At 44.5% G+C, this 72,089-nt stretch overlaps 1 long non-coding RNA gene across 1 annotated transcript; it reads right to left on the reverse strand.

Moving 5' to 3' along the window:
* Positions 1-4,462: 4,462 nt before the first annotated feature.
* On the reverse strand, positions 4,463-37,100 carry LOC138528772 (uncharacterized). Its single transcript, XR_011284239.1, has 3 exons — positions 37,038-37,100; positions 22,569-22,869; positions 4,463-5,018 (listed from the first exon to the last, which is right to left on the reverse strand). It is a non-coding gene; the product is annotated as an uncharacterized lncRNA (long non-coding RNA).
* Positions 37,101-72,089: the final 34,989 nt, after the last annotated feature.

The raw sequence follows: 72,089 nt of genomic DNA on the forward strand, positions 1-72,089 counted from the left end.
AACAAGTATGTGGTCAACTACGGATCGACCCATGCTTGACTACAGTAAGTGATTTCAACGTGCAGTTAAAAACACTACTGGTGACAAAGGATTGATAACAAAATATGCTAAATCTCTCTACTATAAGATATAGTGCTTACTATCTGCCACACATACCAAGACCGCACGAAAAGCCCTCTTTCATAGAATTGTATCCAAGTCGGTATATAATTAAAGACTACATGGGACTCTAATTTAATATAGCTGAGATTATAACATCACATGGATCTAGGATGAATTTAAGTAGAGATACTAGGTACTATAGGATTTGTGGCAAAAGTTCTATCAAAACACCTACACATCTTTTCACACAGTTTGAGACACCCATAAGCATTTGATATATACACCTACTGACATTTGGCATTCAGGAGTCATCAAGATGGGTGGTGAAACAATGTGGGTTTTTTTCATGATAGATGATGATAATTCTTTGTCAAATCATCTAATTAGATACTGGATAGATATCAAAGACATATTAATGAATCTTTTTTATTAATTCATCTTGAACGTTTAAGTTGATCATGCATTTGCTGTCATAGAATGATGTACATGCGCTGCACTTTGATATAGATTTGTATTTCTATTTTGATGCATTTTTTAGCTCTTACACAATTAAGTCTACAATTATGACTATAATATATATTTTAAATAATAGTGAATCACAAAATGTCACTGTATACACCATTTAAATGTGTTCTTAGGGAGAAGTCTCTATGTAAGCACAGTCAAGCACTAATTAGGAATTATGCAGCACACTTTCTTAGGCATAGTTAAATGTGCAGCAGTGTGTAAGACAATTATTGGTTTTATGCTATGGATATGGTGTGAACAGCGTGAAGCACAGCACATGACAGTAAACTTCCACATGCACCTCTCTCCATGAAAAGACTGTAGTATACATATTGATGTTGTTAAATTATTTTCAATATGGTGTGCCCTGACGTGACCACCTGGTTGTGAATCACAACAGGGCACTATGAAAAAGGAATGTAACATGGTATTTAAGGGTGCATCTTGTCAGGTCTGTACTTTTTAAGGACACTGGTCACACTTACACTACTATTTTAATATCAGTTATAGTAAGTTAACATTTATTTATTTCATTTATTTTCTTTTGAGTTCAATCTGCATTTCTGAGGGCTGAGCTTTAATGTAGTAACTTAGAAAAAAAGCTTTGAAAGCCATCATGGTGGGAGTAAAGCTGAGGCATTGTTAAGGAGAATTCTCAGAAATGTGCTAATTCCTCTCTACCCCCGAGACCCCCAGCCCTTTTGCTGGAGTGTAGGACTTTAATTTTTAACCTGGAGAGAGTGAGACCTTTTTCCCACTCACTCTTGTATTTTTCTGTAATTTAAACTCCGTTTTTTTTTTTGGTTATGGAGTCTGACAAACTCCATAGGCATTATCTTTTTACATTGTGGCATATAGCTTCTTCAGTGCAGTGCCACAGGGAAGTCTTTCAGATTTCCCAAAGGTTTAAATACCTTCTCTTGGATAAACTACTGTTTCCAAGCGCAGTGAAGTGAAATGGACTTTTCTTACATTTGTAACTTTCTAGGCCCAGTGACACTATCTTACAATAGGGTGCTGTAGGGGTTGATTAGTATCTCCTTTGTCTAGTTTCTCATGTAACATTTTTATGTTACCCTTTCTACAATTAAAGGCCGGTGGCAGTGGTTTACTTTTAACTACCAATGGGAGTTTTTACCGCGGGCTGCGTTCGCAGCTGCAGTAAGGCAGCCATGGGTGCCCATTTTGTCAAAATGGCTACAGTCTTCTTTTTTTGCAATTTCTTGTTGGAAAGGTCCTTCTTGAGATTTACTCTGCGCATCATACCAGGTTTGGTCCCTTTGTTCGTTGTGTCTTTGGCGGGATTCACGAGTGAAGCCCATCTCTGGTTCCAGTATGTCTGGCAGGGGCAGAAAGTGAGGGAGGTGCCCGAAACTCCCTGTGCTTAATCCCCTTGGTTACAGGAATCCATCAAAAGGTGAATGGCTGGCTGTCTGTCCATCAAGGACAGCCACCCTGCTGTGTGATTGACAGCTAGGCTGGAATGAATGGGAGAAACCTGCATAAAAGGCGAGGCTTTTTGGCTTGGAAGGCAAAGTCAACCACTGGATGAAGGAATCTGAAGAAGAACTTGGAAGAGACGCCTGCTGCAACTCCTGGACCATTGTTTTGCCCGGTGAAGCCCTGCTGCTGTGCTGAAGCTCCATATTCGCCTCGACTAGAGGAGCGCTGCAAGGATGACTTCTCCCCTTGAGTTGGTGGGAACCAATCAACACCAAAATTAATTTGTTTGGACATCCTCTCGAAGCTGGCTGTACTTCAACTGCTGCTGCTTTTGGAAGTGAAGTGTCAGGGAGAGGAACACCAAATCGAGCAGATCACTTTTAAGTCAGACCCAAGCGCTAGGAACATCCTCCGGACTTCCCTGATGAACGACTGGCCAAGCCTGAGCCACCTCAACAGAGTGCTGGACCGCAGAAGCAAGGAAAGTCTGAAGTGGTATCTGAGAACCGCAGTGTTGCTATTTGCTGTCATACGCGAGGAGCTGAAATGCCAAAGTGCCACTGAATTGAAGTTTGCCTTTTGCTGTCGCCAACCGTCCCGTTATGTTATGTTGCAGGAGTCCCCAGATGTCATCCTTAATGTCCCCACGAATGAGGCCCTGGAACAAAAGAATCTGCAGAGCCAAACAGGAACAGAAGCCAGCCGGAACCATTTCTTCTAACCAAAGGTACTGTACAGTCTAAGAGAACGCACCTCTTGTCTTGTAGCCTTACTTGTTCCCAGTTGAGACTTGTCTTGGTTGCTTTTGCAGAGTTGCTTGCATCTTCTTTAACTCAAAATACTCCCAGCTTGTGGCCGTACTTGATTCTACTAACATTGTGCAAGACTTTTACTTACCTGCAAGAAGTTCTTCAGCTCACCTAGACTTTTGCCCAATTGACATTGGCTGGCCTGGCTCCCCGAATGATTCTTCTCTTCTCTGATTGTGTGTTTTACATTCCTTCCAGGGTTTAACTTGCTTTGCATTGGGGGGCGGGGTGGGGTTCAAAAGTACCTACCTGCTTCAGAATATTTGTGTGATCTCTCGTCTTATTCTAAAACATATTTTCTTTGACACCAACTTCAGTATTGCTCTAAATGTACCAGTGATATATCAATATCCCCAGTGTCCTAACTATATAAGTCACCTGAGGCTGTAGGAAGTGTGTGTGTCATCCCAAATGGGTACTTGCTGATTTAGCAAAACTAAGAGTGTGTATTTAGAAGTGTATTACTATTATATTGCCCCTTCTGAAGAAGGCTTATTCAAACTGACCTATTAAATTAATTAATAATTGTTTTATCAAGAATCATTGAGTTTAAGTGTTTTTTAGATACTTGTCACTGTGAAACTGTGTTTAACTCCCCTACTGCTCACATTGACCCCTCTTGAGATAAGTCTGACTGCTCAGCCACACTACCACCACGTGTAGTACAGACTTATACCAAAGGTTGGGTTCCTATTGCCAGGAGGTCAGGGTTGTTGTAGTGCACCCAAAGGGTACTGCATACAGTCTTTGCCTAACAGGTGTGATTGTTGGATTTGATCAGCAGGTGGAAAGGCAGACATTCTAAACTGCCTGTCATCATCCACGTCCTCAAGGAAGGTACTGCTTGCTTTTTCTCCCACCTTTGAGGCCTAATTTCTGGAGTTTCAGGCGATCCAGGAAGAGAGGAGTGAAGCAGAGAGCTGAAGTCAGCGTGGGACACTGTCTGCATAGTTTAAAGACAGTTAAATTCAGCATATTTTGCTCAACAAGAATTTAGTGGACTTCCAATAGGAAAAGACTTTGTTTGTAATACATAGTTGTTTTGGAGTGTTATTTACTTTACATAGAGAATAAGAATGTCTTTTGGGAGACACGCACACCGGAGGGAAACTGACAGAGTCTAGCTGTTTATTAATGCTTATGCAGGAATGTGCCTTTTTATATTGCAGCACAAAAGTGGAACTTCATAAGGCCTACCAGCGACAGGTTCTGCACTTCCTTCTTGTATAGTTATATGTTGAAAAGTGTTTATTTAGGTAAAGAAAGCAAGCAGCTGCCCAATACCGCGGCAACGAGTTTCGTTTAATATGCGTAACCGCGGGACTGCGCAGAAGCAGGAGATCCCAGCTTCCAACTCAGCGCAGCGTTCCACATGTTAGAGAATAGCGTCTGACAGCGGACATTATGCAGGCGCGCATGCACGAAGGGAATTCACTCGGAAGGGAGTGATCACGCATCTGCAAAGCGAATTCAATGGAAAGAGAGTGATCCCCATTTTTTAAGGATTTAGCAAGTTATTGTCACTGCCACATAATGCGTTTTTTTCATCAAATAACGAAGTTCATTCAACAAACACTTGTTCTCCAGAGGATAGACATTTATTGTGGAAACCAAGAATACGAGTTAAAGTGAACTACTGGAGTTCTGAATGCAATATACAAAATAGGAAAGTTCTTAGCAACTTAGGCAATAGTTAGGGATTAACTCAGCTGAGGAATTAAATAAGTAATTAGCCTATAGGGTTAGAAATCTTCTCGACTCAAGTCTGGAACACATAGTTAAACTCTGATCAGAAATTAGTTTAAGAAATTTATCCCACAGAATGCCGAACACAATTTATTCTAAAGGGAAATTCCTTCGAGATATTAGAAGAGGAATACAGGTAAAACTCATAAGGTTTATATGTTTGGGATTGGTGGGGAATCAATTCGAAAATTACAAATAAACAGTAGCCTTGTTTTTTCTCGCCTATGCAGATTGTCAGGAGTCCAGAAGACTGAGATTGTCATTTGTTTTTTTGATCCACTTCCTTCATCCCTCAGGTGTGTTTAGTGATCCGCTGTAATTCATTATGGAGTCGTTTGCCAAACGCTTGGGTGGGTCTGTGGGGTTCAGCAGCTCCCGTGGATCATTTTAAAATGCAGGACCCGGCTACATCTATGTGAACAAGACAAAGTGCAATTTTCAAGTAGAACATTAAAAGGCGGATGGTTAGGGGTAGCTGGATACGAACATCATACAGCACAATATAGATGTATACACTTTCAAACAGTACCTAGCTACTGAAGCACAGAATTCAAAATGAAATAGTTACATTCACTATCTTAATGATGCCTAGATTGCATGCACATGAGCGACACTGCATATTACAATGAAATTAACTTTCATGGGGTACGCAGAGGTCATACACAATTTGTTGAACAATATAGACATAACGCAAAACACTTTCTTAGTGGTACGTAGATGGAGATAATAATAATGGAATGCAATATAGAACAGGTGCAATGGGATTTTGTTGGGGTACCTAGATGGGAGGCAACACAACAGAGCATAAACAACTGTGCTACTATAGCATTGCCTCCATTGTTTTGATACTCTCAGACATCACCAAACAATTTGAGAGCCTTATCTTGATTCCACTCTACAAACAAAACCAATCAATAATAATAATAACAATCTTACTGTTTCATATGAAGTTTCCTGCTAATCTTGATTGTAGTATATGACCTTACAGGGGTAACATGTTTTCTAACAACATTGCACTTTACTTGATTTCTGCATAATTAGCATAAGCAAACTATAAACATGTTTGAAGACAAACAAGGCCATAATGTATTAAAAGGTCACATACTAAAGAATATTGTACAGCAACATAATTGTTGTCATCTCTAACCTATAGATGATAGGAGAACGTGTTCTGTAAATATATAACACCGTTTGATGCCTGCCCGGATGTTCTGGTAGTTAAAGAAAATAGCTCTTCCTGTAGTTAAATAGCCAGTGGATCTACTGTAAGACCGTGAATCACCACGTCCATACGAACGCGTATTAAAAGCACCGAGAATCTATAAAACGAACTCACAGTTTTGTGTTCTTTCGATATTACAGTTTGGCGTGGACATTCTTAATTTGTTAAACTGAGACACATACTCATGCATCTAAGATGAATGGTACGTGTGGCATGCCCGTTTACAATCCTTTGTGCATAACAGTATTATTTTAAGTGTACCAAGTTAAATGTGTTCATTTGAACTAAAATATATTCACAGCAATGTCATTCGAGGGCAAATGCTGCACTCAGAAATGAAGGCAGCCATGATCAGACGTGGAAGATAATATAACTGTTTAAATGCCCAGACAGTTCACCCTGTATTCGGTTTGTAGCACTTGAGAAGTACAGTGGTGTTTCCAGGAACCAATCTGTACATTCAATGTTGTGTATTGCAGAGGGGAACTGTCCTTCTTGAATGACGCATGTTAAGCGAAATGGATGCATTTACTGCCTGTGGGCAGATGTCCTGCCTGCGTCGCGGATTCCCTCGCGAATTGTGGTCATCACGGTTCGAGCAATACAAAGAAACTAAACTAAAAAGAACAAACCTGGCGACACGAGAGGGGTAATCTCTCTACATGTGGCACGCCAGCATACAAATTAGTTTCAATATATTTGACAGCCATGTCTCAAATGACCTCATAGGCAAAAACGTATCCATGCTTATATTCCTTGAACTTCTGCAATGTTTGCTATTCATTGAGGAAAAAAAACACATTTCAAATGTTAAATGCAAGGGTAAAAAAGACATTAAAGACTCTCATCCACACACTTGATCTTAAAGTGGATCATTTTTCTGTTGCTTATTCTTTTGTCTTTAAAATAAAAATTAAAAATTCACATAAGGCAGTAACATTAGCATACCTCGTTGAAGATAAACATAAGCAAAGGGCTACCTTGTAAATAAAGGTATTATACTTCCTTCCATACAGAGAGATTATTGACGTTTACCATGTCTGGTCCGAAAAGAAGACCAGGTGCCTGATTCACAGAGTGTTTTCCACATTGATTGTGCCATTACACAAGTTCACTGTACCCTGAAATATCGCCCTTTCAATTAAATATATTGAGAGCATTTATTGTAAAATGTTCCTCCTTCCTGGGTGGGCATTACACTTTCATAACCATAATATTATTGTCTTGGCTATCATTCCAACTCGAAATATGCAGGTTTTGTGTGGGTTGTGAAGTCATCCAACATCGTGTTGTTATGTCATCACCTGAAATTGTTGTCTTCAACTCAAATTCCAAATCCGCATTACAGTACCTCTCTTCAACACGTCTGAATCTTACTGCACTCCCTCAACATATGCTAGATGTTCCCACACCTTGATCACAGCATCAGCATGAACCAGGTTCTTTCAAGCCTTTTTGAAAAAATTCTTGCAGGTGTTTAATAAAGTCTGTTCAAGATCTTACTTTTACAAGCCCTGATGCCCCAATGCAAGAACAACCAATTGTCATTATGTAACCTCCACTCCATGTATCAGGCTTGTACTGGCTACGGGGGTGAGAGGGTGGGGGACGTCACCACTATGCCTTGTGTGATTATAGCCATGACCAGAGAGAAAATAGGCTTTACAGATGTTCAGCATTGGGACCACAAACTGCAATAGCCAGAATGCCTGGTGAGACTTCAACATGCCTGGAATCCTATTTAAAGTACCCCTCCACCATGTGCTTGGTGTTTGGTAAATGAAGATTGATATAGGACCGGGGTAAGGCTAAACCACTGCACATGTTATTGCAACATTCTTGGTTCGAATCTCCACACATGGGGCGCTTTACAATCATAGGTGGACAGAACACAGTGAATGAAGCAGAGAATCACAGAGTGGGGAGCTAACAGGGGAGAGGGAGGGTGGACCATTTGGGAGGAAGAGATCTATAAGCAACAAGGGGAGGAAACAGTGGGGATCAGACCGCCCAGTCTCAGGTAGAGTGAGGAGTTGTGAGTGGGGGGACGTAAGGGTTATGGAGGACCCATTCCTTGAAGAGGAGGGTCTTGAGCTCCTTTCTGAACTGTAAAAGTGAGGGTTTGAGTCAGATGTTAACAGGCAGATGGTCCAAAAGTCCTGGGCTATAGAGAGGCATGTTTATTTGCGTTTTCCCCTTCAGGACTGCACACAGCCTTGCAGATGACGCAGCAGAAATCTTAGAGGCATCTGATGTTATTTTAACACTTGCGGTATGTTTCTACATTTTCATGTCTACAGCCTAGAATGCTAATTGATTCAATATCCAAATAAGAATAAAAGGCATTGTCACTTTCTGTGAACATACATCCGATCAATCAGTTGTTGTCCCAAAGCACTAAGGTTTATTTTCATTCGATTCGCTGTAGATAGTATTCTTGAATGATAATTTCAGTGCATGCGCCTTATTTTCACGAGTAAGCAGCCGCATTGAATAGCTCACCCTGTTCCACTGTGTTTTTTATTTTGTGCGCTATTGAATTTCTTCACATCCATGCTCATTGATTTAGAATTTGTAGAATTTGTAGAACACAATATTTCCCGAAGGGCATCTTGGCGCTACGGACAGCACTGGGAGGCATTAACCAACAGACAAGGGATCAAAACAAGTGGGTTTTCAAGGCTCTCCTATAGAGGGATGGTCCTCAATAACACAAAGAAAGGAATTATTGGTGGAGATTGGCAAGTTACAGATCAGTTGGCCCCGAGTATATACATGAGCTTTCAATAAAACAGCACACACTTCCATTTGTTTAGTAACATGAAATTACACCTGTGGAATCCTCAGGTTATTAGGCAAAGTAAAGATACAAACACTTCATACTTTTTTAGAATTCATGTGCACTTTTTGCACACAAGTCTCGACGGGGCAGTCTGCCCTACCTCCTTTCAGCTGCCACTGTAGAGATAAAAGGTACATGGGTAACATGGAGCCTAACATGGCTTCCCTCAGTCATGAGCATAGTTAGCAGGAGGCCGGCCTAACATGACTTCCCTCAGTCATGGGCATAGTCTCTCTGTACTGAAGATTTGTGCGTGTGATGTGGATGGCTCTCTTAGCCAACCCCAATTCACAAGAGCTGTAGAGGTTTTCCTTGGCTTGTGACGCTTTTATATTACAAGTTAGGGACAAATGGTAGCCTGGAATTCTAAAACGTATGTACTCCTAAGGCATAGTAAAAGCAAACTCCCTCTATCCTATGTCTCACTATGATTGGGGTGAGCCACCCTCAGCCCGTGCAAACACAGGGATATGAAAAGGGGAAGCAAATCACCATCTACTGCACAACTACCCTTGGCAATGGCTGCATATAACATCATTGGCTCATCACCAAAGCTGTAAGTCAGAGATCATGGTTAAATATATTTTATTGTTAATGTGTTACAGTCAATTATTAAACTTTTCACATATTGCAAAGAAAGTAAATTCACAATACATAATTACAAATCAACAAAGAATCACAAATCAACAAACCAATTATTAAAATTAAACCCTATAAAACAAACAAAAAGTCACCACTTCCCACCAGACCTCAGGGATGGTCATTACACAGGCAAAGTTCCTTTAATGTTTTTTATGAGTTCAGTTGTCAGAAATGTTTCATTCACTGTGGACACTTGATACCAAAAATCCATAGTCTGTAACCATCTTTGATTACTTACAAACCTGGCAAACGACCGCACAGCCAGTTGTCTTGTCCCATGACACTTGGTCAGAATGTGAAACAGGGACTGACGTGTCTCAAGTTTACATTATGAGCATGCAGCATTACATGATCTATCTCTCAACCTGCTTGACACTATTTCCCGAGTTGGCTGCAGATTTAAACAGAATCTTAACATGACATCTCAGACCCTGCCATCCAGAACTATGCTCGAATATCTGGTTAAGACCCCCATTGGATTGTCTACAAGGACAGGGTCCCATGGAGCGTCAGCAGTTGCATTGCATTAATTGTTCTGATTCAGTCTTGCTCATATAGAGCTGTATTTACTCTGGTCAGATTCAGAACTAAATCCTCTACTGATCTTGAAATATTTAGCAGAATAGCATTTACACTTCTAGTCAAATCTTTCATGAGAACATTCAACTGCTATAGTTCTTCCTGATGTATATCTACTAACAGTGATTTCTCTATTGGCAGTTTAATAAGTCTGTACAAATGCAGAAGCCTCCCCTCCATAACAGCCAGCAGAGACAACAGTCCCAGCTCATTCCTGAACAAGAGATGCAATGTCAGAGACCAGGAGTCTTGATCTGCCTTTACAATAGAATTTATGAGCCCATTTAGGCCTGCCGCTCTCGAGCCGGAAGATTTTACAATTACAATTCTCACCACCTCAAGTGATACACACTCAGATCAGGAGACATCTTGGTTTCTATGTCTCAGGATGATTCACCAAACAGGGATTCAAAATGGGTATTCCATAAATCTTCTGACACACAATTTACCTGGAAGGTAGTCTGTAGAGTCTTACTCCATTCACTAAGGCCCAGTAATTTGGTGTGTTCTTAGTTATGAGGGATTCTATGAACTTCCACTGGCATTGGAATTTTAGATATAGATTGGCCCTCTTCCAATTACAATATTCTGTGATGAGAACTTTCTTTTCCTTTTAGAAATGTGCCCATTTCACTGTTTTCTATTTTAAAAACTTTTAGTCTTTTCCTTAATTCTCCTTTCTTAATACAGACAGTTTGGTCAAACTGATATTTATGCTTGGCACTGTTCTGGTCCCTCCCATTTGTGGTCTATCTAACTCCCAGAGAAAATGTCTGAATCTATCTGGCTGGCAAGCTGCTCTTAGTTGCTTTGCTGATTTGGCAATTAACACGTTTTACAGATTTGTATTCAACCCGTGCCCATTTCGAGGGAATTTTAATAGTCGATTTCCACCTTTGTTCACCTCAAGATCTGTTTTCCCCTTATGTCATCATAACCACCCTCCTCCATTCTAAGAATCATCATATCATGATTGATTCTCTGGGTGGGTCTTATTCACAGAGCAGCTGTCAAATAGTTCTCTGGACAGGTTTATGTAGTCAATGACTGATCTAGCCTGATTTCCATCCAATGTATAGGCCGGGGACAAGTCCCCTATCAAGTTTCAGTTACAAACCATACGGTCCCATCTTTCAAATAACGTTTGCCATTTCTTGCCTCTTTCTTCGACCATGCCAAGCTCGTTCACTCGCTGACTGGAGTTAAGGCAGCATGAATTAAGAACTCCCGCTGTTAGGATACTCGTTCCATCTCCCAAACCCACAAAATTTGACTGGATTTCTGAAATTATTTCCAGGAACTCGTTCAACATGGAACAGGCAGGGTTATAGTAAAGATTAAGCACTACCATAGATCGTTTACAATGCCTGAGATTGTGCTCTAGTCTTGTACCCAGGATTCCATGGTAATAATGTACTATTTTGACCACTTTTGTTATATTTGAATTCCGAGAAGCAGTAATTAATCTGCCTGAGGGGTGACCACCATGTGTCCTTGTTGCAAGTTGGCTCATTATGGTAAAGCCATCAAGCCTACATTCTGCAAGCAGCCATGTTTCTTGCAACAGAACTAAGTCAAAAGAGTCAAACATATCCTTTACACTCTGATCCATGAAACTTGTATAGCCCCTGTTAGGTGTATAAACCCACGTTGAAGTAATTATGCTGCAACATTTGGTGCTGTGGGCTAGAAAATCCAAGCTGGCCGAAAAGCCCACATTTGCGCCAGAATCCAGGAAAACCGTGCAGTTTCTGCGCACACCAAAATGGTTGCCTGACCCGCCACCCACCAGTGCGAGCGTGATGGGCCAGAAGCGCCATGAGCGAAATCAGTGGCAAGGAATATGGTGCTGTTCAAAATCTGTTTTAATTAAATGTCAGAAATTATTAAAACCATGAGCACGAAACCACCAAACAAAGAATCCAACTTCTGGTTGGGTGTTCTACATTACTCTACTGCAGAATCTCCATTAATACAATGTTAGCAAGGATTATATGCTATCAAGTAAAATCCCCTTTTTGAAATGTATTAATTCAAAACAGCTCACAAAAATGGGTGCAGTACCGGTGTTTGACACTGACCGGCACTAGCGATCTAAACTCTGACAGGAGACCTGCATTTCAGGAGCTGAAAAGGAACCTAAGCCAGCTGGAACTTCAAAGCCTTGCTGGTTAATGAGAATTCTTAACACCTTCTGTTTCCGGGCCCTATACTAGAAGGCAGTCTGATTTAATTAAAAGTTCAAGAGGCCTCTGTCCATGGGAAACATTCACACCTGCCCTTACCAGCAACAGCACAGGAGATCACATGGTCGTGTTAACCAGATGCAGAGTGGCACCCTGGTCTGCTGACCTCAGTCAACACAGTAGACTCTTTCTACTGAATAGGATATGCTGGTTTGAGGTGTAATTGTCCACAGTTGCTCTGGGGGAAGGCAAGACATTTGATCTCCGAGTCAAGCCAAGCTCCTGGCGGCGGACCAGACTCAGATGTGAATTCTCATTGGAGGCAAATGTATGTTTTATTAAATTGCTTATATAATATTGTATTTCCTATACAGAAATGTACAGTTTGGGGATTCTTAATATGAGAAATGTGTTCACAATTTGATATTAAGCTCAACTCTGTGGTATGTTCTGGGGGGTAGTAGCGAAAATAGGGTATTACTCCAAATGTCTGTATGTTAAAAATCTGACACTTCCATCTGATGCCCATATTCCTTGCCCACATTTGTGTAAATTCTGGAAAAGTTTAGAGATTTTGTTCTGGATGAAAGGGGCAGAATTCTGTCAGAAGTGAACACAACATCTTACAAAGACAGGGATCGGATGGTTTGGCGCTACAGAAAATATGTTAACTGGACATATAGTATTAGAAAAATTGTACATAGATAAATATGCATTTAAGTCAAAAATAGATTTGTGTGCAAAGTGACAAGGGGAGTGTTCTTTCTGTATGCCATAAAAATGATGCCTGATGACAACAGGATGACTTACAACTCGGTTCTCCAGTCAGAGGACAGAAAATACTCTAACCTGTCAGAATCCTCGGTGGGTTGGGCATAGAAAGTTAGCCTTCCCAACAATTTTCAAAAGATATAAAAAGAGCCACTGAGACCTATGTGGGGTCTCCTCTTTCCACTTTCTTGCGAAGCACTTTGATGGACGACTTCAAATTCAGGCAATATCCAGAGACCAGAACTTAGAAAACCAGACTCCAGATTCCAGAACTTTGAAGCAGAAGGCCTACTGCAAGCTAAAAGTATTTTCAGCTGGCCTTACAAGTTTGCAAACTGATTTACCCCAGACTTCCAAGGGGCAAGTCAGAATAAAACAGCCGGGCTGTGCTGTTTGATTCTAGCCAAGAACTTTTGCTAGAACCAGAACCAGACCCAGAAAGCAGAGCTGTATCCAGAACCGCAGACCAGACCGCTGTGCAGTGCCAAGAACTTTTGCCAGAACCAGAGATCCAGACCAGCAGAGCAGAGCTGACCCAGATAGCTGTGACTTCAGAACCACCCGCTAGAAGTCCAGTCTAAACCTGTTGACCAGATCTTGACGGCCTATTTCAAATTTATAATGCGAGTATCCAGCCAGAACTGTGCAGAACCAATCTCTTAGTCTAAAATAATCTCATCCCATCTATTTCAACCTATTTAGAACTGCATAGAAATTGTGGGTCCATTCTGTGATTTCAAACCTGTGAAAGTGTCATTTGTCATTTGAATCTACTTATTTCTGAGAATCTACCTCCACTAAATCGTCCGTATCCTTTGAACCGCATGCCCTAGGAGTGGGATTTAACTTTCATTCTAAAGCTAACAATCTAAGCTTTCCAACAAGCCCAAACCCTGTCATAAATAGCTGTCCTTTTGCTTGCAACTGCTGAACCACGTTTTAACCTGATAATCCCTCATGAATCACTGATAGCTACTTAAGATTGGTACAGGTGAACACTATCACCTACCCTGAATCTCCTAGAGGGAATTAAAATCATTTTTAGCATATTGTTCACTTCGTTGCAAATCACATTTAAAAGTATTTCTGCCTGTTTTAAAGCATACTGGTGGCTCTAAGCTTGCTAGGGTGGAACTGGAATTTGTATTGCATTTTGTTTGCATTCCTGAAAACTGTGTGCTCTCTTTTCCATCTCTTTATATTGCATGGGGGGAATGAATTGTCAAAAGAAAAAGTGATCATATTATCTCTTGTTGAAACCATATCAGTTTATTTCTGTGCTGCATTCTTTCCATCATTGCTTTTCCTTGAAACCATAAACTTATTCTCTGCTACCTTATCCTTTCTATACTAACTCCTCACTGATTGAAAAGAGTATGCAATTGTAACATTACCCATTGTTGATCAACATTATATTCATAAGTTTGCTATCAAATATTAATTTATTCATAAAAGTGTGATATATATATTGTTTAATTTTTCAAATAAATCTTTTAATTTGCAAAGCAAACCTACTTCTTGGCTCAGTGAGGTCAGGGGATTCAAAGAGAGGGGCGTTATACAAGGGTTTATCATCCAGATCTATGAAGTTGTCATCAAAATATATAAATAAGGGCTTCCCTTGGGCATCCCAGACTAGGCATTGACTTAGTTGGAGTGCTGAATTGAAGTCACTAACACCCCTCGTATTCCAGCACAGATCATTAAGAGCTCCTTTTACTAAAGTAACATATTATTTTATTCTAATTTCTGAAACACTTGGGTCAGAATCCCCAGCAGAAAAGTCCACACTTTAATTCTACTTTTCCCTACAAACTTGTTTACTGTAATCTGCGACAGCATTATCTCTTGTTCTCGAGTTCTTTTACTCCCTTCAGCCAGACTCTGACACAAGGCTCCAAATAATGTCTGTGTTCTTATCTTTGGTTTATTAGTGGAAATTTGTAACCCTCTTTGCAGGAATGCTCCTCCAGCTGACAGCAAGGCATTCACCCCTAATCGTGATTGGGCACTAATGTCCACTATGTTAGTGATGTTATTGTGTGGAAAGTGAATATAATCTATATCATAAGTAGAAAATAAGTACAGCTCAGGGACTTCCTTGGCAAGCTTCAAAATAGATTGCCTATTTAGGATAACTTGCTCTCCTGCGTCAGGCAAGTGCTCCAGCCACACGTAACGTGAGGGCTCTCAAACAAAGAAGTAAAAAACTTGTCTTTACTGGCTGCCTCTTCTCCAATGTTTGAGTCTTCCATTTCACGTTCAATTGAACTAACCCTTTTAGATTAATTTTAATATGAAGTCCTTGCCTGCTGAACCTTTGTGATTTCTAACGAGCTTGCTTAGACTAATGTCTGCACATCAATGGGTTTAGGACTCTGAGATGTTTGAGTTTCTCTATCTAAACTCCTCTTCAATTTAATTTTCCCCACAAAAATAAATCAGAGCCCAACATTCCATCGGCAAATTAGATCTATTCGTAGGACCACTTTTTACTGGAGCTTGCTTTAATTCCAATTGTCTTGAGTTTACCTGAGTCTGTGCATTAGCACAGACTCTCGTTTTTTGATACCGATGGATATTCTGATCCCTATTGTCAGTAGTTAGATTGCATCCAGTATCTGCTTGAGGGATTAGCATTCCTTCAATCTTGTATAATTGAATTTGCTTGAGAATGCAATCATCTGACCTCCCCTCAGCACAGTTTGTTTCATCACACCTTTCCCTTGATGTACTGTGGTTGTTTCTAACCAGTTTTTGCCATGCTCCATTTAATCCATCACATTTTTCACTTTGTCAGTTCCTCCTTGAGTCTTATGGCCTCAGATATATCCAAGTTTCTCATATATTTTCTTGAGCCGCCAGAGTTCCAGGGGACCACTCCTTTGATGATAATGTTAAAAGGATATTTGTATCGTGCACTAACATTAAAATATATTTTCTTGAGCCCTTGAAATTTCTTCCTGCTTTCTTAGCTTTCCTTTTTTTTTCCTTCTCTTTTTTATTATGATTATTGGCATGTGCCACACCTAGACGTAATCGTGAACATTAGCCGGAGTCACATCTAGACGTAATCATGAACATTAGCCAGCGTAGCAACTAGATGGGATCGTGAAGGTCAGCATCTGCCACACTTAGATAGAATTGTGATTATTAGCATGTGCCCAATTAACCAATCCAATAACAATTTCATCCCTCTGCATACACCTTTAAAACTCTAACCAAAAACAACCACAAGCCTATAACACAACAATCCGGAAAAACTTCACTACAATGCAACAACAAAACAAACCACACAGACTCGCAAAACAGCACACAATGACTACCGATCAGAAAACACCCCAAGCCCAGCCAACGGAGTTACGGGGTTGAGGCTGCCAACAGTACATCACTGCTCTCTTGCACTTTTCCAGCTTATTCCCACCAACTCCCCCCCTCCCTTTTTCATAGCCGCCAGAGCGCCAGGGGACCACTCCGGTGGTGATAGTGCGCGATACAAATATCCTTTAACATTAACACATTTTTTTGAGCCCTTAACATTTCTTCCTGCTTTCTTTTTGTTATTTCTCTTTTTTATGATTACACTTGAGGAAACCTCGTAATTTCTCCTGTTCACTACACTGAGTTCTAAAATAGCTCCACTCAATTTAAGTCCTTCTCTCACTATAACGACTTTGGGAACACTAGTGTCCTCTTGGTTTGCTGGCATAATCACGTCAGCCCCAGTTTCTTCCCTCCTGGCTTCCCTCTCTTTCAGTTTTCTGAGTGAGTTTTCCTGGGTTGCCCTGGGGAATTTGTTCCTTTTTCATGAGACAGCTCATTTCTAATTCTATTAGCTGGGAATTGATTCTTTATTAGAAAGTGATTCAATTCCATCTTTCTACTTTTTGATTTAAAGCCTCCATGAAAGAGGTTATTTTTGTTTGATACAAGGATTTTTTGTCACAATCATTTCCCATCATGGCCATTAGTGCATTGATCGTCAGGTTTAGTTCACCTGATTGAGTGGCATTTACCATAGGAATGTCCTTGAAATGTTCATAGATTTGACGAAACAGCTTAGCAACACGTTCAATGCTGATATCGTCGGCACTGTTAATTTTATTCTCTCGTCCATCTCTCGCAAAGTTTCATGCAGCCCACCACCATCTAGGTTTACCTGCCCATCCATTGAATCAAAAGTCAGATGTTCCGTTAATATCGATGCTGCATCCCCCACTAGGTCTATTCCCGCCTCTCCTATGGGCTTGATTTCACTTAAGTCACTAGTGGTGGAGTTCTGAGCTTCACAAATGTCCAACTCACTCTCCACAGAAGGTAGCACTTCTACTTCTAGGATGCTTCTGACCGAGACTCCCAGGGCAAGTTCAAAGTTGTTCTGTCTCCCCAAGTTCCTATACGATGTAGAACTTGACCACAGTTTTAAGAAGAAATCTTTCTTCTTTTTCTGAGATTTACTACCAGATATGTAGCCCCATGTCTGTGCACAGAACAAAAAGGGGGCAGAGGAACTGGTTCACCTGGCATGTGGGCTTTTGTTTCAGCCTCATATGTAGTCTTTAGAGAGTTTATAGTTGGCAAAGTTGGACGGTCCTTTTCCCCTTCGTACCACATTAAGACAGGCACTGCAGTAAAAGTTACTAAGTTGGGACTAGTTGCCATATCAACTGTTCCTTTAGGTGTCGAAGATGAACTGGGTTGTCTTTTCCTAGCAGACAAGTTGTTAAGTGCAATGCACTTATTTTTGTTTCCATTTTCATTAACCATATTTAGGATGTTAATTTGCCAGAGAAGTATTGTCTTTATCCCCACTTGATTGTTCTGACAGATTTAATGAAGTACTTAGCACTCCCATCCCAAGGCAACAGTTAAACCCCATGATGCTAGAAGAGGAGTCACCGATGAGGCTAGGGTGCATGCCTTGGGCTCCGTCTGTGCCATCTGATAACAGGGAGTGTTAATGATCCCTTTCGAGTTTCTCGCTGGTTTTTCCTTTGTTTCCCTTCAAAGCATTGAAGATCAGACAAATTTAAGCCTTTAGTGTGCCTCACACCGAGGTACCACTGCTTGCCAATGCGCAGCTGGGACATGCAGTGCTCGCCTCAGGTTATAAGTGGGTGCAAAGGAAGTGGAGTGACGACAAGAGGTTACAAAATATTACAAAGTGTTCAGAATATTCATCTGTCGCTTCGCGGCACACCGGTAGGAGAGAGAGGGCTCAACGTTTCCCCCCCCACAGTCGCCCTCCTCTAACAAACACTGCAGGTCTCTTGCTGCCACCAATCTACACAAGCTTCACCTTTGCCACTTTGTAATCATCAAACCTGATGCAGAGCGCTAAAGCACTAGATACTTACCTGCCCCCCGGCCTGCTCGCCCACCTAACTGTCACTTGCGTTCACTTGCAGTGAGTGCGCGTCCATGAGCGCACATGTCCAGTTTAAGTAGGATCTCCTCAGCTGTTAGGTGTCCAGAGAGTTGTCTGCAGTAAACCACGGCACAGTATCCAATAATTGAAAATTCACTGCCACACCTTTACTTGCGTTCACTAGAATGATGTGTGTAGTGTGCATTTATGTACATATACATATATGATGCAGTGTTAAACTAGCTAGGACTAATGCAGTGCTGTGCACAGGGACTGCACAGAGGGAGTTACATTTAGGACGCTGTGTTAGCAGATGAGTTGAGATGGGTAGGTGAGAACAGGAAGGAGGTTGTTCTCGAGTAGGGTTGATTGGAGTGATCAGCGATTGGCAAGGTGTTCTTGTAAGAGTAGGGTCTAAAGATCCTGTGTGTTTTAGAAAGTAAATGTGTGTATGTTTGTGAGAAGCTGCCTGTGTGTGTGCATATATGCAATATTTGTGTGGAATAGAGATATTTTGTATGCACATTGTGGAACCACAGTATTCTTAGGCAATATAGAGCATGAATATGCACTTCAAAACATACATCCTGGTATGTATCAGTAAGTAGGGCTGCATACGTTTTGCCTTTCCCCCTAGCATGATACAGAAGCAGTGATGATACGTGTTGCTAATGCTGGTCTCGTGCTTTTCTTTGGTCAAATGTAGCATACAGGTGTGGTTGAGATGTGACTGAGATTATGACTCCGGAAGTGTTTTATTTGGGAAAAGGAAGCATGACAAATGTGTTAAACTATGGCAGCATTGGCCTATATTGACGATTCAGAATTCACAATGTTCTTGTGGCCAAGGCAGAAAGAAAATAAGTTGCAAACCTGCTATTTATTGGAGTAGTGCATGTGTTACACTGCAAAACCATATGCAAATGCTATGGATTATTAGCCATTGTTTTCTGAAACGCATGCAATAAAATACACTATATTGAGCCATTATTTAAAAATGTTCCTGGGAAGGGGCCCCCCATTATCTGTGAATAATTAGTTCAGGCTCACTCGCTATGTATTTAGGAACCACATTGGCACACCCCCACTGAAGAATTGCATAACTGGCATCAGCATGTGATGAATTTTGCAGTGTTAAATGCACTTAAAATGTACACAAAATAGCATCTCAAAATTATTATCCTGTACTATATAATAATAATAATTTAGCATTTATATAGCGCTACGATCCCTCACGCATCTGAGCGCTGCTTATTTTTACCCACGGAGCGTAATGCTCATTTATCGACCTCGAAAGGATGAAAAGCTGAGTTTGGCCCTGCTGAGATTAGATGTCAAAGCGAGTGCTCTACTCGCTGTGCTATTGGACCAGCTGTGGAACCAGAGATCATAAAAGTCATTTTGTTGCAGTTCATGTCCATTGTTGTGCATGTTGTTAAGCAGTTACATTGAATGAGAGGAGAACATGGTTTAATTTACTTCTTAAATGCAAACAAGTGTATGAGGTACGTCGGGATAGGAGACACAGGATAAGGCAATTCAAAACATTAAGAAGAATTTCTTAAAATGCACTGATTTTGGCAAACGAATAATATCCCAAATGCAAATTCAAATAAATCCTACTGTCTTAAAGGGATTGATGAGTTCATCCTTTTTAGGTTGTTGTTATTATCAACGAGGGGAGGAAAAATATGCCTGTCTGAAAGATAACCGACACATTTTGAATTATGTAGCTTTTTGTATACGATTTTAGCTGATTTTGCATCCATACATCTCGGTCCTCCGCACAATTATTTGTTTTGCCATCACACAATCAGGAACACCAATCAATTTTCAAATGAACTGCATGGAGGATTTCTGAAATTCCCAATTATCAATTGGCATGCGCCTGAAAAAAATAAATGCCCATCCCTGTTTGGGGGTTTACATTGATAAGATAAAGCAGAGGATCATACAGCTACTGAACCTCCAATACTATTACACAAAAGCGACAAGGAGAATAATGACTCTTCTGTGCAATCTATTGCACTGTCAGATGTCCACTCTCACACCCTCAAAGGGGTCCACCACATAGATGTATACATCTGTGGAGGCAAACACTAGTACAAACATTCACATAGGATGCAACATATTTTTCAATGTGTGGTGAGTTCAAATATATCCCTCATATTTTATGTGAAGGTAAAATGTGTCACATTCTTTAGGACAAATCTACTCTGATATTAATGTGCCATTTACTGCATGCAGCATTCCCAAGTAATAGAACATGAGATACATACCTATTGGCCATAATCAAATGAGAATAAAAATATTGGCATATTCCAAATTCGACCTGCAGTTTTAATGACCCCACTTATAAACAGTTTCAAAGTAGTGTTTCATGTCTTTATTGGATGGTACTCTGGCGCTGATTTAGAGAGGAAACTGACCCAGCTGTGCAGATGCCCAGGTTGGGCGGACTTGCCACCGTTACTTGAGAGATTGTTTTAAGAAGAATTTCTCAAGTGGGTGCTGCGTGCTGAGGGAGCCTGTTGATTCCCACATATAAGAGGATTGACTAGACTAATGCCTCTGTTGATGTTGTTTGAGAGTGTATAGTTTTCTTACAGCAGATGCTGTCGCAGGGACAGTGCCCATGCGCCTATATATCTGGGCATAGAACAGCACATGTATTATTACCATACTGGAGTCTAAGTCCGTACTTTAAGGCAAAGGCTAAAATGAATACTAGCAAAGTTGCTCAAATAATTTTCTTTTTCTATGGGTGGGCAGGTTTTATTAAGTACACAATATAGCTTTTTTAAGGCATCTGTACATTCATTGCTCTGCTGAGAACTGCCAACCATGAGTCTGGTTTGGTGTCAGGACCGTTTGGGAGGGGTAAGAGGCAGGCAGGTGAGCAGGTGGTACGCTCTTATTGGTTTTAGGCATTAGGCAGATATATGTGTTCCCCCAAAACAGATCATGTTACTTGAGCAACCAATTTGCTTTGAGAATGCCACTTTAGGAAGATGGGTACCTGTGAAGCCATTCCTACCAAACATGCGAGTGTAGGTATATTGCTCTCAAAGAAGTGCTCATTACACAGGCTTCATACACACACTCTCCACCAATACAAAATAATTCAGGTTCATTAAACACGCCAATTGCTCTTTCATGACCAACTTCACAAAAAATTGAGTCTTCTTCATATAATGTATCCCTATTACGAGCATTAAAGCAACATCTACCCCAGTTTAGATTCAAACCCACCATCAAGGCCAGTATTCTCTCCCATACTTAACCTGGTTTCAGTGTTGAATACTGAACAGCAACTCTCAAGCAGCTGAATGATTAATCAAAAGGCTTGAGAAATGCATCCTCATTATGGACGTACACAATTAGTCCCTTAAGGTCCAAATAATCATAAGACCTGCTGCATTGCCTTAAAGGCAACCACAGCCAAGGCACCGCCTTACCTGGTAGAGAAACTAACCACAACCTCAGAGGCCAGAGTACAACCAAGTTTAAGGAAAGAAGTGCAAGAAACCCAGCACAAGGAAACGTGTTTTCTATACCTATGCACAAAGAGCCTGATCACACCACACTCTTGAAATTCGGATAAATCATGACATTAAGGAACTCTATGCACCTTCATTGAACCATCGATCATTCTACCTCACCATTTACAACTATGTACACTAGATGGAATCGTTTCTTAATGTTGCTTCTCACCCATAGCTGGGAGGATTGCACGGGGCAATACTGGGAACAGGACAATACCAGTGCAACTTGGCTTTCATCCCAGGTCAAGCACCTTGGAGCTGGATGTGTCTGGCATGAAGTGGTACATCATTCACTAATAATTTTAATAATCATTTAAAAAAAATCACCCAAACTTTGTCAACATTCATCTCCTTGCTAGCTAATTTCACACTCTACAAACATAAACATAATATAAAAACTGCAAGAAACTAGAGCCAAATAGTTGGTATTCATCTGCCAAAGTATAATGTATGCCACAATATTAAGTTTGTGAACACCTGGAGGTTAACATAGCTTCCCTGCCACAATATTAAGTTTGTGAACACCTGGAGGTTAACATAGCTTCCCATCCAAATGGCAAAACCTGAAAGTGAGCCTGCGCCACCACTTGGGCTATTGCAATTTTCACTTTGTCGCAAAATGGAGGGACATTAACACAGTGGGCTATGTGAGAAGATCCTATGGAAGAGGATTGGTGATGAGGCTAGGGTAAACTAGGACCTGGTGCCACACCCCTTCACTCCATGATTTAGAGCCCCAAGGCGGTATACTTAGCAACCCTAAGTATCTGCAGTCTATCAACAGCCTCAGTAGGAGTACCACTCACCAGATTGACACCCCTCCTACAAACACTAGGGAGACTGGTGGTGGGCTTCAACAGTAATCAGAGTGATTAGTTCTGTTTTCCTTATTGGACTCGCCATATCTGTGACTCCTTGTAAATGTGGTCCATCTTTCAGGAGTCCTGCCGATTGAAGCCAAGAAACACTGCTGCATCGCCTGCCAAGGTACCAAAGGTACTGTGACGAGCAAGAGCGTCTTCCACCCTCAGGAGTCGTCCATGCGTCCCAGAGTCATCTTCAATCCTGTTCTCCTATGGCCTCTCAGGTACATTGGGGCATTAGAACCTGTACAAAGAGAACAGAGCATTATTGGACATGTTTGGACTGGGCTTTAAAAGACAAGATAAGGTACTCCCTCACTTTTCCATTACAGGGGTCCACAAACAGTATTACTATTTGAGTCTCACTAAAGTATACTGCCTATGTTCTGAAACTAACCTGCTTTTCTTCCGGAATCTATGAAAGTACACCTTACTTAAGAATTCACCTGCCTTTTTAAAACTGTCCTCAGTTGGTGCATTATTACTGAATTTAAGTCTAGCGTGCTATATATTTGTCATTAATTGACTATAACTGCCTAACTACAAAGTGTTTGTTATTTATATGTATATATTTTACTGAACATTATTCTATGTATAGAACCTGTGTTATCACCTAACATAGTGTGTGGACATTCCTTTGTGAGGGCTCATGGATTCAATGTACTTAAGAACCAGCTTGCTTCACCTCCTGCAAGCTTAATCCTTTGTTGCTCATTCATTGCTATGACATAGGGAACCTTGGCTGGGTTGTTCTCTACCTCTGTCACAACCATATAGAGGACACAGGTACAGATACCATCCTCCAGTCTTTACAGTGGCCCAGAAGAACAGCTCCCTTTTCATATGGGCTTACCATGCCCGAAATCAACAATGCCAACTTCAAGTGCAATACAAGTTGCTACTGAGGACCTTAGTTGCTAACCAGTGGAACTCTATTTTGAAAATTCAAGACCAGATATGTGAGCATTGCAAACCCATTGTAGAGTATTGCAGAATTCATAGAAGAGCTCTAAATTGGGCGTTCCTAACACTGTCAGTGGCAGTTTCTATATGACGTTGGTTCTCCGCTAGAGCCTATTGAGGATGCCACCCAGTGGGGTAATCCTTCGCAATGGAGCCCTGAGTGAGGTTCTCCCTGTGGTCTGCCGGCTTGAGTTCAACCTGAACAAAATGGCAAATGCTCATGCCTTGCAAGATAATGCAGATATGATGCAGGTAGTGAGGGATCCGCTTGTGAGTTGATCTTCGAGAAGCTGTATTTAAAGATAACAATAAGTTCATGCTGGCTTCCTTTGTTGACCTATGTTTCAATGTAAAAGAATTGAATTTGTAAGGGGATGAGTTCTGTCAACACGATTTACAAGTGAGAGACTCTGCACATGTGCTTGTTTGCTTTCCTGCAGTGCTTGCAGTATCAAATGCCAGAAGAATCCAGCCACAGCAAGATCACAACCCAGTGATAGTTTTACTAACTGAACCAGGCATGCCAAGATTAAACATTATCATTTTTTGATGTATTATTAATGTGTTATGGTCAAAGAAAATTGACCTTTCTTTTTTTATTAGGTGCATGTGGCTAAAATAGCCTTTTGCACTTATTTAAAAAAAAAAAAAAAAAAAACTCACATTTGCGAAATTGAAAGCAAATACATTATGTTGGTTGTATCCATGACCATCAGTCTGGCTTCAGAGCTGCCAGAAGCACAGAAACTGCTCTTCTGAAAATCCGTGAAGACCTGCTCTCCAACCTTGATTCTAACACCCCTTGTATCCTCATCCTACTTGATCTCTCTTCTGCCCATGACAAGGTCAACCATGCCATCCTGCTCAACTGTCTCAGTGATAACTGGGGTATCACCGATCAGGCCCTGGCATGGCTGACTTCTTTCCTCTCTGATCGACCCTCTCAGGTCTAACTTGGGTCCTTCCTCTCTTCTATCTCTTTTTTTTTTTTTTTAATATATTTTTATTGTTTTTTCCAAGAAAACATACAACCAGTATCATCAACACGACAATCAATTAAATATCCACAATAATTTCCCGTTCCCTCCCTCCCCAAGTGAACCCGGACCGGGGTTGCGCAGTCTGCTGCTGGCATTAGGGTGAGCCCGGGCTGTCCGGGTCCTCGCCTGAGGTGCTGGCTTCCTTAGGACTGAACAGGGCCGTCGTGAGGGCAATCCACTGCAGGAGGTCCTCCGAGTCATTTATTTTTTGCTGTCTTTGCGCCAGCTCCCAGGCCCCGGTTTCAGCCACAGTCCATCTGCGAAGGTCCTCCCACCATGTTCCAAGTTTAGGGGCCCTGGGACACTTCCAGGCCATTGCGATGCGCCTTTTTGCGAGGATGTACATCAAGTCTTTGAGCCTGTTGAGAGGTTTGTTTTTTTTCCCTCGTGGGTACGAGCCCAATAGACATGCCTTGGGGGATTGCACGTCTAGCGTTATGTCCTCCTCTGCTACCTTGGTCTGAATTTGCGACCAGAAGGTTTGTATGTTCGGGCAGGCCCAAAACATGTGGGTCAGGGAGGCCGCGGATTCTTGGCACTTGGGGCACCGCACCACACCAGCGCCATTGAATCTCGAGATGACAGCTGGGGTAAGGTAGGCCCTATGGATGATGTAAAATTGGATAAGCTGGAATCGGGCATTCCTAGAAACCTTTTTGTGATAGTGTGTTATTGTTTCCCACTCCGTGTCGCCGAATAGTGTGTTCAGCTCGGCCTCCCATTTGCTCTTGCATGTGAGTTCGCTATGTGTGGTGTTGTCAATTAGGATCTCATAAAGCCTAGAGGTTTCGTGTCCCCCTTCTGCCACACCTATCAGGTTCTCTATGGCCTCGTGTCCGGCGCATTGGGATTCTGCATCCGGCCATCGCCTCCTAAGTCTGTCCAGCACCGCCCCGTATAGAAGGAACTGACCCAGTGGGACCCCAGTCAATTCGTGCAGCTCGGGAAATGTGTGGATGCCCTGGTCGTCCACCAGATCGCCCAGAGTGGCGACGCCGGAGGGTTCCCATATGTTCCGGATCGCCTTCCGGTCTTCCGGCCTAGTGGACATGATGGCGGCTATAGGGATCTGTGGGGAGTAGGGGGTCGGACAGCTTGACCAGCTTGCAGGCCCGACTCCAAATTTGAGTGCCTAGGCGGATGAGGTGCGCGTCTAGCGTTTTGGGCATTGGTCCGATCCAGAGGAGGTCCCTGAGCAGCCATGGTGCGTCTGGGGGCTGCAATAGACGTGTATCCGTCATGGCATCATCAGCCATCCACTGGATCACGTGCTTAAGCTGGGCCGCTATGTAGTAGAGCTCAAAGTTAGGGGTGTTCAGGCCTCCCCTCTCGTACGGTCTTTGAGTAATGTCTAGGGCAACTCTGTGCCTCCCCTCCCGCCATAAGAGTTTCCTACATAGCATGGCCAGGTCTTTGAAAAAACGCTGGGGGATGTTGTAGGGGACGTTGGTGAAGAAATGTAGGAGACGGGGGAGTGCTACCATTTTAAGGAGTCCCGCCCTACCAGCCATCGAAAGGGGCAATTTGCACCATAGGTCGATTGATTTAGCCAGTCCCTCCTTAGCCCTGCCCGTGTTCAGAACATGTTCAGTCTCAGGGTCCCGGTGGATCACGACGCCCAGATATTTGAATGTAGTGGGTTCCCATTTAAGGGCCAGAGGGGGGAGGTGTTCTTCCTTGGTTCCACTAAGTGCAGCCAGGGGGAATAAGCAAGACTTGCTGTGGTTAATCTGGACCCCTGTGCATCTGTGGAACCCGTCTAGGGTTTCCAGGATGTAGGGGAGAAGGTGTTCGGGATCCCTCAGGTAGAGGAGCATGTCATCCGCATACATGGAGACAAGGTGGTTCACACCATTTATCGTTATTCCCCCGTCACCGTATTCCTGCCTAAGGTATGCTGCCACTGGTTCAATCGCTAAGATGTAAAGTAGAGGGGATAGGGGGCACCCTTGCCGAGTGCCCCTGGCCAGGCTCCATTTTTCAGAAAAGGTGTTGTTGGTACGCACTCTGGCGGTGGGGTTGGTGTAAATGAGTTTGACCCAGTTCAAGAAAGCCGTTCCGATCCCCATCTTTGCTAGGGTGGCATAAAGCCATGTCCATCGGACCGAATCAAAGGCCTTAGAGGCGTCGAGGGACACAACTCCTCTCTTCTATCTCTATCTCCACCCTTGCTATTCCCCCGGGGTCTAACCTCTCTCCCCGGATGTTCCACCAATATCTGGCACTTACTGCCCACTGCATTGCCTCTCTCTGCCCCACCTTTCAGTGCTATGCGTATGAAACTCAACTCATTTTCAGGCTCCCTTCTGCCACCTCTTCCCCTTCTCTCATTTCTGACTGTCTGACTGCTATCCAGGAGTGGTGTGCCACCAATGATCTCTGCCTTAATGCCAGTAAGACTGACATTCTCCTTATCGGCACACCTGCTCTGTCCTTTCCTGTCACTCTCTGGCCGGCCTCTCTTGGCCCTTTCCTACTTCCACCTGTGATTCTAAAAACCTCAGGATCATCTTGGACTCCACGCTCTCCTTCTCCTCACATCTCTGATGTCTCTAAGAAGTCACACTACCAGCTGCACCTCCTCAGATGTATTCTTTTCTGCTCCTTCCCCCAGAAGCTCACTGTCTTCAGAGCTCTGGTTGTCTCTAGGCTGGACTATTGCAACAACCTCTTTCTAAATCTGCCTGCCTCTCTCTGCCCTCTGCAACTCATCCAAAACCGGATTTTGAGTGGACCATCTTCTCTGTTGTTGCATCCCCCCACCCTCGCACCAAGGCTGTCCAGCTGGGCGTGTCATGTGAGGGCAATACGGTTTGCTACTTTGGGCCCTGTGAGCTGTGCATGGAGAGTGGGTACATGTACTGTATGGCCCTGGGGACTGACTCATGACACAGAAGCTATCTGTGCCTACTGTGGAAACATGTGCACGTTAAAAGAATACAATGGAAAGGGATCATGAGGAACAGCCTGAAGAAACCATAGAGCAAGGAGAAGCACATGGGTTTCAGGAGCAACGGCTAATAGACATATGAAATATATTATAGACGAACAACCCGAGCATCAAGCGCCTATGACCATTCATTTTATTGTGGTCTACCTCCCCAACCACTTCAAATGTTCCTGGAAATGCTTGATGTTTTGCCATCCCCCTCATATCTATACCAATCATCTCAGTGAGCCACCAAGTTGATCTTGACATCCTTTGCACTGAACCTGTGAGTGTTCTCCCTCAGGACACTCATCAGGACCGCTATCCCATTGACAGTATCAACAATGAGTACTTTCTGTACAGCTCTACAATAATTTGTAGTGGGCATCAGCCCCCACGCCCTCCCCCTGTCACGCCCTCCCCCTGTCACGCCCTCCCCCTGTCACCCTGACCATTGTTTGCAACCCCTCTCCCTGGCTCCTCCCCTTGGTATCATTACAGTGAGCCCCTTCCCCATGTTTTTTGATCAACCACCTATTGCAAGGCATTTCCCGTGAAGATGAGCAATTAAGTGTTAGCATTCATTATTAGCATCTGCAATAATTTTCGGGGGAGATGGTGCATTCTAATCACATGGTAAAGACATTACTATTTGACTAGACTATTTACTATTGCTAAGCAATAGTGCAGTCATGGACAACAAGCATAAATGCAGAAATTCTAAATTATTACTTTGAGAATATTTTGTGGAAGGGAATTATGTCCTAAATATGTATATGGCCCAAGGTACAAACGCCAGGGGATAAGAACCTAGGAAAACCATATTCCTATATCATGTCAAGTCAATCTTCTTGGCACTTTTTCAATGTTATAGATTTGAAGAAGGTGGCTTGACTAATTCAAGCACTGTTGCATGGTAATGGGCAGTTTAAAGAGCTTGACAATGTCCACTAGCAATGGTGATGACCCCAATTATAGCCTCCCAATCATTTGGAGGGAGACTTGAAGTTTTTTTTTTTTTAAGTAGGCAATTCAGTCTGTATTGATGAATGCAGTGAGACAGTCTCAAATGTATATGATCCGAAGCAAATGACAATTACTTTACCATTCGATAAGATTCTTCAGGGGGCTAGACATAATTGAGGTGGCTCAAATCACAGGGATCGTCAAGGGATCAGCTTGATGTGGCTTGAATGAGGAATTGCTGGTTTTTGCAACTGGCTTGGCAATCTGGCCAAAGGTCACACATTTGGGCTTGCAGCATGCTGTAGGTTCCTTTCTCCAGGCTCCTTGAAGGACCATGCTTCCCCGTGTTTGCCAGTGCATGGAAATACTTCAAATATGCTGGCAGGGTCTCAGCCACAGTGCTAGACAATGCTTCCTGTGCACAAATAATTTTCAGTGACTGGTAAGCTGTCCTTCTGGAAATCACTTTTCTTGTCCTTCAGATGTGGTTAGGAAGAGCGTCCAGTTCTACTGGCAATATTCTCTTCACCCATTGAAAATACTTTGAGCAGCTGAAGGTCCCACGCAATTTCATCTTGGTTCTTCCTCTTTAAAAAGTTTTTTTTTTTAAAGATGGTTCACAAACTGGATGGCTGTACACCCTTATAAAGACAAATCTTGACAGGGGATTCACCCTTCTTCAATCCTTCTGTTAATCGCCACTTCATGTATCTGCTACAGATTTACCTACATTTATTTTATGTTTTGTTTTATTTATTTGCATGTTTAAAGCGCTCACACAACTCGGGGGCAACGAGGCACACTTACAGATTTTGTTTTGTTGTCGTCTTAGTTGCATATTTATAACGCACTTAAATACCCAGAGGTTTCTAAGCGCGGATCTGGGGATCCAACCTGTGTTGCTTCGTATCGTCTTGCTTCCAAGGCGAGCACATGAGCTATCCTCCCGGGACATTGCAGTGCTATTCATGGAGTGCTTGATTTGCAGGAGGCAAAGATCGAAATAATTTACAGTATGATCCGAGATTGCCAAATGCTTCTTTCTTTGGTGTTCTGGCCTCTTGGCTTCCCTGGACCTTTCTGTATACCCCCTCCATGTTTAGTATGCCCTTTAAAGTATTTCCCCATTTGATCTGCGTTGTCCCTAGCGTACCCCCAAAGAAGCCAGTCCCTCCAACTGGGAGAGGTGCATGCATTCTTACCAAGAGTACAATGTGTTTCCTTGATAAAAGCTAGGCTCATACGTTCATCTGTAATTAAAAGTGGACTTTTAAAACTCTCATGATCCCTCCTAAATGACTATGCTTAACAGGTCTGATGGTGGTTGTAGCCAAAAACGTTTGTGAAGCCTAAGGTTGTAACATCCATTCCCACTATTAAATGTAGTGTATGGTGCAATCAGAACCCCCTCGACTCTGCACTGTATCACTCTTCCCCAAACCTCCTTACTGTAAAGAGAAAGGCCACATATCTACTATTCGGTCTACATTATGCACTGTTGGGTGGCACCCAAGTGATATTAGTGAGCATGAAAATTGTATAATCATTTTATTAAACAAGGCCCTTTAAAAGATATGCACCTGCCCCTGGCATGGCGCCAAATAATGCTGCTGTGAAGGTACCTTGGGCTGGGTGGACCAAATCATAGACATGTTATCATGCAGGATTTGGAGTAGATTTCTAAATGAATACATCCATTACGCTTGGCACAGTTATGATCCGTCTCAAATGGCCTTACATACTCTACTGACAGAAAATGTCAATTAAAAGTGGACAGCCACAATTAAAAAGAGGCAAAATGCCAAACAGCAACAAAGTTTAAGTGCCATGCGCTTTGCAGGAGGTTAACTCCACATCAGTCAGTCCTCCATTCTGCATCAGCATACAGTTACAGGGAAGAAAGGCAGCCAACCATGAGACAACACACACACTGACTATGACATACACAACATTGTGCATGGGATGTTCTCTTTTTGCAGGAGGACTGCCAGAGGTTAGGATTCATTCTAAATCTTCCAGCAATCACCTCTTTTGTTTTACATAAGTCCCCCGCCCCCCACGTCGGTTATGTTGGCCCAGATTTGGGAACCGAGCCTGCTGGGCCTCGAGACCCAAGCTAGTCCTCACTGATGACACCTAATGAGTCTGACACACGTCTGGGGATGATTGTGGTTTCATGCACAAGGGATGTGACCTAGCAATTCGGGCTGGACTGCCCCTTTTGGGGTGGGACTAAGCCTGATTTGCATATGGCGTTTCCCCTTCTGTAATGACTTGCCAGGCAAAGAACGATAGTTTGGCATAACATGCACACCACTTCACTCACAATGCGGTGACTGTGAATCTCATAGAAGCATGCATATATTTTAACACGGCAAGGAACACACCTTACATCATTGCTTACTTATTCACCAAAAGCTTGCACATGGGCAGAACAGTTGGCAACTAGTGTCACACTGTGGAGAGATACTGTTACCATCTCTTTTGTCCTAAGGTGGACATGGGCAAAACAAATACATGTCTTGGATAGTGCTTGCCATAACACAGGTTCCCATTCCAGTACAAACAGTGCATCTGGAGTGAACAGATATTTAAAATGTCGAACACAAGAACTGTATCATCTACATATGTAAGGGAACATAAAACAAATGGCCTTGAAAATGTTCCCCAACTATCAGCATTTACACTTTCATAACACTGACTCATGTGTGATTCAGATAATCATGTAATCCCTCCAGCTGGTTTGAAACTTATATTACTTCCAGTCCATCAGACTATCAACACTCTTCCCACTCATTGCAAACATTGCTGATAAACCCTGTGAAACCTTAACAAAACTTAGAATGACTCACACAGTCAAGCTCTTGAAATCCGGTTGCTCTACAGGAAATATTTGGATAATCCCCATGCATAAAATTCAAAGATCAGTGGCAGGGTAGTGCTTTCATAATTGGCCGAACAGAGCTGAATTAAGGAGAAACTACATCTCACTGTTTGAACCGTTAGCATCATGCAAATATTTTCAGGACTAAAAACTCAAGCGACTGTACTTAGAGTGTAGTGCGGTAGATCAGAACCAAGCGACAGACGAGGTGGCATTGTTCTCAAACTTGTGTTAAGTCACTAGAAACTTAGGCTGTCCCTATCCCTACGCTGCTTGGATCTTTTCCCATAAAGAAAACAAGTAAAAAGGGTGCTCAACAGTATGCCTATTACAAATAAGAAAGTCATCCTTCCAGAACACTGATACCTACTTCTGTCCCTACCACTTAGACTGGTGACTGGATTCTGACACCCAACATGTATGACCATTTCAATAGAGTCTCCGCAGGCCTGTGTAAAGGTTGGTCCAGGAGCTTGACTTAAGATGATGCCAAAATCTGTGCTTTTAGAGAGGAGTGGAAAGAGTATAAAGAGGATGAGGAATTACAGGGAGGGGTAAAGTATTCCACATGTAGGAGCCAGTATGGATAAAGATCGACATTGGGAGGTCGCACCAGGAGGTGTAGGGGTAAGTAAGAGAAAGAGATTGGGAATGAGGAGAACAGGCAGCGGTGTAGGCCGAAACCAAGGAGGACAGATAGGGAGGAGCCCAACCATGTGTGCATTTAAATACAATGCACTCGAAGTTGAATAACAGGTGGGACTCAAAGGAAAGACAAGCAATAAACCAAGTGTAAAGCATTTGAAATAGAGGGGGAAGATGGAATTAAGTTTGAATAGCAAAGTTGTAGATTGAACGCTAGGAAGCAAGATGGTAGGCTGCAAGACTGATAAGAAGGGCTGAGCAGTAATCGAGTCTGGATAGACCCACAGACGTTTTAATGAGTTTAGTAACGTGGAATGCCCGGTGATGACCCTTCAACTGATTTGTGGTATGCATCCTCATCCCTAAAACACAGAAAATTGTGCCATTTTGAGGTGTAAAACACAGAGGTCTGTTTCTGTGAAATCCTAACAAAAGGGCCGTTTTTGTATTCTGCAGGCCGGAGTCATATCTCTGCTTCACATAGCCCAGGACATTGTATCATGTCTGTTTCTTTCAAGTCTTAACTTTTATTACTGGGCTTGTACAGACACAAGTGTGAAATGGGGAGTTCTGATGGCCCCCACTCTGTGAAGTCTCAGCTCAATGGGAAGAGGTCATTAACATCCCACAGCCAGACATTCTGTCTATACTCTACACTGAATACCTCCACTACTTAAACCTGTTTTTTTTTTACTTACCAAAACAATGTGTTAATAATGCATTGCATGCTTGCAATCTGTATTCACAAGATGTTTGTGTGAAAGTGACTTTTGTGTTGTTAAATACCAATGCAGTAAACAGAGATGTCTGGTTTTCTCTTAACATAAGAGATTTTCAAATAAAAGGTTGGTGTAATTGTCTTACTGACTCCTTGATTTTGGGATTAAGGGGCATTTAAAATGAATGTTGAAAAGAAAAGGGGGTGATTTAAGAAAATGGAGATGAGCATGGGTACAACTTTTGACTGAAAGTGCCACCACTGGGGTGGAATATCAACAGAGGTCACATTTTACAAATATCGAAAAGCTGAAATTGGCAGGTCTGAGCAGTGGAAGAGTGAAGCAAAGGAAAATTAGAGTCAAAGATGATTCTTAAACTCTGAGCAGAAGTAGACAGAGTAATACGGAATGGAGGAAACAAGATGAAAGAGGGAGAGGGAGAAGAAGAAATAGAGGAGGACCGAAAGCAAAGAATTTCCGTTTTAGACACATTTAAGTCAACTAACATGAATGCATGCATGATTGAACAGTTTGCAGACACTCAGAGATATTACTGTGGATGGTTTGAGAAACGGTAGGGAAAGAGAGGACAATCTGTGTGTCATCTGCATAGAAGTGGTATAAAGGAGAAAGGGGCTTAATAATGTGCACAAATGGGGCAGTTTACAGAGAGACAAGGAGAGGGCTAAACACCTAGCCTTAGCTGAGGCTTTCCGAGCATTTTTCTCCTGTACTGTTCTGTATAAGTCAGTCTGACAAAGTGTCTTTTTTGACCTCTTGGTGTCTGGTTTCTCTTACCCCATCTTGGGTTCTCTCACACCGACTTCCAGTTGTGTTTCTTTTACCCCTGCTTGGGGGTCTCAGGTATCTCACTCTGCTTGGGTTTCAGGTCTCATGCCCCATCATAGGATTGTAACTCTTATTCCCAGACTAGGGTCTTGAGTTTGTCACCCCTCCTTGGGGATTTGTGTCTTCTACCCCACCTTGGGGTCTGGTATTTCTCACCCGGCCTTGGGATTTCATCTCTTCGACCCTAGCCCGGCATCTCGGTTTTCTCACTTCATCATAGGGTTTTGTTGGGCTGGTCCTCCCCTCTCCCTATCCTCTGCAACCACTGTGTTCCTTTGTTACTGTACTGGAGCTCACCGGGAGAGTTGGGGGTTCTGCCACCATGGTATGTCCTCACTGGTCAACTCCAGGTGTTTCATACTGGCTGGAGCTTGGTCTTTTCACTATTGGGCCACCGGCTGGGCCCTGGAATTGTCCTCTGCTACTTTGTCGTGGTGCCGTCCCATGTTGCTCCTTTGCATTGAGCCTCTTTGGACTGAAATATTTTCTGCCATCTGCAAGCTTAGCCATGACTTGCGTTACAACACCTGACATACATGCACTTCATCTAGCAAATACCTCCCGGGAGTAGGATCATGCTCTTCTTGGGTTGCAAGGGCTTCTCTCTCTCACTTCAATGCATATTCGCTCTTTACCACTCCCTCGGCAAAGGGGTGGGTTTGCTCCACCCGTTGCTTACTCCAAGCATGTCTGCTTCACACAGATGGTCAGAAACCACATGGTTTAGTCCATAAGGATGTTTCAAGTCATTACCCAGAGGGAGGTGACTCCCAGTCTTATCCTGTATGCCCTGTCCCCTAAGGGGTGTTAAGCTTAGCTCAGCTTCATAGTCCATAAGGGGGTGTCTCCCCCTTGGGGAGAGGAGATGAATGCCCTGGATTTGTTGCATACCCCAACTATTGGCTTAAAGTCCTCCATTAGCCGACCGAAGAGATAGTGGCTGTGAAAGCCCCCACTATCTTGTTCCTTGCCATTGCAAGATCCTAAAACCACCTTGATACTCTGGCATTAGTGTATTTTCTTAAATACATCCACGTCAAGGGTGAATTATCAGTATTGAAGCAAGATGTCCCCCCTTTTATGTAGTACTTTAAGCTGCAATGGCCTCCTTACTAACCAGAGCCTCTGATGCTACAGTTGCAATACGTTGTTCCCGGGAGTAATTTGTGGCTGGTGCATTACAACATTATTGGCCTTCAAGCAACTGAGATAGATATGTCTAAAATGGGGTTAGAAGCTATTCTATCTGGAGGACACATTAATTGTTAAAGTTGTGCATTTTAAGGACTGGCTCCTCACATAGGTGTTTCTTTATGGTGTCTAAACTAATGTGGTCCCCCAGGTCCAGACAAGTTTGTTGGGGTGAGCATTTTTAAGCTTGTTGGTTACATTTGCAGCTATAGTGGATACATTCAGGATAGTCATCCGATCTTCGGCCAGCCCTAGGAAAGCTCTAAGTTCATGCTTGGTTTTTGGTGGGCGAGTTAAGGCTACTGCTTTCTCCATTTCGGATTGAGGTTGAATCAAACCATTCTTTACAAAGTATCCCACGTATTCTACCACACATTAGGCTAGGTGGCATTTTTATGGTTTGGCTTGAAGAACTGCTTTTCTTAATGTTCCAGGGACCTCAGAGATGGCTAGATACTACTCCGAACTAGTGCTATGGATCATAATGTCATTTAGGTATGCACCTGTAAAGGATGCATACAAGTATAATACCTTGTCCATGAGCATTTGGATGGTTACAGGGGCTCCATGCAGGCCGAATTGGAGACCCGTAAATGAATATATTACCTGAGGTGTAATGGAGGCCATTTTCTCTTTATCACTGGGGTTTACCAGGACTTGCTAATAGCCCTGATTCTAGTCCAGTGTGGAAATGTACTTGACATTCTGCAGGCACTCCATTCACACATCGATTCTGTGAATGGAGTAGTTATCAAAGTCTGAGATGTTTTTCAGAATTTCGAAAGTCTATACAGAATCTCCAAGACACATCTGGTTTGAAGAGAAGGACTATAGGTGAGGACCATGGGCTCTCAGAGGGCTCTATAACACATCCTTCAACATTTTCTCAATGTCCTCCCCCATTAACTTTCCTCACACCGCAGCAATTCTGTAGGGCTTAAGGTTCGCCAATTTGCTTTCGGGGGAGTTTCATACCGAGTGGTCGAGGTTCTTAAACCTCCCTGGCTCTTCTGAGAAGACTCTCTCACACCCGAGCCATGCCAGATTGGCCTTGGCTGTAGAAGTGAAAATTAATGCCTGCCTTTTATGTAGTGAATTGGTAAATCACCCACAGGAATGCAGAATGAGATAATTAAATTAGAGGTAAGGTAGAATAATGCATGGCAGGCTAACTAGGTCAAAGGAGACATTCACAATAAGCAACAAACCAAACAGAGAAGTGGAGAAATTTAACGGCAATAGGATTCAACCCCAAAAAGAAAGCTTCCGCATATTCTTCGGTTCTTCAAAAATTAAAACCAGTATTCAGGCATCTTGTCCAAAAACTAGAAGAGACAACACAAAACCAAACAGCTTTCTTTAGTGCTGTGACCACTAAGCAGTCCTTAACCCTAGAAACAATAATCACTTAAGGAAGGCTCACTGTGAAAGTATTTTTTTTAATTTGAACAATTAACGGTGGAAGTGTCTTCAAAGTAGACGGGAATCTGTGTGGACAATGCACAAGTGGGGTAAGTGGGTCGAATCACATTTATAAACGTATTCATTCTCAAAGTGTATAGACATCTAGATTGGTTTTTCTCATGGTCTGTTTACAGGCTCATAATCCAACTAGATTCCGTAGATGCATTTTCATCACCTACATTACCCTGTACTACACTGTAACTGCATCATTTAATAAGACATGACTAAAGCCCTAAGAATTAACCACATATACTAGGTACTCAGGTCAATACAATCGAGCTCATTAATGAAACATTCACCTTGTTATGTTAGGTCCCCAAGCTGCTTACCAACTAGAGTCCAACCTCAACCATGTACCCTAACTGATACGGACTACAGCAAAAACGCATTTGACATAATGTAAATAGAAGTCTTCATTCTTGTTCACTAGACTGTAAAAATTGTCTTCAGTCCATAACCAGTGACCCGCCCTAGAAAGTCGCAGTCTATTTACCTTTTTGTTCTGTTGTCACAGACTCGAAAGGGTGAGGCTCTCCAATTGTCTCTGCTGCCTGTTCGTCAATACAGATACAGTAAGGCGTCCTGCGATATTTGTGTGAACGCCTCTTGAATGCAAGTAGTGCAAGAAACTACATGCATAATGACGAGAATGTAGCAATAGCGTCTCGTTCTCCTGTCCAATACCTCTCTCGCATGTACCAATTGAATGCGGACGAATTCGAATTCGACAATATATATCGAAAACTAATGCTTTACACTTACTTGGTTTGGATACGTTTTTCCTTCGCACAACTTCACGTCTCGTTGCCCATATTCGATCACCTGACGTGCGTTACGCTCGAAAACAAGAGCTAACGTATTTAAAGGCAACTTGTACCTGACGCAGTAAGGGGTGTGGCATAAACACTTTGTGTTTACATATCTCACCAGTGTCCATTTAAAGAACACTGCTTCAGTCTGAGACACCTAATAGCAATCTTAATATTGTTCTCAAAACCATGTTGTTATTGTTCAAAAAATGGTGTCTCTTCACTTCACAAAATTAAATGAAAAACGGCAGCAGGTCTATATGGCAACAGCTTTTCATAACATGGTAATACAGCTTTTGCCTTCCATATAACTTCAACTGTCAGAAGGTAAATATAACTGTGCGACTAATAGATCATGAATGGTGTGATCTCTGTTTTTAAAGTACTAAGTCACAGGTTCTGCCAATCTACATGTTCACTGAGGCCAGTGCTGGATGAGTCGCACAGAAAGATTAACCACTGTTCTTTGCATGCAGCCTTTTGGACATTGGTTCTCCATTGTGCATTGGTGGAATTTGCATACAAACTGTCCATTTGAGTGGTGTATCAATCGTATGGTCCATGGTCATAAAATGATTCACAAGGGAGGGCGGTAAGAACTTTATTTTTGATGCACCTCCTCTGCTCTGAAATTCTTATTTTTATTTTACGTTCATTCATACCGATATAAATCTTAGGACATGGGCACCATATCGCATAGACCGTGTTGCTTGACTTGCAATTAGTAAATTGGTGTTGGGTCCAGGCTTTGTCCAGTGCTAGACCCACCTCTGTGGTCCTGCTTGTAAAAGTGCAATTGGTGCAGAACCCACATGGGGAGTGCCCTTTAATGCGTGGTATGACCCACGCATCTGCTAAGCGTTGTCAGTAAAGGAGTCAATTTCCTTTCCAATATTAACATTCTCTGGTGCATGCAAACGCTGGCAGCATTGTGTCAGGCATCAATTATTTGGTATGCTGGGATGGAATTATATGATGGCAGGTTGGAAAGGAGCATGAAGGAAGGCACGGGAGCATGGAGGCCGTTAATGTGCGAGCAGGCATGGCAGGTGTGGATGCTGGATTGGCTCATAATCTTGGATATATTTCAAATGCAAAGGATTGATCAAATGCGCACTGGTGTCTTTTGCATTTGTCGCTTCCGACGAGCATGCCTGCCCCCTCTAGTAGAGATATATCAGTGTCTCTGACGGGAATTTGTGTATCGTGAGAGAGTAAATGCAGCAACAGCAGCATTTTCTGCTCAACAGCCACCGCAGACAAAACTAGTGTGTGCGAAGAACCAGTAGGGAGAGGTTAAAAAAAAAGTTCATTGTCAATTTATCTCTGCAAGAGCGAGCCAGCAATGTTTAGACAAAACGAAAACTAGTCATAATAGACGTGGCAGCTGATGTAGAAGAAGGGACCTCACAGCATAGCAAAAGATGACCGGGAAAGAAAGGTATCCTAACAACTAAAGAGAAACCATATATCATAATCCACCCTTATTTAAGCTCCCTTGATTCCTCACAGCTCCTCTCTGCACATTGAATGGCTGTTTGTGTTCGTTCATAGTCTATGAAGTAAGTGGAGATTGCCTGCTTTCCTGTTCCCTTGCACATCATTTAACACAAATAGGTAGTGCAACAAGGTCTCAAAGACGGTATCTAAGGTGCCAGATGGTACTGAATGCAGGCCTTTAAATGGATAGTTGCCTTGGTAAAGTGTTTGCCCTAATGGCAATGTCCCTACTGCTAACCATGACAAATTCAGGATCCAAGGCGAGATTGAGCAATTGCTCTGCAAAATCCACCTACAACTGTTTTTTTTTTTTTAGTCGGTTACGTAACCGTTCTTCGTTCTGCACCCCTACAACGAGCTACTCTCCAGAAGCCATAGTATTTGCTAAAAGGGTGTGTCATGATTTACATCAACTTGAGCAACATGTTTCTGAACGTCTGTTTCTGAATTTGAGTAACTAAGGACGTGTTGCGGTGAAAAGCTTATCTAATAATGAGGATGTGATTTTGCAGAAGGCTGATAAAGGTGGGGCAATAGCCACGCTGAATCGACAGTCTTACATCACTGAATGTGATTGTCAGTTGGACAACACCTCAACTACAAACAAATATTGGAAGATCCAACTCTTAAACTCTCCTTGTTGATCCAGAACAAGGTCCACAACGCACTATTAAGGGGGTGGATCTGTCAACAAGAGCATGCTTTTTTAATCGTGTGCAATCCTACAGTACCCAATTTCTACATCCTCCCCAAAATTCATAAGTCTCTGACAAATCCACCAGGTCACCCGATTGTATCTGGGACGGGGTCATTACTTAAACCACTGTCAAGGTTTGCTAATCAGTATTTGAAAAAAGTTTGTTACCACCATGTTCTCTGATGTACAGGACCCGACAGGAATAATTAACATGGTCGAATAGATGCGGTTTGACCAGACTTAACAACTATTGATCAGTTTACATTGTGTTGTTGTATACCTGTATACCTCAACAGGAGACACTGAGTGTTCTAGGGAGTTTTACTTTCTAAAAGAACAAATGGTACTACTCCAAGCAGTTTCTTTCTTTGGTGTGCTGAGTTAGCATTAACAGAGAATTAATTCAGTTTCAATTGCAAACTATATCATCAGACTCATGGGACCGCCATGAGGTCATCAGTGGCACCCTCGGCCACCAAACTTTATGTGGAATTGTTTAAAATCCAGACAATATATGACACCTCCAATCCTTTCTTTTCCAAGATCTGTTTATGGAGGTGTTATATAGATGATATATTGGTCCTTTGGGATGGCACGCTGGTATCTTTTTTAGATTTCATGGATCGGATTAACCAACAGATCCAGTTTTTGAAATGTACTTCTGTATATAGCAATTCTGAAGTACATTTTCTGGATGTGATGATATATGGTGACACAACCCTGAATGTGTTGCAGGTTAAGCCCTTCCACAAACCAACCGACCAGAATTCTCCCCTCAAATTTGACAGCTGTCATCCCAGCACACCATGGAGAATCGGCACCTTGGCCGTTTTTACAATTAAAAAGAAACAGCTTGTTGAACACTACTTTTCTGTCTAAAGCCAAGACTCTTAGTCAAAAATTGAGGATGAGAAAATATCCCTAGGTTATGGTGAAGCGAGCCTTGAAGAGATCCATTAACAATAATTGCAAAGCCCTTCTCGAATACCAAGAAAAGTCATCTGAAAGGGAGGAATTGTATTTGTCAGTACTTGTACTCCTCTGTCTAATCAGATTACTAAAATTGTTAAAAATAACTGGCATATTCTGATGGGAGGAGAGTGTCCTCTTAAAGCACCACTTTGTACATTTAAAAGAGGAGCCAATTTGAAGGATCTTTTGACCAAAAATGACATTTCCAAACCAGCCCAATCGCAAAGAATCATACCAGAAATGTGGGTCATACCACGCATTAAAGGGCACTCCCCATGTGGGTTCTGCACCAATTGCACTTTTACAAGCAGGACGTCTCCAATGCTCTACATTTCTGTGCTGAAAGGCTCTCTCTTTCAATGCATACATTTGGAGATGAGATAAATGATTTTATTTCAATGGAAGACCCAAGTTCCAAACAGACTGTGGATTGTTACGAAAAATTAACAGAATGTTCTGGCATCCACATTTCTAGACGGATTCTTTGACTATAATTTGAACATACCTCTGAGTACGACACAGCTGCAATGCTTGTGATCAGATGGGAGGCCATTTTTCAGTGGCTGATTCAGCAAGATTGAACTGGATTTGTTAGATCAAGAATTCATCTTCCATCATAAGAATCTTTTACCTAGCTTCAGTGAAATTAAGCAGAACAGAGCAAAAGTGCAGCACCCAAACTTTGAAAGGTCTTTAACTAGGTGGGGTACAATTATTTAGAACATGACTGCATACGATACGGCTTTGATAAGAATTCAAGAATAATTGATAGGATTGGGAGAAGATACATTTAAATAAGGTATTTTCTGCACATTTTCAAACTAGGTGTGAGGACCTGGAAGAGCTGTCCTTAATCTGAAATATAATTTATTGTGTTCCTTGTAACCCTGCTAGAATGCATTTTAAGGGACAAACGCTTCAAAGGCATTGTGTGAGTTACTGTAGGAAGGGCTATCTGCTAAAGAATGTGTGCTGCACATGCTATGTGCTGTGTAGTGTAATACATGAATTACTAACAGGGATTACTAACATGTAGCATTTGGAACTGAAAGGGGGTGATTTTGGGGTACTAACAGCTGATATACGGGTGGTTTGTGTGGGCTAGATTTTAGGCCACAGACTCTGATAGTGTTGACACTTTGGTAGGTGCACAAACTCCACTGGCTGTGAAGGAATTTCAGAAAATAAAGCAGAAAGCTGGAAACTGAACGGCATGTTTACAAGGCAGAGCATGTGCAGTCTAGGGCCTTGAAAATAAAGCCCATTGTTCATACAAAGCAAGCGCAGGAAGAAAGTATCAGTGTTTCATTTATTGTCATCAAACTGGCCAACTTTGACCCAAAAACGGACCCACACTAGCATTTTGTGTTTTTGGTCTGGGCATTGCCCTACTAGGCCAGTGCGAACCTGAAAGCAAACCACCTGATATATTTAAACAAGATCGCCAATGATGAGTATTGCTAACCTTTTAGAAATTGCTAATTGAGCACCCCACACCAGGATATGGCGATAGCCGAACGTATGCATATATGAAATGGCAAATTAAACTCTAGATATAGGGCATGGTGGCTGAAGTAATGCAATATGGTTAGAGATTAGGGTTATCTGAAGTTTTAGGGTTGGATTATTAGCATATGTTTTGTTATTGATGTATAACTGGGCTTCTGGAGTATGTGGTTTAGATGTAGTCATTGTATGTATTTATTGACTGTGTCAATTGTTTAATGTATAGCACCTTGAAACTGGACTTCGGTATTGCTGTGCTCAACACCTGATTGTAATTACTACTACTGCTACTTTATAACATAAGCTTGCACTTTGTGCACACTTGGAACTCTGGGATGGCCATTCGGCAGATTTTAGAAATTCTTTGGTTGCAACTCTCTTTGACGATACACTGGATCTTTCACCAAGTGTGGAGCTAATTTGCATAGAATAAATGTAAAAGAGCTCATCCTTCCTGAAGAAGCAGCAGTTATAGTATCAAATTCAATTCATTTGGTAACCCCAGGCGCCCCGATGCAGGTTTAGTGGTAATTCTAAAAGAAGCAGTATTTCATACATACCAATTGTTTAAGAGCCCACCACATTACAAGCCTGGGTTTGTGGGTCACCTTGACAGTATCCCAAGAGCATACATACAGCCTGCAAAAAATTCCGCCTGATTACAAGGTGACAATCTGCCCTCTAAATCATCCCATTTGGACCTCCATCGCAGATGTCGAAGTAAAAAAGGTAAAAAGTCCCCAGATGTTTTAAAGGGTCTTCGCCTGTAGATAAGGGAACCTTGAAGTACCTCTTTGCCTTGCCCGCTCTTCCTGTGGACTCCAGCTACTAAGCAAAACTTCTCGTTCTACGAGTCTCCTTTGCTGAAGTACGGCTTTAACAGCGAAGCTCCGCCCACATAGGGCGTAGAGAAGTTAAAAATCAGCGTGCGCGCACCAGGCGAAGTACCTTGAAGTACCTCTGTGCATCGCCCGCTCTTCCTGTGGACTCCAGTCCTAAGCAAAACTTGCATTGTTCTACGGTAAACGAAACAAGAGGATTCCCTGAACTATATTTGCCAACTCCTCAACGTCAATACATATACTTAAATTCTGTTTTTAAGAAGAAGAAGTTAAAAGTCAGCACACGTGTGCACCAGCGTGCGCACCAGGCGAAGTACCTTGAAGTACCTCTTTGCCTCTTCGCCTCTGAGCTACGGCGGAGCAGCCCAGAGGTAACCTTCGGGTACTTCCCTGTTTTATTAATCTTACAACACCATATTAGTGTTGATTTCCTCTTGCCTTTCTTTGTGAGATACCCACGACCACTAAAGGCCCAATACAATGTACCAACCCTGAAGACTGGTATGCCGAGTAGCTCTGAAATGGCTGAGTGTATCCATAAATTATGGACACAATCACTCTCTTCTCGTAAACAACCTCTGAGTCTGTCCACTTCTACGCCCATGAACAAACGACTAACTAAAGTCGCAAAACTAGGCCCGCTGCAAGCTCCATCACAAGACATCCGTTAGTTTTGCAAAGATGGCCCCTTTATCGTGCCTCCTCTTGCAAAGAAAGTTACTCCAACAGTTGTTAACAAACTGCCTTGCATATCGACTCCAATCATCACAATCGAATCTGCCCCTGCCATACAACTCCCAGAACCGCCGACAATTGACTTACTGTCTCTCCTTCCAACGAGGGATACTTGTGACGCATTGGTTGATTCTGATAAATCTGTTAATTTTGTTACCCCGTCTGTATCCAAAAGTGTCATTTTGGAGAATGCTCCAACAGCAACAGAGAAGGTAACTATTGCACCAGTGGAAATAGCCTCCTCAGCAGAGAAAGATCTAAACTTAACACTTTCAAATAATGATGAGTCCCTTGTGTCTGAAACAGAACCGGGTGCGTCTCACTCTTCAGCGGCAAACAACTCTCAGAACCTTTCAGATTCCCCTATATTGTTCGTTGAAAATGACAAGCCGTCAGTGGAGTCGGTTGATTACTTTTATGCACCTACTCCCCGACGTCAGATTGCCCCCTTACTCGACTCATCAACCGCACCACAGGCTGATTTTACCACCAAAATAATTGAAGCGGCATTGAACGCCATGAATTTAACACTGCTATCGTTAAGCAAACTATATGATTCGCTTGACCAAAAATTAATTCACCAATCAGCCAAAATCGATCAAATTCTCATTTGGCAAGTGGAAACGGGTCCATCGATCTGCCGAAGAGTGAGTGCGCACCGAGACAAAGTGCCTGTAAGTATTGTTTGTGCGTCGGTAGCATGCCAAACGACAGCTCGTGTACGAAAAATCAGTGTAAATGATGATGTATTGCCTATGAGTGCACCAAGGTAAATGATGATGTATTGCTCACGAGTGTACCTAAGGTAACCCCAGTAATTACCACACTAGTGGATAAATCTGCCGAAATAAGCACGCAAACACATGGTGTAGTCAACACACCGCGGGTCCCTCAAGCAGCAAATTCTGTCCCACTGAAACACTCTTATAACATTTTTGAGAGTGGGAAAGCCCAAAACACTGGTTTAAAAAATCTGCCAAAAAATCAAAATAATTCAAAACAAAATCCTTCGACAAATACAAAACAGTTTTTTAAAGGTATCAATTTTCCAAGGAAAAATACCATCATTGCGTCAAGTGCGGTAGCAAACAAATACCATTTGCAGGCCCAAGCAAGAGCAATTACTAATAAAAAACAGTATGACCTATGCCCCTTTGGATGAGCTTGTCAAAACTGTTATAAACATTGAAGATGCAGCTAAACCAATCAGTGGGAATAGCGACACCAAGAAAGCAACTAATAAGCAAAATAGCAACTCTTCCACTCCTGACCCCACTGAACTGCACCGTAGTGAGATTAGATGTGCAGTTGATGCGTTTATGATAGGTCATCCACTACTCTCACGGAGTCTAAGTTCCAAAATCTTTGACTCTACATGCACAATCCAGGAAAATATTACATTTAGCATAGAGAGTAAAAACTCTGTTGTAGCACACCCACAATAAAATACTGTAGCTATTGTTAAGGAAATGGACAAAACTTTTCAACCTGAGACATATACGAAGGTAGCGGAACACGAGGTTGAAAGGTTAAAAGCCATTTCTCCTCCGGTGTGTGAAGATGCACCTAACACCTTTGCAAAGCGTGCCCCGGATATTATTCAGCTCATTCACTCAGTACTAGCAGTTAACAAAGAATTAGATCTGACAAAAATGGGGATGGAAAAAATCTCAGAAACAAATAAAATCAAAAGTGTCCAGCAGGCTGTGCAAGGCAAAACAAATCCAGCAGCCTACTATTTGAATTTCCAATGTAGAGCAAGTCCTTTTACTCAGTTTGACTTAAACCGGCGCTCCCTACTGGCCATTTTTTCTGACATCCCGCAACTGGAGGATATCACATCGTCTGATATTGCCTTAGTGGAATTCCCAAATGCACCTAGATTAAGTTATATTAGACTCTGGACCCATTCCAGAGTCATTCAAAACACCATATGCCTAGCTAAGGGTCAATTATTTTCTTTGGTCTTTGAAACTTTTACAGACAGAACACCCAACCACAATCCTGAAGGATCAATCCCAACTCAAACTATTCAGGGACAGGAGTGTTGGCAGGCTGAAACAAAAAACATAAACTCGAACCGCCAGAGGGGGTGTGTCTGTAAATGCCGTAAAAATGACCATTAGCTAGATGTGAAAATGCCAGAACAAACATCAGCTCTATACTCTGAGATTTAAGCATCTGTTGAATAGCAATGAGAGCTCCTTGAATGATTTTGACATAATACTTTTGCAAGAGACGTGGCTTACAGATGTGCCCATTTGGGATGCTTATGATATTCATTTGAATGCCACGAGCAAAACAACCAGAGGAAGACCTATATCAGGCCTAATGATTGCTGTAAAACAAGATACCGGCCTTCGATCTGAACAATAGTTGTCCCCCAACAAGTACATGCGTTGATAAAGGTTCACATGAATGCCTCTAAATACGCTATTGTAAACATATACTGGAACCCAGTGGGAATGTCTGATCTGTGCTTTTTTAAGGACTTGACTGAACTCTTCCTTGTAATAACGTCAGATCCTTCCATCACTTATATACTACTAGGCGGAGATTTAAATTTGGACTGTATCTCCAAAAAACCAACAGCAAACAAACCTAGAATAGCTCAATGGAATCATTTAATCAAATCGCAAAATTTACAGCAGTTGAATGGAGCTTTCAAATCAGACATTCCACCTGGCCCAACATAGCATAGAGGTATTAGCTGCTCCACAATTGATTATATCTATGTGCCTATGAATTTGTTCTCCTTAATCTTAGATTTTCATATAGTGGAGTCTGCTAAAAGCGATCATAATCAGTTACTGACTAAATGGGCCTTAACACAAAGTCAACCAACCCAGATTTATTATAAACATCAACGAGACTCTATTGTTATTAACTCGGGTCTAAATAGACTATGATGGTCAGATAATACCTTGGAAAATTTTAGCAATTTGATGTCGGGTCTAAGTTTGGTGAACTCAAGTGATAACATTCAAAGAGTTCTATATTGTGATATGATGCGCTGTTTTAAACAAACATCACTTAGGCCAAACAATCATCCATACTCTGCCCCAAAAACGCACAATTATAACCTGGAGGTGAGGATGCAAAAAACGCTGCTGCGGACCAACAAAAGTGCTGCTCTAAAACAACCATTAGAGATAATATCGGCATTATTGACCAGATTAAAAAGCAGGTATAGGAATTGGCTTCGTAATGTACGAACAGAACTTTACCAAGATGATGGAGCCAAAATGTTGAGTGTGCTCCACACAAAAAACACATCCAGAATATGGAGAATTTTAAATCAAGCATCATCAGGATCTCAAGGCTTAATCCAAGCAAACAATGTAAGTAAGCTACAGTGGATTGAGCATTTTTCTAAACTCTATTCTCTCCCAGAAGATGACTCGAATGTAGAGCCCTGTAAACTAGAAACCTTCCTCCTGGAGTTTGATCTGGATGACATCATTCTCCACATTAAAAGAGACAGTAACTCCAGAGCATGTGGCCCTGATGGGCTCTCAAACCTAACTTTAAAAAAGACCTTGATATTTGGGCCAGTATATTGTTCCAGATATTCACCGCCATAAACAAGACACAGGTATTGCCGCCCTCATGGAGGCATTCTATAGTGGTCCCTATTTATAAAAAAGGTGACCGGCAACTCCATATGAGCTATAGACCTATTGCCCTGTTGGACGCCCCAGGGAAAATATTTGCCCGTCTGATATTAAGAGATTTCAATGACTGGACCCTGAAATCGCAACTCAGAGACTCATATAAATCTGGGTTTGTGACGGGTTTGGGCACAATCCCAAACATCATGGTGTTGAATGCAGTTAAAACTGAAATGGCAACAAGTGCTATATTTAGCATTCATCGATTTTCGTGTTGCATTCGATTCAATAGATCGACATCTATTACATCGAAAGTTGGTTTTACATAAGTGTCCTCCTTCACTATGCACATTAATCATGGTCCTGCACACAAACATGATTGTGCAGGTGCGATTAAACTTGGAGGGGCTGTTAACTGCACCTTTTCCCATCTATCATGGCCTTAAACAGGGCTGCTTGCTCGCCTCAGCTATTTTCAATCTATTTATACTGGACATAGGCAATGCGCTCCAGGATGCGGCAAGTGACCCCCCAAATTGGGGCAATATAAAATATGTTACTTGTTATATGCTGACGACCTTGTGTCGCTCTCTCAAACACCGGTAGGTCTCCAAAACATGCTCAAAATCCTTGATGACTATGTAGATCAAAATAGACTTACAATAAACACAGAAAATACACAAGTCTTAATCTGTAACATAAATGGAAGATCTAAACACCGGGCCTATAAATGGTACTTGAATAATGTGCCCTTGATAAATGTCTTGGAATATAAATATTTGGGCTGTATAATGTCTGGCAAACTAAAATGCGATCCCATTAATATACATCTTCAAAGTAAAATACAAACGTTAACAGCTCAAGCAAGAATCTTGTTACGAAAATTTGTTAAGTTTACACTAAAACACAACATGCTATTCTATAAACAGAAAGTCATCCCAAACATTTTATTTGGAGTGGAAGCACAAATGCCAAAAGAACAATGTTACTGAGACAAAGTTGAATCAAGATTTTGGAAACAAGTACTGAATTTGCCCAGCTGTACCCCTCTTCCATTAATTCGCTTTGAGGTTTTCTTAATTTCAATTTATGCTTAATGCCCTAATACACTGGGAATTATAGCCCAGTACTTACTGGTTTCCCAACAGTCGTTCCCGAAAACGTGGTTGAGATAGGCTTTGGCAGATGCATCTGTTAACTTGGAATTGTTATTACGCAATCCTGACCGTGCCAAAACTAAGATCTACCAGCATGACTGGATTGTGAGTCGTTCCAAATGTTTAATGTATAAAGACTTCAGCACGGCACTGTTTGGTCATAAGCGAATTTGCATGATGGCAGACTATCTAAGTAAATGTCCGTCACCTGAAATAAGACATCGATGCCTTCGCTTTAGACTTAACATTTGGCCCTCGAATGATATTCTTGCCAGGAGGAAAATAATTCTTTCTGAAGAAAACTTCTGTCGATTCTGTAAGAACACAGAGTCAAGAGAAACACTTGAGCATTGTATTGTAGTATGTCCATCTTTAACGGAAAAAGAGGGAAATATTTCAAATGTGTTACGGTGTCTCAATTTTGCAAAACTCCAGATGAAATCTGGCATTTTCTGTTTTCAAACACAAAACTACTAGTTCGCATTGCTATTGTCCATATTTTAAATAGATATTTCCACGAACTTAAGCATATGACATGAGAGAACCTGTATTTAATTTGCCTTTATTATCGCTCTTATCTTATGATATTTTAATTGAGTCTTTTAATTTGGGTTGATTTTGTTTTAAAATGTCATAGTAGACATGAGAAACAAAGAATGATTTTGCTCTTGTTTTATATGTTTTATATGTATTTGAATTGTACAAATGAAATATATTTGAAAAGTTGATTATATCAGCTAACCAAATAAAAATAAAAATAAAAAAAGATAAGGGAAGCACATGCGTGTCCCTTTAATAGTGAAAGGGCATATGGTGTTTTTAAAAACACCTTTTTTTAAATTAGGGCGGTCAAACAAGGTGAGTAGAGGGGCATCTCTGATACCCACCCTCTGAACAGCTTTTCCATGCAGTGAACAGGAGGCTCAACAGGGCCACATGGGCATGTTATGTTATGTTATGTTATTTTGCACTTATATAGCGCCTTATACACCATTGGTATGGTCTGAAGGCGCTGATAGGTTGCACGCCCTTGGGAACCGAAGTCCTGGTCAGTAGAGGGAGTAGAGAGAGTCCAAAAGTGCGTGTGCGCACCAGGTATGCGTGCAGCTGGTGCGAAAATCCTGTGGCAGCTGCTTCCTAGCGGTAGGTGTGGTGGCTGATATATCAGGAGTATGTTTTCGATCTGGCCGGAATTATCCAGACCGAGAGTGGCAGCGTTAGGCCTGAGGAGAACGCTTGGCTGGGGGTGTGAGACCAGCAATGTTTACTTAGAGTGATGGGGAGTGAGCGGCAGATGTTGATATGAGAACAATTATACCGAATGGTGTCATCGTATTTCTGTGTTCTAGTTGAATGGTGGTGTAAGGAGAGAGTAAGCGTGTGGTGTGATAAGAGGTATGCATCCACACTCAGCCTCTTTCCACACTCAGCGCCTCTCCACACTCAGTGCCTCTCCACACTCAGTGCCTCTCCACACTCAGCGCCTCTCCACACTCAGCGCCTCTCCACACTCAGCGCCTCTCCACACTCAGAGCCTCTCCACACTCAGCCTCTCCACACTCAGCCTCTCCACTCTCAGCCTCTCTCCACACTCAGCCGCTCTGCTCGTTCTTCCCCTCTGTACTCTCTTCCGCTCTGCAGGCTCCTCCGTTCTCCAATCTCATACTCTCTTCCGTTCTCTTCACTCATCATTTCCCCACGCCCCTCTGCTCTCCATACTCAGCTGCTCTCCACATTCAACCATTCTCTATACTCGTCCGCCCTCCCCACTCATTCGCTCTCCGTACTCGTCGGTTCTCTACACTCATCCGCCCTTCATACTCATCGGCTCTCCATATTCATCCGCCAACCGCATTAATCCTCTACACTGGTCCACACTCATCAGCTCTCAACACTCATCCGTTTTCCAGACTCATCTGTTCTTCGCACTCATCCGTTCTTCGTACTTATCCGTTCTCCACACTCATCTGCCCTCTACACTCATCCGTTCTCTACACTCATCTGTCCTCTACACTCATCCGTTCTCCACACTCATCTGCCCTCTACACTCATCGGTCCTCCACACTCATCCGCCAAATGCCTTAATCCTCTACATTCGTCCACATTCGTCCGCTATACAGCCTCTTCCGCTATACAACCTCTTCCTCTCTCCACACTCTTCCGCTCTCCACACTCTTCCGGTCTCCATGCTCTTCCGCACTCCTCGCTCTTCCGCTCTCCACGCTCTTCCGCTCTCCACACTCTTCCGCTCTCCACACTCTTCCGCTCTCCACACTCTTCCGCTCTCCACACTCTTCCGCTCTCCACACTCATCGGCCAACCGCATCAGTCCTCTACATTCGTCCACACTCATCCGCTCTCCACACTCATCCACTCTCCACACTCATCCGCTCTCTACACTCATCCGCTCTCCACACTCATCTGCTCTCAGCACTCATCCCCCCTCCATACTCATTGGCCCTCCACACTCATCCGCCCTCCACACTCATTGGCCAACTGCAATAATCCTCTATACTTGTCCACATTCATCCGCTCTACACAGTCTTCCGCTCTATACACTCATCTGCTCCATACACTCATCCGTTTTCCAGACTCATCCGCTCTCCATACTCATTTGCTCTCCATACTCATTTGCTCTCCACACTCATCCGCCCTCCACACTCATCCACCCTCCACACTCATCCGCCCTCCACACTCATCTGCCCTCCACACTCATCGGCCCTCCACACTCATCGGCCCTACACACTCATCGGCCCTACACGCTCATCGGTCCTACACACTCATAGGTCCTACACACTGATCCGCCAACTGCATTAATCCTCTACATTCGTTCCTACTCATCTGCTCTACACACTTATCCGCTCTACGCACTCATCCGCTCTACGCACTCATCCGCTCTACGCACTCATCCGCTCTCAGCGCTCATCCGCTCTCAGTGCTCATCCTCTCTCAGCGCTCATCATTACATTGCTCGTTTAGTACTGTTTGTCTTTATAGTTTACATTCGAGATTGTTTAGCTGTAAATTTCTTGCATCAGGTCGATTGCTGGGTCGGTGTTATTGTGATGAAGCTAGTTTGGAACCGTTTAGTCTTAGGGGAAGAGCCAGGTTTTCAGTAGTTTTCGGAAGGCCGTTAAGTCTTCAGTTAGGCGGATGTGGGATGGGAGCGAGTTCCACAGGGTTGGGGCCAGGGCTGAGAATGATGATCCGCCTAACCTGATTGAGTTTGTTTTAGGAATTACTAGGAGGCCATCTGAGCTTGATCTTAGGGTGTGAGTGGGGTGGTAAGGTATTAGCTTGTCTTGAAGATATTGAGGTCCAGTTTTATGCAGTGTTCGATGGGAGAGGCATAAGGTTTTGAAAGCCACCCTACGGGCTACTGGAAGCCAGTGCAGTGTCTTAAGGGCTGGGGATACGTGGTCTCTTGGACCAAGCACAAGTAGCATTTTGGCTGCCACGTTTTGTGCTCTTTGGAGTTTATTTAGTTGGTAGGTATGAATTCCGAGGTATAGTGGGTTTCCATAGTCGAGTCTTGATATGACGATTGATTGGACTGCAGAGACTCTGTTGGGAAATGAGAGGTATGGAAGGATGCGCCTAAGGTTTTTGAGGTGGTAGTGGCAGGATTTTGAGACATTGTTGACTTGGCGCGAGAGTGTTAGGTCGGAGTCCAGGGTGCATCCAAGATTTTTCACTGTGTTGGAGGGTGTCGGTGAGTTGCCCATGGCAGGTGGCCAGGGTAGTGGGTGCGGAAGAAGTTCGGAGTTGCCGCATACCATGATTTCTGTTTTGGAGGGGTTTAAAAGGAGGTGGCTTTGGGTCATCCAGAGTTCTATGTTAAGGAGGCAGGATGCCAGGTCAGGTCGGGAGTTGGGTTTCGAGTTCAGGAGTTTTAGGATTAGTTGAGTGTCGTCGGCGTAGTTGTAACACAGGATATTGTGAGAACGAATTATTGGTGGGAGGGTGATCAGGTAGAGGTTGAACAGGAGGGTGGATAGACATGCTCCTTGGGGGACTCCCGTGTCGACTGGTCGGGCTTGTGAGGTAAAGCTGGAGAGTGTCGTTATTAAGTGCCTATCTTTGAGGAATGAAGCAATCCATTTAAGGGCGGTTCCACGAATTCCTAGGGAGTGGGGGCGGTCTAGGAGGATTGAGTGATTGATCGTGTCAAAGGCGGCCGATAGGTCGAGGAGGATTAGTGCGGCGCATCCCGCGGAGTCTGCTGTCATTGTAAGGTCATCCCAGATCGAGGTTAGAGTGGTTTCAGTTCCGTGACGTGATCTGAAGCCTGATTGGGCGGGGTCTAGAATGTTGTTGGTTTCGACAAAGGCATTTAGTTGGGAGTAGGCGTTCGGTCAATGAGTTCCGCAAGGAACCTGGTGTTTGAGATTGGGTGGTAGTTTTTGAGCTCGAGAGGGTCGAGCGAAGGTTTTTTAATTAGAGGTTTGGCATGCACTATTTTGAATGCGTCAGGAAAGATACCGATGAGAAAACATGTGCAGTGGTGGTCTGATCTACTGCTACATATACACACTGCACTGTCAACCGGAAGATGAATCCCCTCATGCAAAACATGGATATGTATTTTTATATAATGCACAGCGATTTGGCGAAATTCTGCTGGCAGTGTTTTATTAAATCCCCACTCTCTACAGCCGCAATGCCAGAAAAGCTGTTATCAGGGAGAACCCTCAGTAATTGTAACGGAAACTACTTGTGATGCAAATGTGTTAAAATAACAAAACAAATTATTCTGGGGCTCTGATGAGGCGGTCGGTAGTACTGAATGACATTTGGATCACTTTTGCTAATATTGTCCCCTTTCCAATGGGACCTATGTAGTGGTTCCCAAAGCGAAGCTCCTCTGTTAGGTTCTATGAGACCCACAAAGCCTGTCCCGCCTAATAGCGCACAGTGGTGACAGTGATGAAGAAATGTGCGTGATATCGAATGACCAGAAAGTAATATAATTTTTCAAGGCCGGGTATTTACACTCTCTTCATGGCCACTAAAAAATTGAACTTAGCATAGTTCACGGAAAATGTCCCAGAAAGTGATGGCAATTATCATCTTTTACAGGCAGTGGTCAAAATGAGCCGAACGGTCAGGAGCAGTGTTCCGCTACTTTTATTGTTTACTGTTAACAGCTCCACTACGTTTTGCAACCATTTTCACCATTCCGCAACTGTTCTTTATGAAGTTAAAGCACACTACTCCTCTTTACCGCTGTAAATCAGTTACAGCTAAAGTGAAATCTGTTTCAACTCAATTAGCTGTCAACCAGCATGACTGCAACCCTTGAAAAATGTGTTGCAGGAAGCTCCCTTCCTTCCCACTCGACCCCCTGCTGGAGTCACATTTCCACAAATTGTTTGGTACACTTCTATCACTGTTTACAGGTAAACCATAACTTTGAAAGACAAAGGCGTAGTCATGTAAAAATGGTAGGTATAAAACAGAATTACACTTAGCGTTGTGCTATTTGCACGTTTGTCAGTTGATTAATTGAAAACGTCCAAAATGAGTGAGAATACAAATCTAAATGTGTGACTGGCTGAATAGTTCGACCAAATCACGCATTCGGAGCTGGGGGGTGTCCCCACACCGTTGCTCACTATATTGTGAGCAGGGGTTGCGGGTGTGTCCTACGCAGCCGATCCCAAAAAGCCACAAAAAGGAAAGGACCCTGTTGCACCTGTTCCCGATGAAGGAAGTGTCAGCCCCCGCAAGGTAAGTAGGGGGTGGAGGTGGGGTGGGGTAGGGGTGGGGGCCAAGTCTGAAATGTTCACTGGAGAAAAGACCAAAGGTTATTTCGGAAAAAATTATCTTCGGTCTTTTCTCCCTCGAACATTTCCGTCACAGTCTTTCAACCCCAATCTGATTAAGTGAAACACAAACCTTCACAGCAAGCATTAATGGCGTGGGTAAGCATGTTAAAACCAGCGTGGCCCTGATTTTACTTTTTACTTTTTTGTGAAACTTAATAAAACTTTTAATTCGATACTTTCTTTTAGACCCTAATATCAGTTTTATAGTAAGAATCGCTGGTTTATCGCCAGTCCGACTGTTAGGCAGAATCCTGTGCAGTGCCCTTAGGGACCACTACACACAATTAAGACTACAGGTGGCAATACAAGTTTTACCTTTGGTACAAGCCTGTACTACTATGTCAGAGTGGTAGAAGTGGCGGAGCAGACAGGCTTATCTCAAGAGTACATGAGCAGTAGCAGAGATTACACAAAGGGACCACAATTACTGTGACTCAAGCAAACACTGACTCAAGGTTTCAGGTAAAAAATATAAGTACATTTATTTTTAAACCATTCGTTATAAACACAACACTTGTATTAAACTCAAATAAAAACCACACGTTAAATATACTACAACTAACCAATTCACTTTGTACAGTAAGTTTCAAGGTAAGTACCCTGTGTTTGAATGAACCGGTCTTACGAACAAAACACGTTACCGCAAATACGATTGCGATCACATTTTGACAGTTCGGTCTACTAACTAACGCGTATCCGTGACATGAAATGCTACCGGGGCAAAAACACACCTGAGATACCCAGAGGGAGTTGGAGGCAAAAATCACAGGCAATATTTTGGTTAGGCAGGCAGAATCAAGAAACACTCAGAGACAGGAGTTCAAAAGTCAAAGGGCCGGAGCCAGGGTCGAATGACACCGGGGCCTGTTGCCGAAGATCACACAGTCAGACAGTTCACGATTCAACGTAGCCAAAATTACTTCTTTATTGTCAATGTTCAGAAGCACAAGTTATAAGAAGCAGGGAAGACAAGGGCAAGCCTTGAAAATGAAGAAAAGGGATACACCCAGTTTCCTCAAGTAGAACACAGTACCTTGTTCCAATGGTGCAGCTGGTGCCTAGGCAGTTGTTCCTGTTGGTTTCCGACAGACCCACGATTCCTGGAGCTTCACTGTGAAGGAGGATGTCTGAAGGGGGTCTGCACCACAAAGGGATGAAGCCGGCAGCAGCGACGCGGAATAAAAGATGCGCTCCTTAAAAACAGGTGAGGCTCTTCAGGTGGCTATGCGGACCACTACAGCAGTGTGCAGCGAATTCGACCAAGGAAGAGGATCCTCTGGCTGTGGAAGATGAGCTGGTTATCCCGACCAAGCTCAAGGGAAGAAGACTCCGGACTGGATCTTCTCTGAGTCGTTGAAGGGAAGATAGCTCAGGACTGCAACAGGGCTTCACCGGGACAGGGTAGTTGCAGCAGCCATCGTTCTCTCCGCTTCTCTTCGGTTCCTTGTAGTTCCAGTGGTGACTCACTGACTTCTAGCCCAAGAGACCTGCCTTTTATTCGAAAAAAAAACCATTTACACAGCCTGGCTGTCAATCACCCAGCAGGGGGGTTGTCCAGCCCGGACACCTACCCTGGCCAATCATGACAAAGTGCAACTTGGGTTTCCTAGGATACCCTGTGCAGGGGGTGACTACACCCCTCCCTCACATTCAGCCCACCTAGACACCCAGGTGCCTTGAGGAGGGCTTCTGAGCCGAAGCCCACCAAAAGACAGTGAACAAAGAAGGCAAACCTAGTTTGCCGCGCAAAGTAAAACACAAGAAGGACTTTAACAGAAAGAAATGGCGAATAAACCCAACCGGAGCCAAAAGAAAAAAGAAAGACGATTTGGTCAAGTTTGTTTATGTTCAAGGCTCATATAATAGCCAAGAACAGTACCACATTTATCTAATATAATTGCGGTAGAAAAGTTAGGGTAGATAACACTGCCACCAGCCAAGTCTAAATGTTAAAAGAGCGAACCAATGCTCTAGGAGGTACAGATAAAAAAGGGGTACAAATTAACCCTTTCCAGTACTCCATGGAAGATGGGGTGTACTGGATCTGTGGTAGATTGACTAAGTAAAGTTAATGGTAACTTTACCCTTTTCTGGGGGACAGTAGTCACCTCAGAAATGGAGTCGAGGGAAGTCTCAAAGACAACCCTGTGCCATGGCACTGAAGGTGCTGTGTGACACACAAAAAGAAGAGGGATACTGAAGTGGTGTACTTCAAAGTCCACAATCAGAAAAACAGGTAGAAACACATAGCAAAACACAGGTAAGAGTGGGGGAAAACGCTCTCACTCTTACCAAGTGGAAAAAATAAACTCCAGAAGTCCAGCAAAGCTGCTGGGGGACTCACTAGGTGAGGGAAATTAGCCATAGATGAAAATTCTCCCTAACACTCGCCACCCCAGACTAAGGGACAGGAGGATTTAATCCACTCCTGGATCGACCTCATACCTCTAGTCGTCACAAACATCCTAGCGAGACCATCAGCATTTTGGTTGTGACTTCCTGCTCTGTGCTGAATGGAAAAATCAAATCCTTGTAGGCAGATTGACCATCTAAGTAATTTTGGGTTTCCTCCTTTCGTTTCCATCAGCCATCTCAAGGGTTGGTGGTCAGTCTGAATAGTGAAGGTAGGCCCATACAAGTATGGTCTAAACCTCTTCTGTGCCCACACAATAGCAAAGCAGTTTCTTTCTATTGTTGCCCACCTTGTCTCAGGATCCTTTAACTTCCTGCTGATGAAACAAATGGGGTGTTCCCTACCTTTCTCATCCAGTTGACTAAGGACTGCACCTATACCTACATTAGAAGCATCCGTTTGTACAATGAAGGGTTGGTGATAGCCAGGAGATCTTAGGACTGGAGCTTGACAAAGGGCTTTCTTTAGACCTTCAAAGGCTTGATTGCACTCCTCATTCCACCTGATCTTTTTATGAAATTTGGGAGAGGAGATGACATTCAAGAGAGAAGCTATGGTCCCTTAGTTCTCTATGAGGTTGCTATAATACCCAGTGAGACCTAGGAAGGCCCTCACTTGGGTTTGAGTAGTGGGGGTGGCCCAGTTTTGTACAGCTTGTACTTTGCTAGGCAATGGCCTTATTTCACCTCCTCCTACCTCATGTCCAAGGTAGACCACTGAACTCTGACCAATTTGACATGTGCTTGCCTTTATGGTCAGATGAGCCTGTTCAAGAGCCTGCAATACATAACCTAGGTGTTCAACATGTTCTTTCCATGTAGGGCTGAACACTGCAATGTCATCTAAGTATGCCATGCATAAGCCCTACATCCCATTCAGAACTTGATTGACCATCCTCTGAAATGTAGCAGGTGCATTCTTTAATCCAAAAGGCATTACCTTGAATTGGTAGAGGCCAGCTAGGGTGGAGAATGCAGTTTTCACCTTGGCATGGGGTTTCAGGGCTATTTGCCAATAGCCTGATGTTATGTCAAATGTTCTGAGGTACTTGGCTGCACCAAGTTTGTCCACCAGCTCATCTGTCTTAGGCAAAGGATGGGCATCAGTCATGGTGACTGCGTTTAGAGCTCTATAGTCCACGCAGAATCTCAGCTTATTGGATCCTGCCTTTGGTACAAGCCCAACTGGGCTATACCATGGGCTAGTAGAGGGTTCTATTACCCCAAGTTCCAGCATCTTGTTGACCTCATTCCTTATTTGGGATCTGACATTATCTGACATTCTGTACCCCCTGCTTTTGACAGGCAAACAGTCACCAGTGTGTATGTCATGCTGGCCCCAAGGGGTCAAGCCTGGTGAAAGTGAGAACAGGGAGGTAAACTGATTTAACAGTAACTTGCACTCATCCTGTTGGTCAGATGTGAGACTGGAAGAGAGATTAACTCCTTCCACTTGCTCATCTAAAGGTAAGCCTCTGAGGAGGTCAGGCAGAGGTTCACTCTCCTCCTCCTCCTGAGCGGAAGCTAGAAGCAAAGCTCCTATGTCAGGTCTAGAGACATAAGCCTTTAAACGGTTGGTGTGAAAGACTCTGGGAGCCTCCTTAGGATTGCTCAAGTTCACCAGATAGTTTACCTCTCCAAGTTTACCCACAACCATGAAGGGTCCTATCCATTTGTCCTGCAAAGCCCTCTGCCTTGTGAGGACCATAACAAGAACAAGCTGGTCTTGAGTAAACTCAACCATGTTAGCCTTCTGGTAATGCCAATGTTTGACCAGAGCTTGACCAGCTTTCAAGTTATCACTTGCCTCTGCCATCATGTGTGACATTCTCCTCCGGAGACCTATCACATAGTCAGTCACTCTGACGGGTTTGGGGGAAGGAGCACTCTCCAACCCCTCCTTAATCAGGGCCAATGGACCTCTGACTGGATGGCCATAGAGAAGTTCAACGGGACTGAATCCTACTCCGTCCTGAGGGACTTCTCTATATGCAAAGAGAAGGCATGGCAGTAGAAGGTCCCACTTTCTTCTAAGTGGTTCTCCTAAAGCACCTATCATGCTCTTCATAGTTCTGTTAAACCTCTCTACCAGCCCATTGATTTGGGGTGGTAGGCAGTTGAGAACTTGTAGATGACTCCACAGGTTTTCCACATGGTTTGCATGTAGTGGAACATAAAATGTGATCCCCTGTCAGATATCACCCCCTTATGAAAACCTACTCTGGTAAAAATACCAAGTAGGGCCTTAGCCACAGCCAGAGCCATAACAGTCCTCATAGGTATGGCTTCAGGAAATCTAGTGGCATGGTCCACTACAGCCAGGATAAACCTGTTGCCTGAAGTTGTGGGAGGGTCAAGAGGACCAACAATGTCAATCCCAACCCTCTCAAAAGGAATTCCCACCACTGGGAGAGGCACTAATGGTGCCATATTCTTGGATCCACTCTTGCCAGAGGTTTGGCAAGTGTGGCAGCTTCTGCAGAATTTGTCTACTTCTGTACCCAACTTAGGCCAGTAGACGTGCAGAAATAGCCTTTCTTTGGTCTTCTTAAAACTTAAGTGACCAGCCAAAGGTACCTCATGGGCTAACTGCAGAAACTGGAGTCGGTTCACTAGAGGTACTACAAGCTTCTGTAGACTCCAGGGGTTGACTCAGTTGGTTCACTGTAGAAGAGGCCATCTTCCCAGTGCAACCTATACTTCCCAGGCTCAGTCCCATTGAGCTGAGAAGCTGCCTGTTGGCGAAGACCTTCCAAGGTAGGACACTCTCTTTGTCCCTTACTGAAATCTTCTCTGTTGGGTCCACCTTCTGCCAGTAAGGACTGCAGCTCAGGATGGTCAACAGGGTCAAGATCCCCTACCAAGGTAAGATCCTCTTCTAGATCTGATTCCTCAGTATCTAGTTTGACCATACAGGGTTGAACCTCACACTCAGCCTCAGCTGGTGTGGGAGTCACAGGTGTGACTTTGGACAGTCTTGGAGATGTCCTTCTGGGCACAGGACTGCTTGTTGTTTTCCTGCTGGTGGACTTAGGTTTCCCCCTTGTCTTTTCTTGCCCTGAAAAGTAGTAAGTAAGTCCTGTGGACTTGGGGTGATAGCTTCCTGTATCATGTCCCCAGGAGAGCCTCTTAAGCTTCTCTCCCTTGCAGACCTTGTGAGCTCCTGCCTCCTTCTGCTGGGGGGCCTGGGGGTGCTGGACACAACTCCAAGAGTTTTAAGGTCATTACCCAACAGGACCCTCCCAGGTACGTTATTTTGCACACTTACAGGTACTCTGACAGTCATGTCATTACACTGGATGAGAGCTGGTAACTGGGGAACCATTTGCACAGGGCCTCCAGCTAACTTGGTTAAGTGTTTGGGAACCTTAGCAACTTTCTCCACTTTGAAAAAACATTCATCAACCACAGTTATGCTGGCTCCAGTGTCTCTGATGGCAGGGGTCTCCTGACCATTCACAAGAACACTATCTTTATAATACTCTTTAGTACTATCTGGGATTGAGTTATAGACATCTAAGTTCTGTTCCCAAAGACCCAAGGACACTAAAGAAACACTAGCTGAGACTCTCATGGGCTCATCAGCTAGTAGTTGAAAGTTTCCACTGGTCATAGGTACTTCATTCACCTGGGAGAAGGCTAAGGAGACAGTGTTGATCCCTGAAGGTTTACCCTTGAACTTGGGATCTCCTTTCACATGGCCAGGCAACCCACAAACAAAGCATTTTCCAAATTCTCTCTGGAATGGGGGTTTGCCTGGCCTCCATCTGGTGTGGAACCAGGTGGTACACTAGCCTGATTCGGTTTACCTTGTGGCTTACCCTGGTCATGTTTGGGGCCCTCTTTTGGATTGGAATTATTGGCATTCTCTTTGTTGTCTTTCTTTGGCTGCTTCTGAGTAGCCCCAGAATCCTTGTGAGTGGCCCTGTTGGCAACCCACAAGTCAGCAGCCTTAGCTACCGTCTTAGGATCTATCTCCTTTGAATCAGCCAAGTGCTGTTTTAGCTCAGGAGAGCGAACATCAAAAATAGACTCCATCATTACAAGATTCCTCAAACCTTCATAAGTGTTCACTTTGTAACCCTTAACCCAACCATCTAAGTTTTTCAAACATTCACGCACCCAGGTATCCCAAGGGGTACTATCATGCTTTTTGAGGGTTCTAAACCTCTTAAAATACTGGGAAGGAGTCTTCCCAAACCTAGCTATTAATGCTAGTTTCACACTCTCATAATCCTGTTTATCCTCCTCTCCCAACTCCATTACAGCATCACTTGCAACAGGGGGGAGCCTAAAGAAAAGCCAAGGAATCAACTGATTCCCTGAGATACCGTGAATCCCATGATTATACTTAAACATTGCTAACCAATCCAAAATATCAAGTTTAGTCTCATACATACCAAACATTTCCGTTGGCATATGGGGTCTCTTAGGGCTGGAAGACCTAGGAGACTCTGGAAGAGAAGCGTTTTCTAGAGACAGTTTCATCATTTCTAGTTCATGGTTCAGCTCCATTTCTCTGAGCCTTAACTCTTGATGTTTCATGGCAGTTTGTGCATCAATACGTTTCACTTCCAATTCAAGTCTCATTTTCTCAAGTGCAATAAATTCAGGAGTAAGTGTAGGACCTGTGGTGGTCCCTGTGGACAGAGGTTGTGCATTCTGAGCAGGCAAGGGAGTTTGAGGGTTTCCTAGCAAGGACTCATCTACTTCTTCACAATTAACACTCTCAGAATCAGAAACATCAAAATCCACATTTGCTGGAGTGGTAGGTCCTTCTGACCCACTCTCCAGACTTGTTCCCATTAACTTTGCAACCAGTTCAGATTTCTTTCCTTTACCAGAGATATTATCTCTACACATGGTTCTCAGAACATCAGCAGTATAGAGTAAAAGACTCTCTTCAGTGTAGTTTTCCATATTTGACATGATTTCTTGGTTAAATAGAATTAGTGGTGTTAGCCTTGTGGTTAGTTGAACCCAAGCAATAGTAGCACTCTAAGTGTAATCACTCTACTTCCAAATCCTCACTGCTGTGCACCAGTGTTAGGCAGAATTCTGTGCAGTGCCCTTAGGGACCACTACACACAATTAAGACTACAGTTGGCAATAGAAGTTTTAACTTTGGTACAAGCCTGTACTACTGTGTCAGGGTGGTAGAAGTGGTGGAGCAGCCAGGCTTATATCAAGAGTATATGAGCAGTAGCAGAGATTACACAAAGGGACCACAATTACTGTGACTCAAGCAAACACTGACTCAAGGTTTCAGGTAAAAAATATAAGTAGATTTATTGTTAAACGAGTTGTTATAAACACAACACTTCTATTAAACTCAAATAAAAACCACATGTTAAATATACTACAACTAACCAATTCACTTTGTACAGTAAGTCTCAAGGTAAGTACCATGTGTTTGAATGAACCGGTGTTACGAACAAAACAAGTTACCATGAATACGATTGCGATCACTTTTTGACAGTTCGGTCTACTAACTAAACGTGTATCCGTGACATGAAATGCTACCGGGGCAAAAACACACTTAGCACCTGAGATACCCAGAGGGAGTTGGAGGCAAAAATCACAGGCAATATTTTGGTTAGGCAGGCAGAATCAAGAAACACTCAGAGACAGGAGTTCAAAGGTCAAATGGCCAGAGCCAGGGTCGAAAGACGCCGAGGCCTGTTGCGGAAGATCAAACAGACAGACAGTTCACGATTCAATGTAGCCAAAAGTACTTCGATATTGTCAATGTTCGGAAGCAAAAGTTATAAGAAGGAGGGAAGACAAGGGCAAGCCTTGGAAATGAAGAAAAGGTATTCACCCAGTTTCCTCAAGTAGAACACAGTACCTTCTTCCAATGGTGCAGCTGGTGCCCTGGCAGTTGTTCCTGTTGGTTTCCCGCAGACCCACGATTCCTGGAGCTTCGCTGTGAAGGAGGACGTCTGAAGGGGGTCTGCACCACACAGGGATGAAGCCAGCAGCAGGAGAGGCTCTTCAGGTGGCTATCCGGACCACTACAGCAGTGTGCAGTGATTTTGACCAAGGAAGAGGATCTTCTGGCTGTGGAGGATGAGCTGGTTATCCCCACGAAGCTGAACAAAAGAAGACTCCGGTCTGGATCTTCTCTGAGTCATTGAAGGGAAGATAGCTCAGGACTGCAGCAGGGCTTCACCTGGATGGGGTTGTTGCAGCAGCCGTTGTTCTCTCCACTTCTCTTCGGTTCCTTGTAGTTCCAGTGGTGACTCTCTGACTGCTAGCCCAAGAGACCGGCCTTGTATGCGAAAAATCCCCATTCACACAGCCTGGCTGTCAATCACCCATCAGGGGGGTTGTCCAGCCCGGACAACTACCCTCGCCAATCATGACAAAGTGTGACTTGGGTTTCCTAGGATACCCTGTGCAGGGGTGACTACACCCCTCCCTCACATTCAGCCCACCTAGACACCCAGGCGCCTTGAGGAGGGCTTCTGAGCAGAAGCCCGCCAAAAGACAGTGAACAAAGAAGGCGAACCTAGTTTGGTGCGCAAAGTAAAACACAAGAAGGATTTTAACAGAAAGAAATGGCGAATAAACCCAACCGGAGCCAAAAGAAAGACGATTTAGTCAAGCAGGTTCATGTTCGAGGCTAATATAATAGCAAAGAACAGTACCACGTTTATCTAATATAATCGCGTTACAAAAGATAGGGTAGATACCACTGCCACCAGCCAAGTCTAAATGTTAAAAGAGCGAAACAATGCTGTAGGAGGTACACATAAAAAAGGGGTACGAATTAATCCTTTCCAGTACTCCATGGAAGATGGCGTGTACTGGATCTGTGGTAGATTGACTAAGTAAAGTTAATGGTAACTTTACTGTTTTCTCGGGGACGGTAGTCGCCTCAGAAATGGAGTTGAGGGAAGTCTCAAAGACAACCCTGTGCCACGGAACTGAAGGTGCTGTGTGACACACAAAAAGAAGAGGGCTACTGAAGTGGTGTACTTCAGAGTCCACAATCACAAAAACAGGTAGAAACACATAGCAAAACACAGGTAAGAGTGGGGGAAAAAGCTCTCACTCTTACCAAGTGGAAAAAATGAACTCCAGAAGTCCGGCAAAGCTGCTGAGGGAAATTAGCCATAGATGAGAATTCTCCCTAACACCAACAGCACAGCCAATAGAGCGCTCGCTTTGACATCTGTGCAGAGGCTGCAGACAGCAGGTTTGAATCCTTGCAGGGCCAAACTCATCCTTTCATCCTTCTGAGTTCGATAAATGAGCACCATGCACCCTGGGTAAAAATAAGCAGTGCTCAAATGTCTGATGGCTCGTAGCGCTATATAAATGCTAAATTATTATTAACCCCATATTGATTATTGATAATGTTCGAGGGCGTGTGTGTTTTGCAACAATGTTCCCTGTCATTGCTCCATTTGCTCCATCTGCTAATTCATATACAACTGCTGGTTCACTCTGGATAAACGACATTTTAGACGAGTGTGAGCGCGAGACTTCTTGATGAGGCATACATAGATCGCTGGAAGAATTGTTTTCGCACTTCAGACGCCGCAGTAATAATCAGATCTAAAATATAAGTAATAAAAGTGCGTCCCGATTATTTAGACATGCTTTTCTGAACCTCATTTCGTGTTCTGCCCAGTGTGCTGTACAGAGAAGAACATTTACCGAATACTTTCATAAACACAGTGGCCCTCATTACGACCCTGGCGGAAAGTGACTGACCGGACCGCCACAGCGTAAATAGCGTTTCCGCCATTGCACGATGGAGCAAAGTGCGGCCCATTCCGACCCATCGGGCACGAGCACCACGGCATGGCGGAAGTGCAAAGTCCGCGATGGCGGAAATGACCCCAAAACGGCCCACACCGCCGCCGTACGGCGCCCTAGGTGCAATACCGCCACCCATCACAGCGGACACCGCAGTGAGCGCCAACCGGAAAGTACGGTGACCGTAAATATACGGAAACGGAAGTAAAAACATGGGCCCGGAACGGGAAACATCCCGCCGTACACCTATAAAACCACAAAATCCACACAACCACTAAAAACACTACCCTGAAACACACCCCAACCCGTCATCCACCCTAGCGAAACCAAGAAAAATGGGAAAAGTAGCGAAGAAAGCGTGCGACCGCAAGCGGCAGGTCCACTTCTCCCGTGAGGAACTCACCGTGCTAACAGAGACCCTCCAGGAGAATGCTGCCGTCGTCTTCTCCACGCAAATGACCAGGACGGCACTTGCGAACAAGAAGGCCATATGGGCTCTGGTGGCACAGCGGGTAAGTGCGGTGGGGACCGCACCCCGCAACCCACAGCAATGCAGAAAGCGATGGGACGACCTGCGGATACGCGTCCGTAGCATACTTTCTGCCAACCGCAACATTGCCACAGCCACCGGGGGAGGATCGGAATCACCCATCAAGTTGACCCCCTGGGAAGAAATCTGTGCCTCCACCATTGGAATGGAGAGCATAGAGGGAGTCGGAGGGATGGAGAAAGGAGTGCAGACATCCGAAGAATCTGGTAGGTGGCCCAAATGAAACAAAGCTAAATCCACAATGTCCAATCATGTGAAGTACCATGTGTCCACATAGTGCAACAGAAACACATGTCCAGGAGAACGTCCACACACATTGGCCTGATAGCGCACTTTAAAACTCACAATAAATACATAATTAATTAAAAACCCCTAAAACACCCACTACACGTGCAGCAGGCACACCCTAACTGCAGGCTGCCAAACAACTGCACCCTCACTCCACACACAAATGAAAGCACCTCCAAGGCCCCGACCCAAATCACCCTCAGGTACCACCCCAATGCATGTGATACAATGCCATTCCAATTCCCACAGACCCATTAATAACCCTCGCCCTCCTTTACTCCACCACAGGGTCCGATCCAAACGACGAGCATCAGGACACCCCTACCAGCACACCTGCAAAGAGGGCCAAGACCAGCGGCCAAAGACCCTCCACCTCAGCTGCACGCATCAAGACACGGCAGCAGCACAAATCAGGTGGCAGCACAGAGGAGGGAACATCAACAGGCACCCCAGCAGCCAGCATGCCCACAACACCACCACCACAGGTCCCCCCAATGGATGCCACAGAAGGCACTGCCTCTGGTGGCAGCAGCACCATAGGTGACACCCCATTGATGGCAGCATGCTCCGACACAGAAGACGGGGATGTCGAAGTCAGATCCATCCATGACCTGTCCCAATCCCCCTGTCTGTCCCATCCCGTACAACATGAGGATACCACGCAGGGGCACCCACAAGACGACGACTGGCCATCCCCCACAAGCCCTGTGGCAAGGCAACATGAGGTCACCAGCCCCTCTGTGACACCACCGCAAATGGCCATGGCCCAGCAGAGGCAACAGTCCCTCGACCAGTTAATCGTGCAACAGCAGCAACTGGCCACGCTCCTCAAGGACCATGCCGATGAATGTGGGGGCACTAAGGCAGACATAGAAACATCAACTGAGACACTTAGGGCAGAAATGGAGAGAAGTACAGAGACACTAAGGGCACAAATGGAGAGTAGCACCGAGAGCCTGAGAGTACAAATGGAGAGTAGCACCGAGAGCCTGAGAGTACAAATGGAGAGAAGCACCGAGAGCCTGAGGGGGGAACTGCATGCGACGTCCAAAGACGTATGTGCCGAACTTGCCGCAGTGCGCCGTGTGCTCACTGAGCTCTCACAAACCCTTAGGGACATGCATGGACGTGAGCAGGCAGAGACATCATCCGTTGCAAGTTCCGTCCAGGGCAGCCCCCAACGTAGATCTGGGAGGAACCTGCGCTCCACAGGCAGGGGTGCCCCTGATACCCGCAGAGGGGGCTTGCAATAGCGACTGCCCACTGACAATGAGCATCTTTGGACACTGGTGTTCGGGGGGGAGGTAGGAGGGTGGAGGGGGTGTGTTGGGCTCACTTGGGTGGCGGGTCGATAGGGTGTTCAACATGATATCACATATGCCATAAACAATGCACGATCAACCAATGAGATGTGTGGACAATGATCTTTGTGTACTAGGCCATCATAGGCGTACAGTCCATATTGTGCATGTACCAGACACACACAGTGCCACGAGTACCGTGTCCATGTATCAGCCACCAGGCGTGAGTGCTAGAAGCATGCATCAATGAGATGCTGACGAATGTCACGGCCCTCCGGTGCCTCGCAGACTCCTTGAGGTGCTGCCACATCCCCACCCTCATCATGACCATCTTCAGGTGCTTGCAGTTCTGCGTCAGGGGGCATGGGCACATTTCTACGTACGCACATGTTGTGGAGCATGACACATGCCATGACCATCTTTGCAACCTTCTCATGGCGGTACAGGAGTGCCCCGCCAGACCTGCTGAGGCAGCGGAAACGAGTCTTCAGTAGGCCGAATGCCTGTTCAATGACTACACGGGTACGTGAGTGGGCATGGTTGTAGTCCTCCTCATGCTGGTCCCGTGGGTTCCGGACTGGTGTGAGGAGCCATCTCTTCAGTGGATATCCAGCATCACCTGTATGTGGACGATAAACGTATGATGTGGAATGCCATTGCTACGTACGCACACCCCCCCCCCTTCCTGCCAGGTCATTGCCGAATCACATACCCCACATCATCATGCATGAAATGAGACTCACCGAGTAGCCAGGATCTGTTCCCTGCGTGTCGCTCCATGTAGCGTGGTATTGTAGAGTTCCTCAAGACCATAGAATCATGGGTTGATCCAGGGAATCGGGCACAACAATGTGTAATGATCCTGTTGGAGTCACACACCATTTGTATATTCAGGGAATGAAATTGTTTTCGGTTGCGGTACTGGGCCTCCATGGCATGTGGGACGACCAATTCCACATGGGTGCAGTCGATGGCACCAATGCAACCCGGTATGCTGGCAAGTGCATGGAATCCCACTTTTGTGTTGGTAATTTCCTGCTCCGAGCGTGGTAGAGAGATGTAGTCGTCTGCGTGCTGCAGGAGGGCATCGAGCACTTGCAATAGTGTCCGTGAGAACAGTGGCTGAGAAATGCCATGCAACTGTCCGACTGTGTGCTGGTAGGTGCCTGTGGCCAGGAAGTGGAGTACAGACACCACCTTCAGTAGGGGTGGGATGGCGGTTGGGCTATCTATCATGCTGACAAGGTCAGCCTGTGTCATGTCCACAATGGCGGCTATGGTGTCCCGGTCCAAACGGTAGAGGGTGTGGATCTGCTCATCAGTGAGGTTGAACGGATGTGCTCGGAGGCGTGGGATTGCGGGCTGCCTGCGTGGTGGTAGTGGCTGTGCTGGCGGCCCTTGCTGGCCCTGCCTTGGCCTCCTCCTCCTCCTGCGTCTCCTCCGTGCGGCCGGTTGTAGTTGGTGTTCGTCTTCTTCTTGGAGTTGGAGTACTTGCAGTGCTATCAGGTCCCCCAGGGCCAACATCGCGAGTCCTGCCGGTAGCATTTCGGAGTGGGTGTGGTTGTGGGAGGAGACTGGGTGTGCAATTTATGTGTTTTCAGGCTGTATGGCCTCCACCTGTGGTGATTCATTCCACCTGTGCAAGCTGCTCTCCCCTTTGGCCGAGCACGTCCCGCACACAACGCTGCAATTCGAGTAATGGCATCTTGCTATTGCAATCATGTATTTGTACCCGATGGCCGTGTAACATTGGTTGATATGTACATTCGGCTATGGTCCCATTGTTTCACATACAATCTTTGCAGTCGCGAACAGACTTGTGAAGGGTCAGTGGAACGTAGTACTCGAGTAACGGTGGGCCCTCATGCATCACTGTACCGAGTTGCACCGACGGGCGGGGCGTCCCATTTGTGGGTGAAGGCAGTTGCCATTTTCACACACAGCCGCACTAGATGGATTAATTTGTGATTTCAAACGGCCACAGATGCCTTTTCGACGTGATGTTGCAAATGAGGAATTCGAAGGGCGGCGCTTTCGGTTTTAAGCTAGCGGCGAGGAGATGCCCACAGGTCTGACTGCAAATATAACGTTCTATTGTTCAATGTCCTTGAGACAGGGGCCATGGCGAGGATGCAATGATTGATATGAATAGTTTGGGATGCGCAATAGCGACGTGGGCGATGAGGCCGGACGTTCCCAAATACATGTTACTTCACAACACTGGAATTACGGGCTGGGGCACTGTGGATTTTGCAGGCTGCATAACGCACAGACTCAATGGATATTTCTAATGTTATGTGAGTAAATATTCAGGCGTTTTTATACCGGGATGAGGGAATGATGAATGGATGCATGGGCAGATGATTTGATACAGAGTTTGCCATGTACAGGGCTTCTTGGAATCTGTCCGCCTCCCCTGCGCTATGTGATGCAGGGCTGCCATAGTGGGACCATCGTCTATCTGGCCTTGTTGAGCCCTCCCTGTCTCGACGCGCCTTCAGACACTTGTGTCCATGCACGTTAACATTCCCATCAGATGGATTCTGTTTTCACAGACGCATGCACAGGTACACTCGTTTGTGATGGTGTTTACACCTCGATATAGATGGTTATCAGTCGCAAGTGGTTTTGGGGTGGTGATGATCCTTTGGAGTGGGCTAGCATGCATATGGCTGTGGATTTAGTGTGATCATTGAAGTGAGTTGTTCGAATGTAGTTCTGATGGCCATTCTGTTCTTTTTCTTTTCTTTTGGTTGACAGGTATCTCCTCCCCTTTTGCCACTGCCATCTGTATGCCACTCCTGCAGATGGCTTTTACTCCCGACACCTGCTGCTTCGTGTTAATCAGTGGAGCAGCATTACGATTTTATGGGACGATCGCCAATGGGCCACATGCCCTTACGCAGTACTAGTGGCTCGGAGCAACATTTCGGCCTTTCAGCTGGACTAGTGCCTCCCCATTGGGACAGCCCTGCGGTTCTGTGCGCTTCCATGTTTACTTTTCGTACGTGAATGTGGCTCTGTGTACCATGATGGAACAGGGCGTCACACAAGTAGTAGCTGGTCATTTCTTGCGGATGCAGCCCACAATGGTGAAATGTGTTTTGGAGTTCATGGCCTAATGGCTGTATGGGCTTGGTGATTTTGTTGTGCATTAAATTTCTATTCTGATATGGGCCGTGTAGCGTTCTTCTTTGCAAGTGATGTGGCATATTCCTATTTGGGGAGCGATGTATTGTGAGGAGATCTGCATTGGGTTCCAGCTTCGGAGTTTAGTTGCGTGGTACTGTGCTGGGCGCGTTTGCCTACGAAACCCAGTGAGGTCAGGGATGGGGGCTGCCAATATGACTGTTTGAATGTTGTCATGCTCAGGGGCGGGGGATTGGGTTTTGTGTAACAGATGCCGGTCAGCCAGGTGGACTGGTGGAATGATGTGATTTTCGGAATATTGCTGGTCACAGGTGCCTGTGTTTGCGTGCGTTTCTTGGTGGGGGACTGTGGTCATGTCCATTGGAATGGCTTCTGTATTCGTGCCATCTGTGCCCTGCAGCTCCCATTGGCCCCTCTTGTGATTCTTTTGTTCGTTGGCATGCATGGGTGACTTGTACATTTCACTGGTTGCATTGTGACTTCATTGCACCTACGGGGAGTTGTACTTTGTGGGCAGGGAGCGGTGTACAGGCACTCAGTGGGGCCGTTTACGGTTGATTCGCGATGCCGTACTTCTCACCATGGCGGAATGGTACTTTCCGCCGTGCTTGATGGCGTTAGGTACATGTCCGCTAGGGTCGGAATTCGCGTACCCTTGCGCCATGGTGGTATTTACGGTTTGGCATGGCGCGCGCGCGCGTACTTGGTGCAGTTAGCGTTGGCGTTCACTACGGTGTCGCTAATGGCATCGTACTTTGCGGTGACGGGTCATAGTCGCACCGAGCGCTATTCGATGGCGGTATTGCATTTCCGCCATCGTTTTTCGATTCCCGCCAGGGTCGTAATGAGGCCCAGTGTCATGTTTTATGCTTGGCAAATACATCACGCTTAGTGAGGTAGGTCCGCGTATGATTGTCCAGAGACCGACGCCCTGCTACACCTGCTGATACCTCAGTGAGTTTCCCATGTACGAGTTGTAGGGAAAACATTTAAACACCTGTCTTCGATGACCTTGGATCATGACTAACACACACATGGTAAATGTACAAACCCGCAGGGGCGCAGCTCCTGAAGGTACACAGCATGGTATGGACAATGCAGAGCGAGGACCGTTTTGCTCTGAAGCATAGTCAGTACATAGCGTGTGCGTTTTGGGATGACATCACAATACCCGTTCATGTTCTAGAAGGGCGTGAGGGCGATTTGCAGCACGCTGAGCAGTCACACACAGCAGAGGAACGGCCAGCATGCTGCGAAGGCGCGCTTCTTAAATGAGGTTGTTGTTCATTGCCTCGTGCTAGTTGTATTTCCAAGAAGGAGTCTACACTAAGGGGTCAATTCATGGAAATAATGTGCGCCGAAAATTCCCGCGCAGAGGTGCCAAAACGTGCGAATCGCAGGAAAAGTGCGAAAATCGCAGTGCAAGTGCGAAAATCGCAGGGAAACCAGCGCACAGCGATTCATGGAAGTCCGTGCGCGAGAAAAACATTGGATGTGCGCTAAAAATGTGCGCCGCGCACGCCGGCGCACAGGTCATCCAACAGCATGCGCCACGGCCACTGCGAAATCGCGCATAGCACGGCGCACAGATTCACACGCGATTTCTGCAGGGTACGTGTATTTCGGTGGTGCCGGGGAATGCTACATGTGATTTGGCCATGTGGGTCCTCCCAGCCTCCACGGCCCCTGCAGGCAGCCCACACCACAGGGTTCGACCCTGCACCCCTGCTCATGTCCCACAGGCAACCCATCCACCATGGCCATGCCCACCAGCCAACCCACATGTCACCTTGCACTACTGATCACCAACACATGTCTCCCATCACCCCCACCCCCCAGCAGTGCAGGGGCAGCCTCCACCAGGCCCCCACTCATGTCCAACTCATGTCTCCCTGCACCCCCACCCCCCAGCAGTGCAGGGGCAGCCTCCACCAGGCTCCCACCCATGTCTACCACCACCCCCACCCCCCAGCAGTGCAGTGGCAGCCTCCACCAGGCCCCCACACATGTCCCCCTGCACCCCCACCCCCAAGCCACCAAGGGCAGCCTCCACCAGGCCCTCACTCATGTCCAACTTATGTCTCCCTGCACCCCCACCCACCAGCAGTGCAGGGGCAGCCTCCATCAGGCCCCCACCCATGTCTACCACCACCCGTACCCCCCAGCAGTGCAGGGGCAGCCTCCACCAGGCCCCACAGATGTCCCCCTGCACCCCCACCCCCCAGCCACCAGGGGCAGCCTCCACCAGGCCCCCACTCATGTCTCCCATCACCCCCACCCCCCAGCAGTGCAGGGGCAGCCTCCACCAGGCCCCCACCCATGTCTACCACCACCCCCACCCCCCAGCCACCAGGGGCAGCCTCCGCCAGGCTCCCACACATGTCCCCCTGCACCCCCACCAACCAGCAGTACAGGGGCAGCCTCCACCAGGCCCCCACCCATGTCTACCACCACCTCCACCCCCCAGCAGTGCAGGGGCAGCCTCCACCAGCCCCCCACCCATGTCTACCACCACCCCCACCCCCCAGCCACCAGGGGCAGCCTCCACCAGGCTCCCACACATGTATCCCTGCACCCCCACCCTGCAGCCAACAGGGGCAGCCTCCACCAGGCCCCCACTCATGTCTCCCATCACCCCCACCCCCCAGCAGTGCAGGGGCTGCCTCCACCAGGCCCCCACTCATGTCAC

This window comes from Ambystoma mexicanum, chromosome 7q, assembly GCF_040938575.1.
Source record: "Ambystoma mexicanum isolate Mex_15411 chromosome 7q, UKY_AmexF1_1, whole genome shotgun sequence".
Classification (NCBI taxonomy): Eukaryota; Metazoa; Chordata; class Amphibia; order Caudata; family Ambystomatidae; genus Ambystoma; species Ambystoma mexicanum.